Here is a 72,089-nt window from a genome sequence, read left to right on the forward strand (position 1 = left end):
AACTGGCAGTGTAATTTTTTAAGTTGCAAATTAGCAACATAAAAAAATTAATTTCTTAGTATAACTGTTGTTAATGTAAAATTCTTTGCGCATTTGTTTGATTTTTTGTGAATCTAAACAACATGATAATAATTTCACTCTGACTCATGAATGACTTTGTGCATATAACCATCAAAAATGGTAATATTATTAAGGGCAAGAGGGAGTCCCATTGCACTTTGGCCTAGTGACACTGATTGAGGGTAAGACGGTGGGTTTGAGTTTCAACGTACCATAAGAGTAAGACATCATGTTTGAGTCCTGGTGCATCATGATAATAAGATATTGGTTCTATTCCCAACACATTATGGCTTAGTATATCTTTATATGGGTAAGGCATTGAGTTTGAGTTCCAATACACCATATTGATGATATAATGATGGTTATAGAAGAATAATGTATTTTTCATGAAAAAGCATGAAGCTTGTCTCAGTTGATTTGCTCTGTTCTTGAAGTGAATGGGGTAGTGGTGCATAATAAATCTAAATAAAGACAAGTGGTTGACCAATGAACATGGGCGTGTCAAAGACCAAAACAATAATAGTCACCATTATGGTAATTGTAAAACGAAAAATAATAAGGGTTTTCAAAATAGTCCTTCAAAGGCGAAGGAAATATGTATCACTATGGTCTGTTAATACGAAGCACGTTCACATGATTATAGTCAATTCCTTGAAAATGTGATTATGATAAATATTGTAAATGTAGACTCATCCCTGAAAGTGAAATGAAAATATACATGTGATACAAAATATGCATAAGAATGTGCTTATGCATGGTTGAATAGATATTACAACTCACCTCTACGAGAGGTTTGAGTGAAATAAAGATAATGAACATTAATGTGTGGTTACATGAATATGTCATTGGTCGCGTACATATCATGGTATGCCAAAAAATATTTTGTCATGCCTTATAAAAAGTTATTAAAGGAAAAATTAAAGCGAGATATGATTTTGCTTATGATAATTTTAACCATGACAATTATTATGATGTGTTTTTCTGTCATGACCCTAAACCCAGACCCGATCGTGATGGCGCCTCTCGTGAAGATACGACTAGCCGATACAACACCCAATTCATTTTAAACAATTAAAATAACATAATTAAGTCATTAACATGCTAATAATCCCAAAATAAAAGTGAACTAGTACAATTTGAGGAAACCAACACAGCCCGACATCGGGGTGTTACCAGTCATGAGCATCTAAACATGTGTCTACGAGTCTGAAAGAGTTTATATAGTCTATTACAGAACTAGAAACAGAAAGTAAGATAGGAGGGAGAAACATTGGGCTGCGAACGCCGAACAGCTACCTAGTGGACTCCGAATAGCCTGCTGGGAGCAATCAACCCTCACTGGCGGGACCTGAAGCTCCTGAATCTGCACACAGAGTGCAGGGAGTAAAGTGAGTACTCCAACTCAGTGAGTAATAACAATAAATGAAGACTGAGTGATAAGAAATCACGTAAAACACAACAACATGCTATAAAAAGGCAGAGTAAAACCAATAAAGTGTTATAAAATAGAGAAATCTTATAAAAACACCTTAGTTCAGTATAAGCTTTTTTAAAACACCTTTTTAACAATTAATCAATTAAATGAGAAGCAGTTAGAAAAGACAAACACATAAAATCCGCCCCTCGGGCAAAATGTCAACAAAATCAGCCCCTCAGGCAATAACATGGAACAACACTAGCCCCTCGGGCTATATCACATATCACACTGGGTACCCGCGCTCATTGGGGGTGTACAGACTCCGGGAGGGCCCCCTTACGACCCAAGCACAATATCAAGCCATCTCGTGGCATAATCAATAGGCTCTTGGCCTCACATCAAGCCACCTTGTGGCGTACAACTCAGGCCATTAGCCTCATAGTCATAATCAGTACAACATTGCTACGGCGTACAACCCAATCCCATAATAATCCTCACAATACAGGCCCTCGGCCTTACTCAGTCAGAAATCTCTAAAAAGTCACTCGGGCACAGTAAAATATGATGCATAACCCAAAATATCATTTAAAGTGTTAAAAACAGAGTAAACATGGCTGAGTTATAAAAATATTATACTCCCTCCGTTTCAATTTATGTGAACCTATTTTCTTTTTGGTCTGTACCAAAAAAGAAAGACCCTTTCTTTATTTGGAAACAATTTATCTTTATGCAATGATTTATAGCCACACAAAATATATGTGCCTTATTTTACACCACAAGTTCAAAAGTCTTCTCTCTTTTCTTAAACTCTGTGCCCAGTCAAATGGGTTCACATAAATTGAAACGGAGGGAATAATATAACATGACTGAGTACAGATATAAAATCAAAACAGTGAGAAAATAGTAGTAAAAATCCCGCAAGGATCCAAATAGTTGGCACGAGGCCTAACTATGGCATTCAACCCAAAACATGATGATAACAAATAGTTTTTCAATCAAATACGCAGTAAAACAGTCATATGGGATGGACTAAGTTACAATCCCCAACGGTGCACGACCCCACGCTCGTCATCTAGCGTGTGTGTCACCTCAATATAGCACAACGATGTGAAATCCAGGGTTTCATACCCTCAGGACAACATTTACAATCATTACTCACCTCCATCCGGTCCAAACTCTAGCCCGCGATGCCTTTGCCCTTTCTAATCGACCTCCGGATTCTCCAAATCTAACCAAAATTAGTACATAACCATTAAAATATGTTAAGAGAACAAACCCCACTCGAAAATATCCAATTTACACTAAAAATCCCGAAATTGCTCAAACCCGACCCCCGACCCCACATCTCGGAATCTGATAAAAATCACATCAATAGAATCCTCATCCTCTTACGAGTCTATCCATTTCAAATTCATCAAAATCCGGCCTCAATTGCCCATTCAAATCCCCAAAAGAATTCTCAAACTTTTCTTCCATTTTCTCGGTTCCCACTCTAATTTCTCAAATTAAATGATGAAATTCAAGACTAAATCATGGAATTAAACCAAATACGAATGAAGAATACTTACCCCAATTGCTCCACTGAATATCTCCTTAAATTTGACCTTTTCCCGAGCTCTCTAATGTTTTTTTGTGATATTGGATTTAAACCCTCGTTTTTAAGATATATACTGACTGTCCAGGTTTAACCCTTCGCGAACGCGGAAGCTCTCTCGCGTTCACAAAGAAAAATTGCCTCAGACCCAGAAATCCTTCTACACGATCGCGATGGCCCACTCGCGAACACGACAGCCTCCCCCCGAACGCGATGAATACTCAGCTCACTCTTCGCGTTCGCTGAAAGTACAAGAGGAGGGGGGGTGAATTGTATATTTTTAACCTTAATCTCTTATTAGTTGACTAGTTTGTCAATTAGTCGACTAGATGTAATGACTTAATAGTTATAATAACAGAAAGTAAAATGCAAAAAGTAAGTGCAGGAATTAAAGACACCGAAATTTTATACTGGTTTGGATTCAATGTGAATCCTAGTCCAGTCCCCTTGGGTTGCAAGAGGGTTCTCTTTAGTAAATGCGTTTCTCCGAGTACAGTGGAAATGACTTGATAACTCAGTTCCTCTAACACTCGTTTCTTTTTAATACAATGCCTCACCAATGTTGAACTCTCCTTTTTTCTCTGACTTGTTACACAACAGATCTTAGAGAACTACAATATTGTTTTGCAGTAGAACAAAGAAAGGGTTTTTTGGTTCGATCAAAGTATATTTGTCTAAGTTTTAAAGCCGAGTATAAATACTTTGGTGAAGATTGATTGTTGACGAGGCTTGACAACCCAAGAGATTTGGTCCTTGGAAAGAGATTGATTCTTTCCAAGAATAAGATAGCTAGTCGTTGCTCTTCCTTGATATCCGTCCTTCAACAATTGTTTATAATGAAGGTTTGCTCCTTGATTGTTGGTCCTTCCGAAATTAGCCACTTAGCAATCTTTATAGGATCTTCGATCTTCCGGATATGATGTCCTTGATTAATGCCTTATGTTTAGGCTTGCTTGATTCTTTCCATCGTAGCTATCCATAATCTTTGCTGATTGATTTCTTCCCTTAAGCATCCAGATTTGCTGATTGATTTATAATCTTTGCTGATTAATTTCTTTCCTTAAGCATCAAGATTGACTTCTGCGAACTTATAGTATCTTCTTGATTCCTTGTTCTTCTATAATTGATTTCCTGAATAGATATACTATTTGCATCATTAAAACTAGATCTAACAATCTTCCCCTTTTGATGATGACAAAATAATATATAAGTGTAAACACCAGTTGACTTCCCTGTGTTTTACTCCCCCTTAATGTATGCAGTTGACTAGTCTATGGTACTCCCCCTCAGTTCATGCAGTTGACTAGTCCATGGTTAGAGTCGACTCCTGCCAACAAACTATACCCGTACAGATACTACATATACCCTTCTCCCCCCTTTTTGGAATCAGCAAAGAGGGAACAAGCCAAGAACTAAATAGAATATATAGCATTAAACAATAGAGTTATAAAAATTATCCAATGGCTGAGAAAACGGCCCACAACCAGCACAACAAAAAAATATTGTCTTAAACAACCACATTAACGGCATAGAAAATAAGTAAGGGTGTTGCAGATGGCCTCCTTCAATTGTTCAAAGCTAGCATTGGCTGAGATGCTCACTCCATCCAACCTGTCATGAATTTCCTTGAAGGCTTTGACAACATTCTCCCTAACTCTGAGAAGTAACTCTAATTTTGGACACATCAGACCTTGTTTCCTTGGAGATGACATGAATGCCACCAACAGTAGACTGAGTGGCTGTGAGAAGATTTTTTGATTTCAGAGAGTTGAGAGTCAATGACACGAAGCTTGTCACCAAGATCAGGATTACCAGGACTAGGATGAGGAACAAAGGGTGAAGGTTTGGGCTCTATAGGAGTATGCTTTGCTACACTATCGTGCTTCTTAACCCAGGAGCCCTTTACACTCACATAACCCATACTAGCAAAGGCTCTAGAATTGTAAGACTTCGAAACAGTGATGAAGGGATAGTTGGACAGGGAAATTTGATGAGCTTCCAGAATGTGAGTGATTACCATGCCATAGGGTAGACTAGTGGGATCTTCAGCACTCTCGATCATGAAATTGATAACCCAGGAGGACAACTTGATTTTGAGTTTGGTCACAATGCAATAACTTAAGAAGGTGTATCTTTGAGAGAAGGTGGAAAAGGAACCAGTACGGGGAAGCAAAGTAGTTGCTACAATATGGGCCAGAACCAGTTTCGAAACTAACATCACTGGGACCTAACTAGTTTGGAAGGGAGTCAGAGGGACACTTAACAATACACTGTTTAGCTTGGTCAAAAGAAATTTCAAAATCATCAGGCCAGGTGTTTTTTAAAAAGCATAGGAAAACCAGAACAATGACACTGAAAGAGTGAATCAAACAGGGCACAATCAAGAACAATGCGCTTACCTAACACTAAGGATTCCAACCTATCAGGCTTACTAGAACAAAGATTGGCATAGAATATTTTTACCAGGGGTTCATATACCTTAGGCGGAGGAATAGAGAGGAACTTAACCCATCCTTTATGAACAAAGAGGTTTTTGACCTTGCAATTGAGGGGTTACATGTCGTCAAGGTTGACAACCTTTCCATGAGCAACAGACTTGTCCTTCAGAGCAATGAAAAGATCCCTATTTGGAGAATCCCAGAAGTTTAGGTCAGACTCGAGAGAGGCAGAAAAATCAACCTTGGATTTCTTTGGGGTAGAGGAAACAGGGGGTTCTTCCATGGGTCGTTTACCTAGGGCTTTTTCTCCTAGGAGTTGAGAGTGTTCAGAGAAATCTCCCTGAGAAGAGGCGAAACCCTCAGAGTGATCAGACACTAGGTCTACTTGTTCTGGAGGCATAGATGGGGGTTTAGCTTTGGAACGGGTGCTTTTTCTGGTAGAGGTAGAAGGATATCTGGAATGTTTGGCCATTGAAGGAAAGGGGTTTGATCGGAGCTTTGGAGAGGGGATAACGATGAAAGTGACTGAGAAGGGTTCTCTGCCTTAAGAAGAAAATTTCTGACGGTTAAGTATAGAAAAGGAAAAGATGTCAGTTGAAGGGATGCGATGATTGACTTTCCAACTTTAAACGACGAACTGATGTGAAACAAGAGAAAAGAGAGTGAAAAACGGAGGCGTAATTAATGCATGAGTAAAGGACAATCATTACACCTGTAAAAGAATCAATAGTACATAAAGGTCCTAAAGGTTATTAGTAAAGCAAGTAATGCCAAGTAACTTTCTTAAATCACAAAATCTCTCATCTAATAAAGGCTTAGTAAAAATATCAGCTAACTGATCAGTAGTTCCAACAAAAGATTTTTCTATGTCTCACTTAAGAACATGATCTCTAATAAAATGATGCTTGATATCTATATTCTTTGCTCTCGAATGATGCACAGGATTTTTGGAAAGACAAATAGCACTTGAATTATCACAAAAAATTTGTATAGGCTTAAACGAAAGTTCATAGTCACCCTGTTGATGAGATCCACAGTAGTTGTGCGCAGCATTGTCCAATGGCAATGCATTCAGCTTCAGTAGTAGGCAATGCAACTGATGCTTGTTTTTTACTGTTCCAGGATATCAATGCCTTTCCCAATAATTGGCATGTACCTCCTGTGCTTTTTCTATCGTCCTTATCACCTGCAAGGTCAGCATCTGAAAAACCTTCTAATTTAAAAGAGTTAGAGCGAGGATACCATAGTCCATGAGATACAGTCCCAATGAGATATCGAATGATTCTTTTTACTGCGGTCAAATGTGATTCCTTAGGAGCTGACTGAAACCTGACACATTTACATACACTAAACATAATACTCGGTTGACTTGCTATCAGGTACAACAGTAATCCAATCATTCCATGATATTTAGTTTCATCAACAGGAATTCCCTGTTCATCTTTGTCTAGATTTGTGGAAGGTCTCATTGGTGTGCTAATGAATTTTGCATTGCTCATACCAAATTTTTGAATCAGTTCTTTTGTGTATTTGGTCTGATATATAAAGGTTCCTTCTTCATATTGTTGAATTTGTGTCTAAGGAAGAATGTTAGCTCTCCCATCATACTCATTTCGAATTCGCTTTGCATAAGATTTGAAAATTCCTTGCACATAAGAGGGTTAGCACTACCAAATATAATATCATCAACATAAATCTGAATAATGAGGTTACCTTCCGATGATCTTTTAATAAACAGGGTAGTGTCTATTTTACCTCTTGTGAAGCGATGATCAACAAGAAAGGAACTAAGTCTATCATACCAAGCACGCAGAGCTTGCTTTAGCCCATATATCGCCTTAGTGAGCTTGTATACATGGTATGGGAACTTTGAATCTACAAACCCAGGTGGTTGTTTCACATATACTTCTTCCTCAATAAATTCGTTCAAAAAGGCACTTTTAACATCTATTTGAAACAGTCTAAATCCTTTAAATGATGCGTATTCCAGAAGAATTTGTATGGATTCCAAACGAGCTATTGCAACGAAAGTTTTATCATAGTCGACTCCTTCCTGTTGTGAGTACCCCTGATCAACTAGTTTGGCTTTATTTCTTACGACCTTTCCATCCTCATTCAATTTATTTCTGAAAACTCATTTTGTTCCAATTACAAAAACATTTTCAGGTTTGGGTATCAGATTCCACACTTGATTCTTACTGAACTGATCTAACTCTTCCTGCATAGCTTGAACCCAACTTGAATCTTTTAACGCTTCCTCTATCTTCTTTGGCTCAACCTGAGAGATTAGTGCAATATTTGCTTTCTTTTTGAGAGCTCCCCTAGTTTTCATTCCTTCATTTGGATCCCCTATAATGAATTTTTGAGGATATTCAGGCTCGCTTCTCCATTCATTTGGACGCACTACATTGGACGTTGACTCGATTGGTTGATCTGGTACACTGCTGCTGATTTCACTAGTTGACTCTGTCGCAGCAGATATATCAGTCAACTCTTTAGATTTGCTTGTCTCCTGAATTTCTTGAGCTTGACCTTCATCACCTGCAGTAATTCCTTTCTTGATCAAGGGATTATTTTCATCGAATATAACATGTACTGATTCTTCCACACATAATGTGCTTTTATTATAGACTCTAAAAGATCTACTATTTAATAAGTAGCCCAGAAAAATACCTTCGTCACTTCTTGGATCGAATTTTCCAAGATTATCCTTATCGTTATTGTGGATAAAACACTTACTTCTGAAGGGATGGAAGTAACTGATATTGGGACGTTTACCTTTCCATAATTCATATGGAGTCTTCTTCAGAATAGGCTTTATGAGGCATCGGTTGAGAATGTGACATAATGTACTTACACCTTCTGCCTAGAAGTGATTTGGCAGTGAATGATCTAGTTACATGGTTCTTGTCATATCTTGGAGGGTTTTGTTCTTTCTTTCTGCAACCCCATTCTGTTATGGTGAGCGTGGTGCATAGAAATTATGTGTGTATCCCTAATCATTACAGAAATCTTCAAATGCTCTACTTTCAAATTCTCCTCCATGGTCACTCTGAATTGTTGAGATCAGATATCCCTTTTCTCTTTCAACCTTTCTACAGAAAACTTCAAAATTTCTTAATGCTTCATCCTTATGAGATAAGAAAATTACCCAAGTGAAACGTGAATAATCATCAATAATAACAAAAGCATACCTCTTTCCTCCTATACTAACAGTTCTAGTAGGGCCAAATAAATCCATATGAAGTAATTGCAGAGGTTTGGAAGTAGATACTATATCTTTGGTTTTGAAGGAGTTTCTGGTCTGCTTACCCATTTGACATGCATCACATATATGAATTCTAGAAAAATTCAGTTTGGGTAGACCAACAACTAACTCATGTTTGGACAATTTTTCTATCAAATGCATGCTAGCATGACCAAGTTTCCTATGCCACAACCATGGATCATCAGACATAGAAGTTAAGCAGATATGACCATCTATCTTTTCAAAACCATCAAGGATATAAACATTTCCATACCTTTTTCCAGGAAGGACTATTTTACCTGATTCGCCTTCAATAGCACAACATGTTTTCTTAAAATTTACCTCATATCCTGAGTTGCAAAGTTGACTTATGCTCAAGAGAATGTAGTTGAGGCCATCGACAAGATAAACTTCAGTGATGTCATAGTTGTTATTGAAGGGAATTGTTCCAGTACCAATTATTTTGCCTTTTGAGTCATCCCCAAACTTAACACTTCCTCCATCAATTTTTGTAACTTCTTTGAAGAGGTTTTTGTCACCTGTCATATGACTGGAACATGCACTGTCTAGATACCATTTTCTTTTGCGACTTATTTTGTGGTGTTCCTGTAAAACAAAGTGATTACTTTCTTTTAGGTACCCAAGCTTGCCTGGGTCCTGGAGGGTTAGTGTTACCAGATTCAGAATTGTTTTTTGGTTTCCAAACCTATCCTGAAACGTTTGCTTTACTAAAATGACAAAAGGAATATTTATGCCCACTTTTGTTACAGTAATGAAACATAACTTCTAACCCACCTTTAGGTCTTTCATTAGTATTAGTACTAGTTGACTTGGTTCTGACTGGTCCTTTTCCAGTTGACTTGTAAGTCGTCTGGTTTGACCTAACATAACTGTGACTGGTGGATTTGTGCATGCCAATGAATTGCATTTGCAATTCCTCAAACTCTTCTTGAAGTACTTCTTTTTCGATTTCACATACTTCATGTTTGAGTTTCCAGTCTTTAACTTCTTTAGTAAGTCTCTTAAGCTCATTCATTATTTTTTGAGACTCTTTCAAAGTTAAATCAAGAATATCCTGTAATTCATTGCATCTTTCACAGTTATAAGATCTTACCTCACTTATTTCACCTCGTGCCATGAAACAATTTTCATTTTCTTCATCTGAAGTGTCCTTATCTGTCCAGCATCCTGAGGATTTGTTCATTTTGTTTTCTAGAATCGTCATGAAGCAGAGATTTGCTATCTCTTCATGGTCTGAATTGTCCTCATCATTCTAGCTTCCGAAGGATTTGTTCTTGTTAAAGCCTCTGGAGATCTTCCTTTTTAGTTTTGGGCACTCAACTTGAATGTGCCCAAATCTTCCACACTCATAGCACTTTCCATCATTCTTGTCCTGTTCATTGTATTGCCTGGATCATCTTGGTGGGATTCTTCCTTTCTTTGTATTCTGGAATCTTCTCATTAATCCATCCATGTTTCTTGATAGCATAATAATCTCTTCTTGTAGAGCTTCAGGATCATCATCAATTTCATTTTCAGCTATTTCAGTTGAGGTCTTGAATACGACTATTTTCGTTTTTTCTTCTTGACTAGTCTTCTTGAGATTCGTCTTTTCAAAAGCTATGAGTACTCCTCGTAGATCATCATAAGATAATTTGTTTAGATCCTGAGATTTCAGTGTGACTACTTTGGTCTGCCAAGTGTTTGGCAAACTCCTGAGAATTTTTCTAACTTGGTCACCACTGGTATAAGGCTTTCTAAATGCCTTTAGATTGCTAATTATTTTGCAAAACCTAAAAAACATCTCTTCAATAGATTCTCCTTCTTTCATTGAGAAGAGTTCGTAATCATGAACCAGCATGTTGATATGCGTTTCCTTTACTTTGCTGATTCCTTCATATGTGACCTCAAGCTTGTCCCACATTTCTTTGGCTGTGTCACAGCTTGAAGTTTTCTCATATTCTTCACCACTTATAGCATTATGAAGCAAATTTCTCGCTTTATTGTTAACTTGTACCACTTCCATTTGCTCTTTTATATATGAATCTATATCTTCAGGATCAGCAAGTGGTAGAGTAGTAGTTGGTAAGGGATAGTTCCCCTTTTTGATGACTCTCCAAACTTTGACGTCATAGGCCTTGGCAAAGATTTCCATCCGCACTTTCCAATGGGAGAAATGTTGTCCATTGAAGTATGATGGTCTAACTTGTGAAGTTCCTTCCTGAAAGAGAGATCCTATGATAACTTGATTTGCCATGATCTTTTTTCACAAACTGTTAAGCAAAAGTAGAATGTGAGCCTTGCTCTAATACCAATTGAAAGTACAAGAGGGGGGGATGAATTGTATATTTTAAACTTAATCTCTTATTAGTTGACTAGTTTGTCAATTAGACGACTAGATGTAATGACTTAACAGTTATAATGACAGAAAGTAAGATGCAGAAAGTAAGTGTAGGAATTAAAGACACCGAAATTTTATACTGGTTCGGATTCAATGTGAATCCTAGTCCAGTCCCCTTGGGTTGCAAGGGAGTTCTCTTTAGTAAATGCGTTTCTCCGAGTATAGTGTAAATGACTTGATAACTCAGTTCCTCTAACACTCGTTTCTTTTTGATACAATGCCTCACCAGTGTTGTACTCTCCTTTTTTCTCTGACTTGTTACACAACAGATCTTAGAGAACTACAATGTTTGTTTGCAGTACAACAAAGATAAAGTTTTTTGGTTCAATCAAAGTATATTTGTGTAAGGTTTAAAGTCGAGTATAAATACTTTGGTGAAGATTGATTGTTGACAAGGCTTGACAACCCAAGAGATTTGATCCTTGGAAAGAGATTGATTCTTTCCAAGAATAAGATAGCTAGCTGTTTGTCATGACCCAAAATCCACTAAGGGTCGTGATGGCGCTGGACACCACTGTCAGGCAAGACAACCAAAATACTTAATTAAATTCTCATTTAAAATATTCCGAAATCACTTCTTTTATATGTTTAAATAGTACATCGCAAATTCCTCTGAACAAAGAATGAAACATTTAACAACTTTTAAAATTTCTGAATAAACCCATAGACATCCCAGAACCCGGTGTCACAAGTGCATGAACAATTTCTAAGAAATAATGTAATACAACAACCGTCCAGAATACAATATTGGACAGAAAATAAATACAGTAATCTGAAAGAGACTTGCTGGCTGCGGGTCGTCTCAGAAATGCAGCTCACCTAAGTCTCCGTATCAACCATGCTGCTACGCTCACTAGGCCACTAGAGATGCATGTGCTTGTGCAACAAAAATTCACAGAAGTGTAGTATGAGTACGAAAACAACGTGTACCCAATGAGTATCCCGTCTAATCTCGAAGAAGTAGAGACGAGAGGTCAACTTCGACAGTTACTAGGGGTCCAATAGTGATATTATCATTAATGCGAATAATCATGGATTTATTAAGAATGACAATAATTTCAAATAAGTCACGAACAGGTAAAAGTTCCTTTTTATATTAAAGGTCTCCGGATTCATAATCCATTATTTTTCAATTATCTCAAGTCGGGGAGAGTAAATATCAATATCAATAAATCTCAAGGCAAGCAATACAAGCATGCGCAAATCATGCCGAGGTCATACGACCCGATCCAATAATATTTAAACTGTGCACTGCTGTGGGTCGAACGACACGAACCATAGATGCATCTATTACCCCGCTCGCGAATCATACATGCGACGCGGTCAAATATAAACAAACACAACAATCAGTCAATCAAGAATTCATCAAGGAACAATTATCCAAGGAAAAGCCAATTCTCTTTTAACAATTCAAGAAAATGAAGTTTAATCGTTTTAGAAATTCATTTACTAATTCGATGTGATTTAAGCAAATCAAACTGTCAATAAAATTACAGTTATTCCAAATATAGCATGCTTTTGGGTCCTAAACTACCCGGACTTAAACATAATAGTAGCTACGCACGGACTCTCGTCACCTCGTGCGTACGTCGCCCCATAAATAGGAGCACATAACCAATTAACTCACATATGGGGACAATTTCCTCTTACAAGGTTAGAAAGGAGACTCACCTTGCTCCGAAAATCCATAACCGGCATTCCACGCTCTTCCGAAGACTCAAATCGACGCACAATGCTCCCAAAACTAGCCAATAATGATGCAAATCCATTAATATATGTTCAATTATTCATTACAAATAATAATTCCTAACCCTGATCGAGAAGGTGACAAAAATGTCCTCGGGCCCACGTGCCCGGATTCTGAAATTTTTCAAAGATAAGGTTTACCCATGAACTCACGAAGTCAAATATATGATTTTCTCTTAATTCCATACCCAAAATTGTGGTCAAATTCCAAGAATATCAATTTTCTAGGTTTTCCCTCAAACCCCAAGTTTTTCTACAAATTTCCATGTCCAAATCCATATATAATCATGTATTTAACTTAAAACTAGCATAAATTACTTACCTCATGCTTGGTGGTGTAAATGGCACCTCAAAGTTGCTCCAAAATCGGCTCCGATGGAAGAAAATGGGGTTGAAATGAACCCAACCCCCAATTTAAAAGAACCTCACTGGCTCCAGCATTTTCCGCCCCTGCGGTCTCCTGACCGCTTTTGCGGTTCCGCAGGTGCGAGACCAATTACCGCTTCTGCGGTCCGGGGCTTCCCAGCCCATTCCGCTTCTGCGCCCTCTCTACCGCAAATGCGGTCCCGCATCTGCAGCCAAACGATCGCATTTGCGGTCCCAGCTCTTTTCCGCCAATACCGCATCTGCGACCATAGGGCCACTTCTGCGGCTCCGCACCTGCGGCCCTAGACTCGCAGGTGCGGTTACACTAGCAACCAGCAACTTCAGCTCTTCTTCAAACTCCAAATTCAATCTGTTAACCACCGAAATCCACCCGAGGCCCCCTGGGACCCCAACTAATCATGCCAACTAGTCCCAAAACACATTACGGACTTTCTCGAGGCCTCAAATCATATCAAACAGCGCTAAAACCACGAATCGACCTCCAATCCAAGCTTTATGAACTTTAGAATTTCAAACTTTTACTTTCGATGTTTAAACCTATCAAATCACGTCCGATTGACTTCAAATTTTGCACACAAGTCATATTCGACATTAGGGACCTACTCCAACTTTCGGAATCGGATTCTGACTCCGATATCAAAAAGTCCACTTCCGGTCAAACTTCTCAAAAACTTTTAAATTTCTATCTTTAGCCAAATGACTCCAAAATGACCCACGGACCCCCCGAATTCACTTTCGATCGCGCTCCCAACTCCAGAATCACCATACAGAGCTACTCCCAAACTCAAAATCCCAAACGGACATCGATTACACCGAAATGCACTTCAACCCAAACTTATGAAATTCCTTCAAAATGCTAACTTCCACAATAGGCGGCAAAATGTTCCTGGGTCTTCCAAAACCCGATCCGGACATACGCCCAAGTCCGAAATCATCATACAAACGTGCTGGAACCTTTGAATCCCGATTCCGAGGTCGTTTACTCAAAATCCAACCTTAGTCAATTCTTCTAACTTAAAACTTCGGAAATGAGAATTCTCTTTCCAAATCAACTCCGAACTTTTCGAGATTCAATTCCGACGATGCATACAAGTCATAATACCTGAAGTGAAGCTGCTCATGGCCTCAAACTGCTGAACGACGCGCTAGAGCTCAAAATGACAGGTCGGGTTGTTACATTTTCTCCCACTTAAACATACGTTCGTCCTCAAACGTGCTAAGAACTATGCTGGAGTAGTCTGAAATCGCTATTTAACATCTCGTGCACCTACCCGTGCTACCAGAACTCAGTTTAGCACATTAGCTCGGTAAATTCTGAAGTTATTCCCTTTTATTCAAGCAAATAAGCCTTAGAGTCTAATTGCAACATCCAGAATTCTCTGCCAGGCCTGTTTCCATCATACGAACACCGTATCAATCACCACACGATATACCAGAACATGACTGCATACCCTTGCTAAATTCACACCTTGCACCACTTTATTTACAGAACCACAATAACATTCTTTGAGCGTAATAACCAACATTCCCCGAATCTGATGCTCACAACACACCTCATGATATATATAAGTCTTGTTCCAACTCTGATGGTAAGCAACTCCCACTTCCAACCAAGAGGTTGTGAGTTCGAGTCTCCCCAAGAGCAAGGTGGGAAGTTCTTGGAGGGAAGGATGCCGAGAGTCTATTTGGAAACAGCCTCCCTACCCCAGGGTAGGGGTAAAGTCTGCGTACACACTACCCTCCCCAGACCTCACTAAGTGGGATTATACTGGGTTGTTGTTGTTGTTATTGTTCCAACTCTCGCAATACCGCCACAATAGAAGAGATGTGTAGAAATTTATAACCAACTGCCAAGCCAACAATCATTGAGTCTATACTTCTGGCAAGAACCATTACTTCATTCTGAACCAAATAATGATCTTTGCTCTTTAATATACTTCATATAATCCGATTGCACTGATCCTAGATCCAATGATCTCGTCTCACCCAGTACGAACTGCTCAGGCAATGAGCCATCCCGGACATGATCAAAAGTCTCATATGATGCCACAATGTGCCAATAGGTTACCAATTCGAAAGTGATACAAAGGAAAACGAACTCTGAAAAGGAAATCCAGTTACCCCGCCCGCGAATCATGCATGCGACGCGGTCAACATAATTAAACAAACACCCCGCTCGTGAATCATACATGCGACGCGGGCACACAACTCATATGAGTTTTCCTTAGAAAGATAGGAAACAAAACACATAAAAACAGATATAGGAATATGTACTCAACATCACACTATTGCGGCGCGCAACCCGATCCAAACAACATACCCATGACGACGTGCTACCCGATCCACACATAAAATTTAAAAGGAGTTACACACCGAGCTAGATTGCTCATTACAACAAAATACCGAATATCGGTCACAAGCGCACTAAGTGCATAATACCATCCCTGGGGAGACATATAGCGCCATAGGCTACAAAACTCAAGCACAATTGAGGTGCGATATATGATTTGAATCTCGAGAGCCATCTTGCTTATATAACATCATCTCTGCGCGGAACCTCAACACATAAGAAATTCACCAAGCCGTCTTGCAACTCATACGGCGCAATATATCATTACATGAAATAGCTGACGACGAAATAGTACCCTGACTACTCTTCCACAAGGAGTGCATTGCTGAAATGAACACATCTGGCCTGATATAGAGCCCATATTCACATTTAGATCCATCCACAGACCTCAAGCTAATTCTGATCACACTGAACTAGGCTAATAACCTTTCAAAGGACCATAATAACTCCCTTTTTTCTTATAACACCCGCGAACTACCATCATGATCGGAGTAATCCTCCACAGTCCACAACCCAATAAACCGAGTGCCCTCCAAGCATCAATTCTCAATTTAACGACATCACTACAATCTTCATACTTGGTTTAACTCTTCAATAAATCAAGTGACTACATGCCACACTTATACAACCTTCCCGTGGGGCAAGCTCCCACAACCTTCCGTAATAGATAACAGGTCTGTACATCCAAACCACCGGTCGTACTAACGCTGAAAAGCGATCAAGAATCCTTAACCAGGATGCAAAACCTTTTTCACAAAGCACCAATCTCAGGTGACACTGAGGACAATACCAACTTACTTTAAACATCGAAACTCCCTTCCTACTCATCCGAGCTCGTGACATCCTTGTCAACACCGAACTACAACCTTGATCCTCACTTCCAATTCCATACCACTCACCGCACCCAACATGCCAATATACGATAGAACACATTTTTCATCATAACTTCGGAACCACTAATAGATTAACACTTCATCATATAAAAAACTTTCCATTTAACTCACTTCAGGGGAACCATAGCAATACACATATGAATTCTCATCACCGTGGAATATGAAAATCTCTGAGTAGTGGTCTAAGACACCATAGCCCTTCCGGGATTCGCCTACACATAACAGGCCATAATAGTAGAATGCTTCTAAAAATATCAATTACGGCGGCCGATAAGCCTCGCACGCACCGTCACAAATCGCTTGCATAACTTGATCACACTGAAGGAACTGGTCATTACCACCCATATGCCAATTCAACTATGGCTAACCAATCTATCTCCTTCCAATTTATCCTTGATTGTCTTTGAAATAATGATGACTCCATTTAACACATAACACAATCCATCCGCACCTATCTCGAGTGACCTTGAATCACGAGACCATGCTGTCTCAAACCCCACGAACCATTTCATACCCCCTTGTGCGCACATTCGCATCCCCAACTGGTATGCCCATTCTGATAATTCCACTACGGATATGAAGTCTGTTCTCATTTTCCTCCCAAATGCTACACTGCAAGTCAAAACATCATAGAACATTCTGGGCACCTTCTCATAAACTGCTACAAAGCTTGATTCTTAACTACCTATAGGCTCGAAATCATTAGGCATTACACTTTAACCTTTAAATCCACTAGGACCGTTGTTGAGAGCCACCCGCTCTGACTTGGCCCCGAATATATTCAACTCCATGAATTTTCTAGCATATGAATACCCTCTCGACGAAGCACCCGGCAAAATCACTTCCCTTGAAACCCGCATCTATACAAGGCATAAATCCTGAATCCTTCCCCAAGTCTGAACATGATCCAATAAGGCCAACCATAACACACCTTTAACAATTCCTTTGCTCTAATTACCACTTATGTCCTTTTCCTGTAGCTGAAATAACCCATCAATATGCTAATAACCAGAAACCTCGCAAGTAGTTAACCATGCAACCCAATCATAGGCTGTGAGACTCTCCCACTTAGCTTGAAGCCACTCTTACACACCTATGGAATTCACCAAGATTCTTTATCTCTTATTGACATGACCTCGCGCAATTAAACTGCCAGATTCCTTGAAATCCTTCCATTAACACTTCATGAACACCCTGAATTTCCATCAACATTCACATATTCGACCTCTTACCAGAATGGCCACTAAAATCCTCCACAGAAGCTTCGCCAACCACGCGACTACTAACCTGCTTACAGGGAATAACCCATCCACGGAAATCACTTTCCGACATCTTCCAACGTTGCTGCACGGGGTACAATCACTACGACATCAATAACCCATCCTGAGTCCGAGCTCACTCTCTAGCTGCACAAGTCCATTCACCCCTCGTGGACATCAATTAGATGTACGACAACATCCTTACAATTCAAACATATGTTGTATCCTTCTTTATTTCAAGCAGCTCCTTTCCGTTATATCAAATCTCCTGCCGCATAATAGCCCATGATCTAAATTAAATATGTAGGCCCCAATCACCAATCTCTAAAATTCCCAAATTATTCCAAACTCTCCTCGAGGTGCGCGGTCATCCTATCACCAAGCCCCTATGCAGCTTCGCCACTCTCCCACTTTGGCGGAACTTAACCCTTTAATTGACTACTCGACCTTTGCTTCTTGTACTTGGCCTTCTAGAAATTTTAACCACCGCCTGGCACTCCCCACATGTACTTTCTCATCCTTTGCCGCTTAGTTGTTGCCTTAAATAAAATCTATCTTCGTAACACTTGAACCCACAAATCGCTACTAACTTTAAACCTCTCCGAAGATCATTTTTTTTTCGAGCTGTCAGTATTAGAAACGTCGATTCAATCCAGAAACACCACACCCCGCGATATCTAATAGTCGTTTTTCCAATATTACTTCACTATATCTTACCCCAAAGGCGAATTGCAGAAGACCATAACACCGGCAAACTTAACACATACAATTGAGGACGATGACCCTACATCGCAGATGAAAATTCCTCCAAGCTCGAAAATACCAAGTCTCGTTTCTCCATCACCCCAATTCTGGACATTCATAGGCCAATTGTTTTTCCTCCGCCAGAAATGAAATATCAGATCTCTGAATCATGCACTGAGTAGACTTCCTTTCAAATTATTCACCGCCCCAACACATAGGAAAGTATCGTACCATCAAGTCAGTACTGTGCGATAACCAATCATGAGCAATCATAGTGATCTGTGCATAGTCTCAAAGCTCTCAGGAATACTGATACTGAGCTGAAATGACAAGACATCCTCCCGCAAGGCAATGACAATAGCCCAATCAACAATCCTTCAATTCTCGATTTATAACCAGCGGTTCGCGTCGCGTAAGATTGATTAGGAAGGAAACAAGGGCATGAGCCTCAAGGAATCAAATCGCACGATGAGGAATCAAGAAGGGAAGTACTCCTAACAGCCCTGTAGCCTCCCGAAGATAAGTACAGACGTCTCCGTACCGATCCGCGAGACTCTACTAGACATGCTCATGACTCGTAAGACCTAAGGGAACCTAGTGCTCTGATACCATGTTGTCACAACCCAAAATCCACTAAAGGTCGTGATGACGCCAGACACCGCTGTCAGGCAAGCCAACAAAATACTTAATTAAATTCTCATTTTAAATATTCCGAAATCACTTCTTTTATACGTTTAAATAGTACATCGCAAATTCCTCTAAACAAAGAATGAAATATTTAACAACTTTTAAAATTTCTGAATAAACCCATAGACATCCCAAAACCCGGTGTCACAAGTGCATGAGCAATTTCTAAGAAATAATGTAATACAACAACCATCCGGAATACAATATTGGACAGAAAATAAATACAGTAATCTGAAAGAGACTTGCTGGCTGCGGGTCATCTCGAAAATGCAGCTCACCTAAGTCTCCGTATCAACCATGCTGCTACGCTCACTAGGCCACTAGAGATGCATGTGCCTGTGCAACAAAAATGCACAGAAGTGTAGTATGAGTATGAAAACAATGTGTACCCAATGAGTATCCCGTCTAATCTCGAAGAAGTAGAGACGAGAGGTCGACTTTGACACTTACTAGGGGTCCAATAGTGATATATCATTAATGCGAATAATCATGGATTTATTAAGAATGACAATAATTTCAAATAAGTCACGAACAGGTAAAAGTTCCTTTTTATATTAAAGGTCTCCGGATTCATAGTCCATTAATTTTCAATTATCTCAAGTCGGAGAGAGTAAATATCAATATCAATAAATCTCAAGGCAAGCAATACAAGCATGCGCAAATCATGCCGAGGTCGTACGGCCCGATCCAACAATATTTAAAATGTGCACTGCCGAGGGTCGAACGACACGAACCATAGATGTGTCTATTACCCCGTTCGTGAATCATACGTGCGACACAGTCAAATATAAATAAACACAACAATCAGTCAATCAAGAATTCATCAAGGAATAATTATCCAAGGAAAAGCCAATTCTCTTTTAACAAATCAAGAAAATGAAGTTTAATCTTTTTAGAAATTCATTTACTAATCGATGTGATTTAAGCAAATCAAACTGTCAATAAGATTACAGATATTCCAAATATAGCATGCTTTTGGGTCCTAAACTACCTGGACTTAAACATAATAGCAGCTATGCACGGACTCTCGTCACCTCGTGCGTATGTAGCCCCCACAAATAGGAGCACATTACCAATTAATTCACCTATAGGGACAATTCCCTCTTACAAGATTAGAAAGGAGATTCACCTCGCTCCGAAAATCCATAACCGACATTCCACGCTCTTTCGAAGACTCGAATCGATGCACAATACTCCCAAACTAGCCAATAATGATGCAGATCCATTAATATATATTCAATTAATCATTACAATCCAATTTATAATAATTCCTAACCTCGATCGAGAAGTTGACAAAAACGCCCTCGGGCCCACGTGCCCGAATTTCGAAAATTTTCGAAGATAAGATTTACCCATGAACTCACGAAGTCAAATATATGATTTTCTCTTAATTCCATACCCATAATCGCGGTTAAATTCCAAGAATATCAATTTTCTAGGTTTTCCCTCAAACCCCAAGTTTTTCTACAAATTTCCATGTCCAAATCCGTATTTAACTCAAAACTAGCATAAATTACTTACCTCATGCTTGGTGGTGAAAATGGCACCTCAAAGTTGCTCTAAAATCGACTCCAATAAAAGAAAATGGGGTTGTAATGTACCCAACCCCAATTTAAAAGAACCTCACCGCCTCCAGTATTTTTCGCACTTGCGGTCTCCTGACCGCTTCTGTGGTTCCGCAGGTGCGAGACCAATTACCGCTTCTACGGTTCGGGGCTTCCCAGCCCATTCCACTTCTGCGCCCTCTCTACCGCAGATGCGGTCCCGCATCTGCGACCAAACGACTGCATCTGCGGTCCCATCTCTCTTCCGCCAATACCGCATCTGCGACCATAGGGCCATTTCTGCGGCTCCACACCTGTGGCCCTAGCATCGCAGGTGCGGTTACACCAGCAACCAGCAACTTCAGCTCTTCTTCAAACTCCAAATTCGATCCGTTAACCACACGGAATCCATCCGAGGCCCCCCGGGACCCCAACCAATCATGCCAACCAGTCCCTAAACACATTACAGACTTGCAAATCATATCAAACAACGCTAAAACCACGAATCGACCTCCAATCCAAGCTTTATGAACTTTAGAATTTCAAACTTCTACTTTCGATGTTTAAACCTATCAAATCACGTCCGATTGACTTCATATTTTGCACACAAGTCATATTCGACATTACAGACCTACTGCAACTTTTGGAATTGGATTTCGGCCCCGATATCAAAAACTCCACTTCCGGTCAAACTTCACAAAAACTTTCAAATTTCTATCTTTAGCCAAATGACTCCAAAATGACCCACGGACCCCCGAATTCACTTCTGATCGCTCTCCCAACTCCAGAATCACCATACAGAGCTACTCCCAGACTCGAAATCCCAAACGGACATCGATTACACCGAAATGCACTTCAACCCAAACTTATGAAATTCCTTCAAAATGCTAACTTCCACAATAGGCGCCAAAACGTTCCCGGGTCTTCCAAAACCCGATCCGGACATACGCCCAAGTCCGAAATCGTCATACGAACGTGATGGAACCTTTGAATCCCGATTCTGAGGTCGTTTACCCAAAATCCAACATTAGTCAATTCTTCTAACTTAAAACTTTCGAAATGAGAATTCTCTTTCCAAATCAACTCCGAACTTCCCGAGATTCAATTCTTACGATGCATACAAGTCATAATACCTGAAGTAAAGCTGCTCATTGCCTCAAACTGTTGAACGACGCACTAGAGATCAAAATGACAGGTCGGGTCATTACACTGTTGCTCTTCCTTGATATCCTTCCTTCAACAGTTGTTTATAATGAAGGTTTGCTCCTTGATTGTTGGTCCTTCCGAAATTAGCCGCTTAGCAATCTTTACAGGATCTTCGATCTTCCGGATATGCTGGCCTTGATTAATGCCTTAAGTTTAGGCTTGCTTGATTCTTTCCATCGCAGCTGTCCGTAATCTTTGCTGATTGATTTCTTCCCTTAGGCATCCAGATTTGCTGATTGATTCATAATCTTTGCTGATTGATTTCTTTCCTTAAGCATAAATATTGACTTCAGCGATCTTGTATCATCTTCTTGATTCCTTGTTCTTCTGTAATTGATTTCCTGCATAGATATATTATTTGCATCATTAAAACTAGATCTAACATTCGCGTTTATACCTTTGCGAATGCGAAGAACAAAATTTGCCATCTCAGAGAACACTCTTCGCGAATGCGAAGCCCTTTCGTGAACGTGATGAACAAACCTTCTGCAACACAAACCAGCAAAATCTGCCAACACTCAAAACCAAAGATTGGTCCGTTAACCACCCGAAACTCACCCGAGGTCCTCGGGACCTCAACCAAACATGCCAACATATCCCATAACATCATTCAAACTTCTTCCAACCTTCAAAACTCTCAAAACAACATTAAAACACCAAGTTCACATCGGATTCAAGCCTAAGAATTCCAAAAAAACTTCCAAATTTCACTTTCGATCAAAATGTCTATCAAACCTCGCTCGAATGTCCTGAAATTTTGCACATACGTCACAAAGGACAAAACAAACCTACTCCAACTTCCAGAATTCCATTCCGACCCCTAAATCAAAATCTCACCTATCAACCGGAAAATGCCAAAATTCTAATTTCGCCAATTCAAGCCTAAACCTTCCACGGACTTCCAAAATACATTCCGATCACGCTCCTAAGTCTCAAATCACCTAACGGAGCTAACCAAATCACAAAAATTCCAATCCGAGATCGTATACAAACAAGTCAAAACTTGGTCAACCCTTTCAAATTTATGCTTCAAACTGAGAACTGTTCTTCCAAATTCATTCTGATTACCCTCAAAACCAAAACCAAAGATTTACATATGTCATAGTACGCCACACGGGGCTAGGAATGCCCGAGAACTGGCGAGCAAAATGCAAAAGCTCAAAACGACCGGTCGGGTCATTACATTTTCCTTGTGAATGAGACATTAACCACATGGGCAGTGCGACGAAAGATCTTATAGTACAAATGTAACGACCAGGCCGATTGTTTTGAGAATTTATGTCCCGTTCGGCGGCATAAGGTCTTTAGCGACGTCTTATTATGTGTTATGACTTGCGTGCATGGTCGAGTTCAGTTACCGGATGATTCAAAGTCAAAATGGAAGAAGGATTCAAGTTTTGGAAGTTTAAGCGGTGAGAGTTGACCGGAATTTAACTTTTGTGTAAAAAACTCCGGAATGAGTTGTGGAGCTTTCAACAACTTCGTATGGTGATTTGGGACTTAGGCGTGCGCCCGGATTTGGATTTGGAGGTCCGTAGGGTAAATTGAGGCATTTCGATGTTGATTTGATAGGTTTCGGCGTGAGTATTGTAGACATGTAATTTTTGACCCTCCCCGAAATTTTATACCGTTTAGTGCTTAGATGTTGGTTTTAGGCCTAATATCGCTATTTTGACCTTTTTAAATGTTTTTGTTTTATTTAATCTTAAAATTTAAAAAACTACAAAAATATTTTCTTTGTTTAGCTTATTGATATTTTGACTAGTTAGTTTTATTTTATTCTTACAAAAGATAAAAAAAGGAAAAGTTTCAAAAAATACTTTTACTTAGTAGTGTGAATTTTAAGTTATAGGTCTTATATAAGTATTGAGTAGTATTTAAGTTTCTTTAATATAGATATCTTATTTTTCTTTTTAACTATTCTCAATTATTTTAAATAATTAGCATTTTGGGGTTTATCTTTACAAAAAAAAAAGAAGAAGAAGAGGAAATTAGAAAATAATGAATGGAAAAAAAGCAAACCCAAAAACAAGAAAAATAAATATGTTTTGCTTCAGTCACGACATTTGGCGATTGCAAGTAGCAATGTGTGGCATTCACAATTTTCTTGAAAATCTTATATCTTTAAGTAGTTATTTACCTTTCTTTTATGTTTAATAATAATGTTGCTTGAAATTAATATTAGTATTTGTAGTATTTTCTATTTTGTTATTATTATATCATTACCTTTATCTCTCACTCTAACTAACTCACATTTTAATCCCTTCCCCTTAGAAAATAGGCACAACACACTACCCTCACAAACTTAGATCCCTTCCATTCATCTCACGTGACATTGAAAGGGGCTCACACGTTTCTTAGGTTCCAAGAATTTTCCACCATGAGCATTTTTATAGGAAAAGTCCATAAAATTGGAAAACCGAGACCCTAGACCTAAGACTGAGGACCACCGTTTTCTTCACCCCTTTTATTAGCTATTTTAGCTCCCCCAAGAGGAGCAGCGACACCTCCCCAAAAATGGAGATTTCTCCATTGTTTCCATAGCCAGATTCTTACCTCATCTCCTCTCAAAAAGCTTCAGTCACCCCACCCTCTTAAAAAAAACCCTATTGCCACCTTCAAAGCCAGTCACAAAACAGGCCTTGTTAAGGTCTTTTGTTGTGGTATTTGTTCGGATTGAGTCGAGTTCGCCACTGTCGTTCGAGATCCGGTCTTGGTTCGAGATTTTCGTACATTTAGCTCAAGTTTTCTGGCCAGTTGTTTTGGTCGTTGATTCAAAGATGTGACCTTCAATGGAGTTTCTTCATGTTTAAAATAAAGAAAGATTTTATTCAAAGAAGCCGGATCTGCTTGTAGTTTTTGGATCTTTCACTAAATTAAAGAAGTTCATCTGAGGTTTATTCTTCACACTCCTTTCACTATTTTCATTTTTGTGTGGTACAATAGTAAAATATGCTATTAAATCCATGAAACTATCCTTAGTTATTGGGATCAATGTCAAGTTTATTCTTAGGCTCGTTTATTTCTCTTCTGCTATTTCTTACACTCTACTTGTGTTGAGCTATGTTAGATCCGAATTGTCATCTAGTGTTTAGTTTTCTTTTTAAAATGCTTTTGATGAGTAGTTTAAATTTTTAGTTTAAATTCTTATAGTTCTAAGTAAGAGGTTTTGTTGTTAGAGCTTTTCTTAAGTTTAGATTTCTTTAATAAGCATCCTCGTCATCTTTTCTTAAAAGTGTCCATAACATATAAAAGGTTTTGTTCTTTTATGTGAAAGAAATTTTCAATTAATAAAGTTTCTAAAGGCTAAGTCTACAAGGTCCATCACGTCAAAACAAATGCAGACTTCCCCATCAATCTCAAGCTTATGTACTACTAGTAGTATTTTATTATTTAAATTTTGTGGGTCAGTAGAGTCAGAATGGTCTCCTATTGTTAGAAAGTGGACTGAGATCATGCTTTAATCGCTTTTGATTATTTACCATCGATTTCTGTATTTACTCATAATTGCTTAGATGACTATTTTGTCTTAGATACTTTCTTTGCTTGGATTTTTGACTTCGTTTATTCTGTTCTTATCTGCCACTGTTTGCGTGTTTCTTTGTTGGAAATTGGTCGTGGAGGCATTGGGCTAAACTGAAATGAAAATCAAAACTTCAATGTTTGTTACTTATTTACTTGAATAATTGCTAGTATGCTTTAGGCGCGTATTAATAAATAAGTATCATAACTGTGTACACGTTCGCGTGACATAATTACGATTTTCAAAATAAATCGAGGTATGCATTCGCGCAACTTCGGCCAAACTTTCTTAATATTAATAAAGCGTGATTAATTGTGGACACGTACGCGTGACATGATTTCTACGCGCCAAATAAAATGAGTACACGTACGCGTGACTCACATTAGGATAATTTCTTAATTAAAAGCGATATGAGGTAAATGAACATAGGTTTTAAAATAAGTAATTAGATAATTTAATAAGTCAGGTATGATCAAAGCGACCGTGCTAAAACCACAGAACTAGGGAATGCCTAACCCCTTCTCCCGGGTTAACAGAATTCCTTACCCGAATTTTTGTGTTTCGCAGACTGTATAACAGAGTCAAACTTCCTCGATTCGATATTTTATCCAGTGACTTGGGACACCATAAATTATCCCAAGTGGCGACTCTGATTTAATGTAAAATAAATCTCGTTTCGATCATTGTCACTTTAATTGGAAAAACTCCATTATACTCCCCTTTCAGGGGTAGAAAAAGGAGGTGTGACAACTCTAGCGACTCTGTTGGGGATAAGAACCCAAAACTTCTGGTTCAGGGTTCAAGAATTCGAGCTTGTTTTGTGATATTTATTTGGCTTTATTTATTGTTCATATTACTGTATTTGTGGACCTAATGTGCTAACTGCTGCTTATTTACCACTTTGATATTATTGAAAGTTATTAAACTGTCTTCTTACGCTTCCCATCTGAGTCTTCTAAAAAAAATGGTGCACACGTTCGCGTGACCCACTTTTTCTGTTAGAAGTTATACCAAATAAAATGAGGCTGGGCCAGCAACAAGGCCGGGTAAACTTTCGTGCTCCTGGTACACTGCCCCCTCTTCGGCTCGAGTAGTCCGCTCAGATAAGCCAGGTCAAGAACGCAATCCAGGTTTAAACATAGAATAATATAACCTCATGTCGGATCCCTAGTAGGAACGTTTGTTGTATCACGTGCATTTGACCTAGGGGACTCAACACAAGGGTTGGGTCCGTCTAGGACAAGTGTACCCCAAAAATAAAAGACCATCCTGATGCATCCTATGTGCTACATGTTGCATTTCTTTAAGGGTAAAAGAGTCATTTGGCGGACCAATGATGACTGAGGGTAAATGAGAAAGAAAAGAGGGTGAAGTGTGAAAATAAAGCAAGAAAGATCCAGTTATGTCTTTCTTTTACATTTTTTTTAAGAAAAAGACAAAAGAAAAGAACATGAAAAAAAATCCAAAAAGATTTTGCATTTTCCCTTTATTTTTTTAAAAAAATAAGACAAAAATATGTTTTCTCTTAATTAGTTGTTTTTTTATTATTTCTCGACCGTATCCAATCTGTCCGAACTACGCATACCTGATTCTCGTCTTTCGGGGCGGGATACGTAGGCAGCCCACATAGGGTCCAGTCTTCCTAGTGAGTCTTAGGTTCTTGGATTCGCGTGGCTTGATTATACGGCTGTTGATTGAGTCTTTCTGTTGCAGGAGCGATATAAAGGGGGATATTGCGGTTACTCTTTCAGAATCTCATCCTGAGACTAGTCTTAGAACCTGCACTGTAGAGAGGGGAACAAGCACCTCTTTCTGCCGCTCTCCTCCCAGATGTAGGTATTCTTAGCCAAATCTTGCATTTTTAGCCACTTTTAGCCATATAGGTTAATTTTAGCAAAATAGCCCCAATCATGTCTTGCATATGTCCAACAGGAAGTGTTATTGTCTCACATAGTGTTCTAGGTCTTTAACTTATTTGGTCTTAATTTTCTCATACAGGTGTGGATCTGCTTATCGGAGTTTGAGCATGACAAACGCCCTAGGACCATATAGTCAGGGTCGCTCGTTCAGGAGTTGCTTAGGGAGATTTTTGTTATTTATTATGTTTTGAGTCTGTTTTTCTTTTTATGTTATCTTTTACCTTCTAGCTTTGTACAGTAATGTTGAGTCTTTTAGGTGATGTTAGAGTCTGTCATAGTCTAGTTAAGTTTGCCGAGTCTTTCGTTATTGTATTTCCTATCTTGTATTTGAAAAATGTGTTGTAAATCAAAAATCCAAAAAAGGAAATTTCGCGTTTTTATATTTCCATTAGAAGTTTTCTTTAGAATACTAATTCTAGGAATAAAAAAAATCGTTTGAGATGGTTTTCCTTTATTGAATTAATATCCAGAACTCAAAATCAAAAATTGCCTTTATGTTTCCTTTTAGTACATTAAGACTAAAAATTCAAAAAAAAAGAAGAGAACTTTCTTTTAGTACCTCTTTTAAAATTTTCTTTAAGATATTAATTCCAAAGTTCCAAAAAGATTTTCTTTTGAGGTACTTCTTTGGGAAATTAATGAAAAATGAATAAAAAAAATTTCTTTTTATTTTTACTAGAACTTTAGGACATTGTACATAGAAAAAAAATAACAACATACTTTATCTTTGGTTTATTTTCAGAGTTTCTCCCTTACGTAATCAAATCGAAATCCAAAAATATTTTTTTTATCGTTTTCATTTCTTGGTTCGAAATCTTTCTTTCAGGATATCAAACAAAAATTCAAAATATTTTTCTTTGGTTCATTCTTTGGATTTCCTTCCTAAAAAAAAGAATCAATTTTTTTTGTAACGACCTGACTGGTCTTTTTGCCTTTTTGAACCCTGTTTCCTTAAATAAGACTTCCCGCGCTTGCTTTAGCTAATTTACGACTTGCGGGGACGGTTGGTTCGGGATTCGGAAGAGTTTGGAGTGAAATATTCCCATTTGGTTCCTTAGGATTTTCTTTTGAGGTACTTCTTTGGGAAATTAATGAAAAATGAATAAAAAAATTTCTTTTTATTTTTACTAGAACTTTAGGACATTGTACATAGAAAAAAAAAAATAACAACATACTTTATCTTTGGTTTATTTTTCAGAGTTTCTCCCTTACATAATCAAATCGAAATCCAAAAAGTATTTGTTTTTATCGTTTTCATTTCTTGGTTCGAAATCTTTCTTTCAGGATATCAAACGAAAATACAAAATATTTTTCTTTGGTTCATTCTTTGGATTTCCTTCCTAAAAAAGAATCAAAAATATTTTTTGTAACGACCTGACTGGTCGTTTTGCCTTTTTGAACCCTGTTTCCTTAAATAAGACTTCCCGCGCTTGCTTTAGCTAATTTACGACTTGCGGGGACGGTTGGTTCGGGATTCGGAAGAGTTTGGAGTGAAATATTCCCATTTGGTTCCTTAGGATTTTCTTTTGAGGTACTTTTTTGGGAAATTAATGAAAAATGAATAAAAAAATTCTTTTATTTTTACTAGAACTTTAGGACATTGTACATAGAAAAAAAAAATAACAACATACTTTATCTTTGGTTTATTTTTCAGAGTTTCTCCCTTACATAATTAAATCGAAATCCAAAAAGTATTTGTTTTCATCGTTTTCATTTCTTGGTTCGAAATCTTTCTTTCAGGATATCAAACAAAAATTCAAAATATTTTTCTTTGGTTCATTCTTTGGATTTCCTTCCTAAAAAAAGAATCAAAAATATTTTTTGTAACGACCTAGCTGGTCATTTTGCGTTTTTGAACCCTGTTTCCTTAAATAAGACTTCCCGCGCTTGCTTTAGCTAATTTACGACTTGCAGGGATGGTTGGTTCGGGATTCGGAAGAGTTTGGAGTGAAATATTCCCATTTGGTTCCTTAGGATTTTCTTTTGAGGTACTTCTTTGGGAAATTAATGAAAAATGAATAAAAAAATTTCTTTTTATTTTTACTAGAACTTTAGGACATTGTACATAGAAAAAAAAAGAACAACATACTTTATCTTTGGTTTATTTTCAGAGTTTCTCCCTTACGTAATCAAATCGAAATCCAAATTTTTTTTTATCATTTTCATTTCTTGGTTCGAAATCTTTCTTTCAGGATATCAAACGAAAATTCAAAATATTTTTCTTTGGTTCATTCTTTGGATTTCCTTCCTAAAAAAAAGAATCAAAAATATATTTTGTAACGACCTGACTGGTCGTTTTGCCTTTTTGAACCCTGTTTCCTTAAATAAGACTTCCCGTGCTTGCTTTAGCTAATTTACGACTTGCGGGGACGGTTGGTTCGGGATTTGGAAGAGTTTGGAGTGAAATATTCCCATTTGGTTCCTTAGGATTTTCTTAAAAAAACTAAGTTGACTTGGGTCAATATTTTGAGCAAACGGACCCGGATTCGTAATTTGACGGTCCAGGAGGGTCCGTAGGAAAATATGAGACCTGAGCGTATGCCCGGAATTGAATTCTGAGGTCCCTAGACCGACTAATGAATTTTAATTAGAAATTGTTAATATGAAGTTTTAAAGATTTAAAGAAACTAATTAATGATTGATTTCATGGGTATCGGGCTTGTATGTTGGTTCCGAAGCCCGGTACAGGTCCGATATATCATTTAAGACTTGCCCGCAAAATTTGGTATCAATCTGAGTAGTTAAAGTGCGTTTTGGCCCGTTGGAGGAAAATTGAGAACTTAAAGTTCATAAGTTTGGTTCATTTGGTTTTAGGGAGTGATTCTTAGATTTAGCGTTGTTTCGGGTGTTCCAAAGGTTCGAGTAGGTCCGTTTCGTGATTTTAGATGTGTCGGTATGTTCGGGAGGGGCCTGGGAGCCCCGAGCGTCAATCGGACGAGGCTCGAGTGAAGTGAAATTTTTTGAGAAGTGCTGAAGCTGCTGCTTCTGTCATAACCGCACCTGCGGTTGGCGGACCGCAGGTGCGAGACCGCAAATGCGGCCCAGGAAAGGCCAGGCAAAACAATAGAAGCGGCCCTCGAACCGCAGAAGCGGCCCCAGGACCGCAGAAGCGGTCCCAACCCTTTTTGCCAATTTCGTAGATGCGACCCTTTTATCGCAGATGTGGGACCGCATATGTAGTCCCCTGACCGCAGATGCGGAAATCGCTGAGGCAGTGAGTTCATTTATTACGGGTTCTAAGTCCATTTTAGCCATATTTCACTCCTCCATTGTGCGATTTTAGAGCTTTTGAGAGAAGACCTTCACCTAGCATCTTGAGGTAAGTGTGTTCTACCTATTTCTACTTTAATATTTATGTCATAGGTAGATTAAACACTAGAATTAAGGTGAAATCAAGGGTTTAGAGCAAAACCTAGGGTTTTGACAAAAGTTAGATTTAACCACGTAGTTTGTTATGAAATGAATTAGAAATCATATATTATTGATCCTTAGGTTATGGAGGACAACTTCCTTCGAAAAATTTCAGACTCCGGGCACGTGGGCCTGTGGTCGGATTTTGGGAAACTTGTGTTAAGGGTTGGAAAATTGCTAAATAGCGAGAATATGATCTTGTGAGCTTATATTGACTAGTTCCTACCTCATTTAACTAGTTTTGGATCGTTCGGCTCCAAATTGAGAGTTCAAGCTCGTTCTTGGTATTGGAAGTGCACTTTGGAGCTAGGTGAGTCTCCTTTATAACCTTGTAAGAGGGAATTGCCCCCATAGGTATAATAATTGAATTAATTGCTATTATATGCGGGGGCTACGTACGCATCAGGTGACGAGAGTCCGTGCGTAGCTACTATTATGTTAGTCCGGGTAGTCTAGGGCCCAAAAGCATGCTCTACGTGATATTCTTGTAACTTGATGATAAATTCGGATTCGTATAAATTAAGTTGATTAAGGTGGATGAGATTAGTAGAGGAACCTTATCTTGCTTGGTCTTTTAAAAGAGAACTTTAATATTCCTGTGAATAACTACTCCCCAGATACACATTATTGACTGCTTGTTGATGAGTTTATTTATATTTGACCACGTCGCACGTGTGATTCGCGAGCAGGGTAATAGATACATCTATGGTTCGAGCCGTTCGACCCTCGACAGTGCACAATTTACTTTTATGTTGGATCGGACCGTACATCCCTTGGTGTTACTTGTGCATGCTGTACTTAGTATTTCTCTGTGGACTGAACTTCATGTTTGCCTTGAAACGTAAATGGATACCCATGATATTAATTGGAAGAAGAACTATTATACCATGCCATACAATGTTATTAAATTGTTCTATCCATGCTTCTTATAAATTCTTTTCTCACATTATTTGACCCTAGTAAGTATCATGTCGATCTCTCGTCTCTACTTCTTCGAGATTAGACGTGATACTTACTGGGTAAATATTGTTTATGTACTCATACTACACTTTTGTACTTAATTGTACAGGATCTGAGGCAAGTGTATCTGGCTACCAGTCTGGTGCGCATCACTGAGCGGATTTGAGACTTCTACGGTGAGCTGCTTCCCTTCCCATTCCGTTCAGCAGCCTGAATGAGTCTTTATTATGTATTTTTGTTGTCTATTCTATTTCAGACAGTAGGATAGTGTGATTCTTTTGTATATTCTACTAGTTGCCCATAGCTTGTGACACCAGGTCTTGACATACACATTAGTAGACTGTATTATTTTTGGGGTTGTATGATTATTTTCGGCTTTAACGATCATGTCTGATTTTATTTCAACTTAAGAAATCATTGAAACTATTTTTGGATGAAAGTAAATGAGAGCTGATATAGTAATTTCCGCGTTGGCTTGCCCGACAATGGTGTTGGGCACCATCATGACCTATTATGGAAATGGGTCGTGACAACATGGTATCATAGCACTAGGTTCACGTAGGTCTCACAAGTCATGGGCAAACCTAATAGAGTCTTGAGTATCGGTACGAAGACGTCTGTATTTATCTTCTATAGGCTATAGGGTGTTAGGAAAACTACTCTTTATTCATTTCCTATCATGCAGTGGTTGTTATGCTAAATTTCCCTCTTCTATTCTCTCACAGATGGTGAAGACACGCACGACTGATGTTCTAGACCCGGACGGAGCTCCTCCTCCTATTGCTAGAGGCCGAGGCAGAGGCCGGGGGAGGGCACCGGCCCGAGGTAGGGAACGAGGGCATCCCAGAGTTATCCTAGTAGTACCACAAGCAGATCCCACGGGATATTCTATCATCGAGGAGCAGGGCGAGGTGCCCGCAGCTGAGCCTACCCCGGCAGACTTTATGACAGCACCGGGATTCCAGGAGGTCATGGGCCGTATACTGCGGTTCATGGATTCTATGACTCAGGATGGTTTATTTCCAGTAGATCTAGCTATATCACAGGCAGGAGAGGGAGCACAGACCCCTACTGCTCAGGCTCCTAGACATGCAGCTGAAGGGTATCAGACTCTGGGTGCACTACCTGCGGATGGGGCCCAGCCAGTTACTGCAGTGGCGCCCCAGCCCAGACCAGCTGCAGACGGTGACCCGCAGAAGTTGTTGGACAGATGGACTAGACTTCACCCTCCTATCTTCGGGGGTGAGCGTCATGAGGATGCCTAGGACTTCATAGATAGGTGCAGGGACAGACTGCACAACATAAGGATATTGGAGTCGCATGGGGTTGACTTCACTACTTTCTAGCTAGAGGGCAGGGCCCGCAGATGGTGGCAGTCTTACATTCTTGGCAGGCCAGCAGGTTCCCCTCCCCTCACTTGGGGTCAATTCACGCAGTTATTCTTGGATAGGTATATTCCACCCTCTGAGAGGGAAGAGTTGCGGTATCAGGTTGAGCAACTTGAGCAGGGTCAGATGTTTGTTACCGATTATGAGGCGAGGTTTTTTGAGTTATCCCGCCATGCACTCATGATACTTCCCACAGATCTAGAGAGAGTGCGAAGATTTGTTGCGGGGTTGCACCCCAGTATTCGAGCTGGCATGGCCCGAGAGGTGGAGATGGGTACTGAGTATCAACTAGTGGTAGAGATTGCTCGAAGGATTGAGAGGTATCGCCAGAGAGGTAGAGAGCAGATTCAACAGGACAAGAGGGCCGGTTTTCGGGAGAGTTCAAAGGCGCCCCAGTTAGGGGTAAAGGTCACTTCGGGAGGGGTCAGCCCAGCAGGCCCCCATATTCAGCACCACCACCCCCTCCCCGGGGTGCTCTAGTGAGGCCTTATTTCAGTGCGATGTCGGAGAGTTCTTACCACCCACCAGCTATTCAGGGTTCCTCCGGTGAGTATTCTGGTCATCAGGATTCTTCCAGTGCTCACTTTAATGCCATGCCAGAAAGTTCATATCGCCCACCAGCCATCCAAGGCTCTTCTAGTGGGTATTCGAGACAGCAAGCTCAAACTTCAGGGCAGCAGGCTATGGTACCGAGAGTATGCTATGACTGTGGAGATTCGTGTCACATGAGGAGGACCTGCCCAGACTTCAGGGCAAAGCAGTACAGCAGGGTCCGTAGCCTATGATTTCAGCACCGGCTGCCCTGCCACCTAGATGTGGAGGACAAACTGGTAGGGGTCATCCTAGAGGTAGAGGCTAGGCAGGGAGAGGTCAGCTAGCTATTGCTCAGTTGGGTGGAGGCCAGCTAGCCAACGCTCTAGCCAGATTCTACGCCCTTCCGGCCTGGCCATATGCATTAGCCTCAGATGACGTCATTACAAGTATTATCTCCGTCGGCGGTAGAGATGCTTTGGTATTATTTGACCCAAGGTCTACTTATTCTTATGTATCATCTCTGTTTGCTAGTTTCCTGGTTATTTCTCCTGAGCCTTTGGGCACTCCAGTTCATGTGTCCACTAACGTGGGTGATTCTGTGGATGTGGATCGGATCTACCGGTCCTGTGTGGTCACATTCTGTGGTTTCGAGACTAGGGCAAACCTCCTGTTGCTTGATATGATCAACTTTGAGATCATCCTAGGCATGGATTTGTTATGCCCATATCACACCATCCTAGATTGCCATACCAAGACTATTACTTTAGCCGTGCCAGGGTTGCCGAGGTTGGAGTGTAAGGGTTCCACAATTGATACATTTAGTCGGGTTATCTCTTTCTTGAAGGCTCGACAAATGGTCGAGAAGGGGTGTTTGGCTTATTTGGCTTATGTTCGAGACCGTAGAGTCTCCGACGATTGAATCATTTCCAGTAGTTCAAGAGTTTGCTGATGTGTTTCCTTCAGATCTTCAAGGCATGCCACCAGATCGTGATATTGATTTCTGCATTGATTTGGCTCCAGGCACCCAGCCTGTATCTATCCCACCGTACCGTATGGCTCCAAAGGAGTTGAAGGAGCAGCTTGAGGAGTTGTTAGCAAAGGGGTTTGTTAGACCTAGTTTATCGCCTTGGGGTGCACCTGTGTTATTTGTAAAGAAAAAGGATGGAACTATGCGGATGTGCATTGATTACCGCTAGTTGAACAAAGTCACCATCAAGAACAAGTATCCATTGCCCCGTATCGATGATTTGTTCGACCAGTTGCAGGGTGCTAGGGTGTTCTCCAAGATTGACTTGAGGTCAGGGTATCATCAACTGAAGATTCAGGACTCGGATGTTTCGAAGACGACATTTCAGACTAGATATGGCCATTATGAGTTCCTGGTGATGTCCTTTGGCTTGACTAATGCCCCAACAACATTCATGGACTTGATGAACATGGTATTCAGGCCTTACATTGATTCATTTGTCGTCGTCTTTTTTTATGACATCTTGATATACGCCCATAGCCTGGGGGAGCACGAGCAGCATTTGAGGGTTGTGCTTCAGACCTTGCGAGAGCAAAAACTATATGCTAAGTTCTCCAAGTGTGAATTCTTGCTAGAGTCAGTGGCATTCTTAGGGCATATTGTGTCAGGAGAGGGTATTAAGGTGGACCCCAAGAAGATTGAGGTAGTTCAGGGTTGGCCACGTCCTACTTCGGTGACCGAGATTAGGAGTTTCCTGGGGTTAGCAGGTTATTACAGACGATTTGTGCAGGGCTTTTCATCTATTGCATCACCTCTGACTAGATTTACCCAGAAGGGTGCTCCTTTCCATTGGTCCGATGATTGTGAGGCGAGCTTTCAGAAGCTCAAGACAACCTTGACTACAACACCAGTTCTTGTGTTGCCTTCCAGTTCAGGGATGTATACGATATATTACAATGCTTCGCGCATTGGATTGGGATGTGTATTGATGCAGGAGGGGCGATTTATAGCCTATGCTTCGCGCCAGCTGAAGGTTCATGAGAAGAATTATCCTGTGCATGACCTAGAGTTGGCTGCGATCATTCATGCTCTTAAGATATGGAGGCATTATCTGTATGGGGTGTCATGTGAGGTTTATACGGATCATCGCAGCTTACATCATTTGTTCAAACATAGGGATCTTAATTTTAGGCAGCGTAGGTGGCTTGAGTTACTGAAGGATTATGACATCACCATTCTTTATCATCCGGGCAAGGCTAATATGGTTGCGGATGCCTTAAGTAGGAAGGCAGAAAGTATGGATAGCTTGGCATTTATTCTAGCGGAGGAGAGGCCACTAGCTTTGGACATTCAGTCCTTGCCTAACATACTTATGAGGTTAGACATTTTAGAGCCCAGCCGAGTTCTTGCATGTGTGGTTGCTCAGTCTTTATTATTGGGGCAGATCAAGGCCCAACAGTTCGATGATCCATATTTGGCGGTTCTCAGAGAGACGCTGCTTCAGGGAGGTGCCAAGGAGGTTTCTATTGGTGAGGATGGTGTTTTACGACTCCAGGGTCGTTTATGTATCCTTAATATTGGTGGTCTGAGGGAGAGGATTCTAGAGGAGGCACACAGTTCGCGGTATTCCATTCAACCGGGAGCTACGAAGATGTATCGCGACTTGAGGCAGCATTATTGGTGGCGGAGGATGAAGAAAGACATAGTAGAATATGTGGCTAAGTGTTTGAATTGTCAGCAGGTCAAGTATGAACACCAGAGACCGGGTGGCCTACTTCAGCAGTTGCCTATACCAAAATGGAAGTGGGAGCGCATCACCATGGATTTCGTAGTTCCGTTGCCACGAACTTTGTGGAAGTTTGATTCAGTATGGGTCATTATTGATAGGTTGACCAAGTCGGCCCACTTTATTCCAGTGGCAACTACTTATACATCAGAGAGGTATGCTCAGATTTACATTCGGGAGATAGTCCGGTTGCACGGTGTGCCTGTTTCCATCATATCAGATAGAGGCCCTCAGTTCACTTCCCATTTCTGGAGGGCTGTTCAGAGTGAGTTGGGGACCCGTGTAGAGCTCAGCACAACATTCCATCCTCAGACCGACGGGCAGTCGGAGCAGACAGTGTAGATCTTGAAGGACATGCTCAGAGCATGTGTGATTGACTTTGGAGGGTGGTGGGATCAGTTCTTTTCCTTGGCGGAGTTTGCATACAACAACAGCTATCAGTCCAGCATAGAGATGGCTCCATTCGAGGCGTTATATGATCGACAGTGTCGTTCTCCTATCAAGTGGTTTGAGCCTGGTGAGGCTAAGTTATACGGTATAGATTTGGTATAGGATGCCTTGGATAAGGTAAAGTTGATTCAGGAGAGGCTTCGCACAGCTCAGTCTAGACAGAAGAGTTATACAGATCAGAAGGCACGTGATGTATCATTCATGACTGGTGAGAAGGTTCTCTTGAAAGTCTCGCCAATGAAAGGCATTATAAGGTTCGAGAAGAAGGGCAAGTTGAGCCTAAGGTTTATTGGCCCCTTTGAGGTGTTGAGACGAGTTAGGGAGGTTGCCTATGAGCTTGCCTTACCCCCCAGCTTATCGAGAGTTCATCCGGTTTTTCATGTATCAATGCTTCGGAAGTATCATGCAGACTTGTCCCATATGTTAGACTTCAGTACTATTTATCTGGATGAGAGTTTGGGTTATGATGAAGAGCCAATTGCCATTATAGATAAGCGGGATCGCCAATTAAGGTCCAAGAGGATTTCTGCGGTGAGGGTCCAGTAGAGGGGCCAACCAGTCAAAGAGGCGACCTGGGAGTCTGAAGAGGACATGCGGAGGAGATATCCCCATTTATTCAGCAGCTCAGGTACTTTTCTATGTCCGTTCGAGGACGAACGCTTGTTTAAGAGGTGGATAATGTAACGACCCGACTGGCCGTTTTTCCTTTTTGAACCCCGTTTCCTTAAATAAGACTTCCCACACTTGCTTTAGCTAATTTACGACTTGCGGGGATGGTTGTTCGGGATTTGGAAGAGTTTGGAGTGAAATATGCCCATTTGGTTCCTTAGGATTTTCTTAAAAAGACTAAGTTGACTTGGGTCAACATTTTGAGCAAACGGACTCGGATTCGTAATTTGATGGTTCCAGAGGGTCCGTAGCAAAATATGGGACCTGGGCGTATATCCGGAATCGAATTCCGAGGTCCCTAGCCTGAGTAATGAATTTTTATTAGAAATTGTTAATCTGAAGCTTTAAGGATTTAAAGAAAGTAATTAATGATTGATTTCATGGGTATCGGGCTTGTATTTTGGTTTCGAAGCCCGGTACAGGTCCGATATATCATTTAAAACTTGCCCACAAAATTTGGTGTCAATCCGAGTAGTTTAAGGGCGTTTTGGCCCGTTGGAGGAAAATTTAGAACTTGAAGTTCATAAGTTTGATTCATTTGGTTTTAGGTAGTGATTCTTAGATTTAGCATTGTTTTGGGTGTTCCGAAGGTTTGAGTAGGTTCGTTTCGTGATTTCAGACTTGTCGGTATGTTCGGGTGGGCCCCGGGAGCCCCGAGCGTCAATCGGATGAGGCTCGAGTGAAGTGAAAATTTTTGAGAAGTGTTGAAGCTGCTGCTTCTGTCATAACCGCACCTGCGGTTGGTGGACCGCAGGTGCGAGACCGCAGATGCGGTCCATCTATCGCAGATGCAGCCCAGGAAAGGCCAGGCAAAACCGCAGAAGTGGCCCTCGAACCGCAGAAGCGGTCCCAGCCCTTTTTCCCATTTTGCAGATGCGGTTGTTTTCTTGTAGATGCGGTCCCCTGACTGCAGATGCGGAAATCGCTGAGGCAGTGAGTTCATTTATTACGGGTTCTAAGTCCATTTTTGCCATATTTCACTCCTCCATTGGGCGATTTTAGAGCTTTTGAGAGAAGACCTTCACCTAGCATCTTGAGGCAAGTGTGTTATACCTATTTCTAGTTTAATATTTATGACTTAGGTAGATTAAACACTAGAATTAAGGTGAAATCAAGGGGTTAGAGCAAAACTTAGGGTTTTGACAAAAGTTAGATTTAACCACGTAGTTTGCTATGAAATGAATTAGAAATCATATATTATTGATCCTTAGGTTATGGAGGACAACTTCCTTCGAAAAATTTCAGAATTCGGGCACGTGGGCCCGGGGTCGGATTTTGGGAAATTTGTGTTAAGTGTTGGAAAATTGCTTAAATAGCTAATATGATCTTGTGAGCTTATATTGACTAGTTCCTACCTTATTTAACTAGTTTTGGATTGTTTGGCTCCAAATTGAGAGTTCAGGCTCGTTCTTGGTATTGGAAGTGCACTTTAGAGCGAGGTGAGTCTCCTTTCTACCCTTGTAAGAGGGAATTGCCCGCATAGGTATAATAATTGAATTAATTGCTATTATATGCGGGGGCTACATACGCACCAGGTGACGAGAGTCCGTGCGTAGCTACTATTATGTTAAGTCCGGGTAGTCTAGGGCCCAAAAACATGCTCTACGTGATATTCGTGTAACTTGATGATAAATTCGGATTCGTATAAATTATGTTGATTAAGGTAGATGAGACTAGTAGAAGAACCTTATCTTGCTTGGTCTTTTAAACGAGAATTGAATATTCCTGTGAATAACTACTCCCCAAATACTCATTATTGACTGCTTGTTGATGAGTTTATTTATATTTGACCGCGTCGCACGTGTAATTCGCGAGCGGGGTAATAGATACATCTATGGTTCGAGCCGTTCGACCCTCGGCAGTGCACAATTTACTTTTATGTTGGATCGGACCGTACGTTTATCGGTGTTACTTGCGCATGTTGTACTTAGTATTTCTTTGTGGACTGAACTTCATGTATAAATTGAAACGTAAATGGATACCCATGATATTAATTGTAAGAATAACTGTTATTCCCTGCCATACAATGTTATTAAATTGTGCTATCTATGCTTCTTATAAATTCTTTTCTCACATTATTTGACCCTAGTAAGTATCATGTCGACCTCTCGTCTCTACTTCTTCGAGATTAGATGGGATACTTATTGGGTACATATTGTTTATGTACTCATACTACACTTTTGTACTTAATTGTATAGGATCTGAGGCAGGTGTATCTGGCTACCAGTCTGGTGCGCATTACTGAGCGGATTTGAGACTTCTACGGTGAGCTGCTTCCCTTCCCATTCCGTTCAGCAGCCTGAATGAGTCTTTATTATGTATTTTTGTTGTCTATTCTGTTTCGGACAGTAGGATCGTGTGATTCTTTTGTATATTCTACTAGTTGCCCAAAGCTTGTGACACCAGGTCTTGGCACACACATTAGTAGACTGTATTATTTTTGGGGTTGTATGATTATTTTCGGCTTTACTGATTATTTCTGATTTTATTTCAACTTAAGGAATCATTGAAACTATTTGTGGATGAAAGTAAATGAGAGCTGATTTCGTAATTTCCGCGTTGGCTTGCCCGACAGTGGTGTTCGGCACCATCATGACCTATTATGTAAATGGGTCGTGACAATATGGTATCAGAGCACTAGGTTCACGTAGGTCTCACAAGTCATGGGCAAACCTAATAGAGTCTTGCGGATCGGTACGGTGACGTTTGTATTTATCTTTGAGAGGCTATTGGGTGTTAGGAAAACTACTCTTTATTCATTTCCTATCGTGCAATGGTTGTTATGCTAAATTTCCCTCTTCTATTCTCTCACAGATGGTGAGGACACACACGACTGATGTTCCAGACCGGGCGGAGCTGCTCCCCCTATTGCTAGAGGCCGAGGGAGGGCACCAGCCGAGGTAAGGGACGAGGGCATCCTAGAGTTATCCCAGTAGTACCACCAGCAGATCATGCGGGAGATCCTATCATCGAGGAGCAGGGCGAGGTGCCCGCAACTGAGCCCACCCCAACAGACTTTATGATAGCACCGGGATTCCAGGAGGTCATGGGCTGTATACTGCGGTTCATTTATTCTATGACTCAAGCTAGCTTATTTCCAGCAGCTCCAGCTACATCACAGGTAGGAGGGGGAGCATAGACCCCTACTGCTCAGGCTCCTGGACATGCAACTACAGTGTATCAGACTCCGGGTGCACTACCTGCGGATGGGGCCCAGCCAGTTGCTACAGTGGTGCCCCAGCCCGACTAGCTGCGAATGGTGACCCGCAGAAGTTGTTGGATAGATGGACTAGACTTCACCCTCCTATCTTCGGGGGTGAGCGTCATGAGGATGCCCAGGACTTCATAGATAGGTGCAGGAACAGACTGCACAACATAAGGATATTGGAGTCGCATGGGGTTGACTTCAATACCCATAGATGGTGGCAGTCTTACATTCTTGGTAGGCCAAGAGGTTCCCCTCCCCTCACTTGGGGTCAGTTCACACAGTTATTCTTGGATAAGTATATTCCACCCTTTGAGAGGGAAGAGTTGCGGTATCAGTTTGAGCATCTTGAGCAGATCAGATGTCTGTGATTGATTATGAGGCGAGGTTTTCTGAGTTGTCCCATCATGATCTCATGATACTTCCCACAGATGCAGAGAGAGTGCGGGGTAGAGAGCAGATTTAGTAAGACAAGAGGGCCCGATTTTCGGGAGAGTTCAGAGGCTCCCCAGTTAGGGGTAGAGGTCACTTCGGGAGGGGTCAGCCCAGCAGGCCCCCGTATTCAGCACCACCCCCCCACCCCGGGGTGTTCCAGTAAGGCCTTATTTCAGTGCGATGCCGGAGAGTTCTTAGTGCCTACCAGCTATTCAGGGTTCCTCCGGCGGGTATTCTAATCATCAAGATTCTTCCAGTGCTCACTTCAGTTCCATGCTAGAGAGCTCATATCGCCCACCAGCTATCCAGGGCTCTTCTAGTAGGTATTCGGGACAACAGGCTTAGACTTCAGGGAAGCAAGCTATGGTACCAAGAGTATGCTACGAGTGTGGAGATCTGGGTCACATGAAGAGGACCTGCCCTAGACTTCGGGGCAAGGCAATACAATAGGGCCAACAGCCTATGATTTCAGCACCGGCTGCCCCGCCACCTAGAGGTGGAGGGCATACTGGTAGTGTCCATCTTAGAGGTGAAGGCCAGGTAGGGAGAGGTCAACTAGCTATTGCTCAGTCGGGTGGAGGCCAGCTAGCCAACGCTCCAGCCAGATTCTATGCCCTTCTGGCCAGGCCAAATGCATTGGCCTCAGATGCCGTCATCACAGGTATTATCTCTATCGACGGTAGAGATGCTTCGATATTATTTGACCCAGGGTCTACTTATTCTTATGTATCATCTCTATTTGCTCGTTTCCTGGTTATTTCTCCTGAGCCTTTGGGCACTCCTGTTCATGTGTCCACTCCTGTGGGTGATTCTGTGGTTGTGGATGGGATCTACCGGTCTTGTGTGGTCACATTCTGTGGTTTTGAGACTAGGTCAAACCTCTTGTTGCTTGATATGATCGACTTTGACATCATCCTGGGCATGGATTGGTTATCCCCATATCATGCCGTCCTATATTGCCATGCCAAGACTGTTACTTTAGCTTTGCTAGGGTTGCCGAGGTTGGAGTAGAAGGATTTCACAGTTGATACATCTAGTTTTGTTATCTCTTTCCTGAAGGCTCGGCAAATGGTCGATAAGGTGTGTTTGGCTTATTTGGCTTATGTTCGAGACACCACCGCAGAGTCTCCGACGATTGATTCAGTTCCAGTAGTTCGAAAGTTTGCCGATGTGTTTCCTTCTAATCTTCCTGGTATGCCACTGGATCGTGATATTGATTTCTGCATTGATTTTTCTCCAGGCACCCAGCCTGTATCTATCCCACCGTACTGTATGGCTCCGAAGAAGTTGAAGGAGCAACTTGAGGAGTTATTAGCAAAGGGGTTTGTTAGACCCAGTGTTTCGTCGTGGGGTGCACCAGTGTTATTTGTGAAGAAGAATGATGGAACTATGCAGATGTGCATTGATTACCGCCAGTTGAACAAAGTCACCATCAAGAACAAGTATCCGTTGCCCCATATCAATGATTTGTTCGACCAGTTGTAGGGTGCTAGGGTGTTCTCCAAGATTGGCTTGATGTTAGGGTATCATCAGCTGAAGATTCGGGACTCGGACGTTCCGAAGACAGCATTCCGGACTAGATATGGCCATTATGAGTTCCTGGTGATGTCCTTTGGCTTGACTAATGCCCCAATAGCATTCATGAACTTGATAAACATGGTATTCATACCTTACATTGATTCATTTGTCATCGTCTTTATTGACGACATCTTGATATACGCCCGTAGCTTGGGGCAACACTAACAGCATTTGAAGGTAGTGCTTTAGAACTTGCGAGAGTAGAAGCTATATGCTAAGTTCTCCAAGTGTGAGTTCTGGATAGAGTCAGTTGCATTCTTGGGGCATATTGTGTCAGGAGAGGGCATTAAGATGGACCCCAAGAAGATTGAGGCAGTTCAGGGTTGGCCACGTCCTACCTCGGTGACCGAGATTAGAAGTTTTCTAGGGTTAGCAGGTTATTACAGATGATTCGTGCAGGGCTTTTCATCAATTGCATCACCTCTGACTAGATTGACCCGGAAGGGTACTCCTTTCTATTGGTCTGATGATTGTGAGGCGATATTTCAGAAGCTCAAGACAGCCTTGACTACAACACCAGTTCTTGTGTTGTCTTCCAGTTCAGGGATGTATACGATATATTACAATGCTTCGCGCATTGGATTGGGATGTGTATTGATGCAGGAGGGGCGATTTATAGCCTATGCTTCGCGCCAGCTGAAGGTTTATGAGAAGAATTATCCTGTGCATGACCTAGAGTTGGCCGCGATCGTTCATGCTCTTAAGATATGGAGGCATTATCTGTATGGGGTGTCATGTGAGGTTTATACGGATCATCGTAGCTTACAACATTTGTTCAAACATAGGGATCTTAATTTTAGGCAGCACAGGTGGCTTGAGTTACTGAAGGATTATGACATCACCATTCTTTATCATCCGGGCAAGGCTAATATGGTTGCGGATGCCTTAAGTAGGAAGGCAGAAAGTATGGATAGCTTGTCATTCATTCCAGCGGAGAAGAGGCCACTAGATTTGGACATACAGTCATTGCCTAACAGACTTATGAGGTTAGACATTTCAGAGCCCAGCCGAGTTCTTGCATGTGTGGTTGCTCAGTCTTTATTATTGGGGAAGATCAAGGCCCAACAGTTCGATGATCCACATTTGGCGGTTCTCAGAGAGACGATGCTTCAGGGAAGTGCCAAGGAGGTTTCTATTGGTGAGGATGGTGTTTTATGACTCCAGGGTCATTTATATGTCCCTAATATTGATGGTCTGAGGGAGAGGATTCTATAGGAGGCACATAGTTTGTGGTATTCCATTCACCCGGGAGCTACACGATGTATCGCGACTTGAGGTAGCATTATTGGTGGCGGAGGATGAAGAAAGACATAGTAGAATATGTGGCTAAGTGTTTGAATTGTCAGCAGGTCAAGTATGAACACCAGAGGTCGGGTGGCCTACTTCAGCAGATGCCTATACTAGAATGGAAGTGGGAGCGCATCACCATGGATTTCGTAGTTAGGTTCCGCGGACTTTGCGGAAGTTTGATTCAGTATGGGTCATTGTTGATAGGTTCTCCAAGTCGGCCCACTTTATTCCAGTGGCAACTACTTATACAACAGAGAGGTATGCTCAGATTTACATTTGGGAGATAGTCCGATTGCACGGTGTGCCTGTTTTCATCATATCAGATAGAAGCCCTCAGTTCACTTCCCATTTCTGGAGGGTTGTTCAGAGTGAGTTGGGGACCTGTTTAGAGCTCAGCACAACATTCCATCCTCAGACCGATGGGCAGTCGGAGCGAACAGTACAGATCTTGGAGGACATTCTCATAGCATGTGTGATTGACTTTGGAGGGCAGTGGGATCATTTCTTGCTCTTGGTGGAGTTTGCATACAACAATAGCTATCAGTCCAGCATAGAGATGGCTCCATTCGAGGCGTTATATGTTCGACGGTGTCATTCTCCTATCGGGTAGCTTGAGCCTGGTGAGGCTAAGTTATACGGTACAGATTTGGTACAGGATGCCTTGGATAAGGTAAAGTTGATTCAGGAGAGGCTTCGCACAGCTCAGTCCAGACAGAAGAGTTATGCGGATCAGAAGGCGCGTGATGTATCATTCATGATTGGTGAGAAGGTTCTCTTGAAAGTCTTGCCAATGAAAGGCATTATGAGGTTCAGAAAGAAGGGCAAGTTGAGCCCAAGTTTTATTGGCCCCTTTAAGGTGTTGAGACAAGTTGGGAAGGTTGCCTATGAGCTTGCCTTACCCCCAGCTTATCGGGGGTTCATCCAGTTTTGCATGTATCAATGCTTCGGAAATATCATGCCGACTTGTCCCATGTGTTAGACTTCAGTACTATTCAGCTGGATGTGAGTTTGGGTTATGAGGAGGAGCCAGTTGCAATTTTAGATAGGCGGGATCGCCAGTTGAGGTCCAAGAGGATTTCTGCGGTGAGGGTCCAGTAGAGGGGCCAACCAGTCGAGGAGGCGACCTGGGAGTCCGAGGAGGACATGCGGAGCAGATATCCCCATTTATTCAGCAGCTCATGTACTTTTTTATGTCCGTTCGAGGACAAACGTTTGTTTAAGAGGTGGAGAATGTAACAACCCGACTGGTCATTTTGCCTTTTTGAACCCCGTTTCCTTAAATAAGACTTCCCGCGCTTGCTTTAGCTAATTTACGACTTGCGGGGACGGTTGGTTTGGGATTTGGAAGAGTTTGGAGTGAAATATGCCCATTTGGTTCCTTAGGATTTTCTTAAAAAGGCTAAGTTGACTTGGGTCAATATTTTGAGCAAACGGACCCGGATTCGTAATTTGACGGTCCCGGAGGGTACGTAGGAAAATATGGGACCTAGGCATATGCCCGGAATCGAACTCCGAGGTCCCTAGCCCGAGTAATGAATTTTTATTAGAAATTGTTAATTTGAAGTTTTAAGGATTTAAAGAAACTAATTAATGATTGATTTCATGGGTATCGGGCTTGTATGTTGGTTCTGAAGCCCGATACAGGTCCGATATATCATTTAAGACTTGCCCGCAAAATTTGGTGTCAATCCGAGTAGTTAAGGGCGTTTTGGCCCATTGGAGGAAAATTGAGAACTTGAAGTTCATAAGTTTGATTCATTTGGTTTTAGGGAGTGATTCTTAGATTTAGCATTGTTTCGGGTGTTTCGAAGGTTCAAGTAGGTCCATTTCATGATTTTAGACTTGTTGGTATGTTCGGGCGGGGCCCGGGATCCCCGAGTGTCAATCGGACGAGGCTAGAGTGAAGTGGAAATTTTTGAGAAGTGCTGAAGCTGCTGCTTTTGTCATAACCGCACCTGCGGTTGGTGGACCGCAGGTACGAGACCGCAGGTGCGGTCCATCTATCGCAGATGCGGCCAAGAGAAGGCCAGGCAAAACCGTAGAAGCGGCCCTCGAACCGCAGAAGCGGTCCCAGCCCGTTTTGCCCATTTCGCAGATGCGGTCCTTTTCTCGTAGATGCGGGATTGCAGATGCGGAAATTGCTGAGGTAAGTATGTTCTTCCTATTTCTAGTTTAATATTTATGTCTTAGGTAGATTAAACACTAGAATTAAGGTGAAATCGAGGGGTTAGAGCAAAACCTAGGGTTTTGACAAAAAGTTAGATTTAACCACGTAGTTTGTTATGAAATGAATTAGAAATCATATATTATTGATCCTTAGGTTATGGAGGACAACTTCCTTCGAAAAATTTTGGAATCCGCGTACGTGGGCCCGGGGTCGGATTTTGGGAAACTTGTGTTAAGGGTTGGGAAATTGCTTAAATAGCTAGAATATGATCTTGTGAGCTTATATTGACTAGTTCCTACCTCATTTAACTAGTTTTGGATTGTTCGGCTCCAAATTGAGAGTTCAAGCTCGTTATTGGTATTGGAAGTGCATTTTAGAGCGAGGTGAGTTTCCTTTCTAACCTTGTAAGACGGAATTCCCCCATAGGTATAATAATTGAATTAATTTCTATTATATGCGGGGGCTACATACGCACTAGGTGACGAGAGTCCGTGCGTAGCTACTATTATATTAAGTTCGGGTAGTCTAGGGCCCAAAAGCATGCTCTACGTGATATTAAAATATAACTTGATGATAAATTTGGATTCGTATAAATTATGTTGATTAAGGTAGATGAGATTAGTAGAGCAACCTTATCTTGCTTGGTCTTTTAAAAGAGAATTTTAATATTCCTGTGAATAACTACTCCCAAATACACATTATTGACTGCTTGTTGATGCATTTATTTAAATTTGACCGCGTCGCACATATGATTCGCGAGCGGGGTAATAGATGCATCTATGGTTCGAGCCGTTCGACCCTCGACGGTGTACAATTTACTTTTATGTTGGATCGGGCTGTACGTCCCTCGGTGTTACTTGCGCATGCGGTACTTAGTATTTCTCTGTGGACTGAATCTCATGTATGCCTTGAAACGTAAATGGATACCCATGATATTAATTGGAAGAAGAACTGTTATTCCCTGCCATACAATGTTATTAAATTGTGCTATCCATGCTTCTTATAAATTCTTTTGTCACATTATTTGACCCTAGTAAGTATCATGTCGACCTCTCATCTCTACTTCTTCGAGATTAGACGAGATACTTATTGGGTACATATTATTTATGTACTCATACTATACTTCTGTACTTAATTGTACAGGATCTAAGGCAGGTGAATCTGGCTACCAATCTGGTGCGCATCACTGAGCGGATTCGAGACTTCTACGGTGAGCTGCTTCCCTTCCCATGCCGTTCAACAGCCTGAAGGAGTCTCTCTTATGTATTTTTGTTGTCTATTCTATTTCGGACAGTAGTATAGTGTGATTCTTTTGTATATTCTACTAGTTGCCCATAGCTTGTGACACCAGGTCTTGGCACACACATTAGTAGACTGTATTATTTTTGTGGTTGTATGATTATTTTCGGCTTTACTGATCATTTCTGATTTTATTTCAACTTAAGGAATCATTGAAACTATTTTTGGATAAAAGTAAATGAGAGCTGATTTAGTAATTTCTGCGTTGGCTTGTCCGACAATGGTGTTGAGCGCCATCATGACCTATTATGGAAATGGGTCGTGACAACATGGTAACAGAGCACTAGGTTCACGTAGGTCTCACAAGTCATGGGCAAACCTAATAGAGTCTTGCGGATCGGTACAGAGACTAACAAAAAGTAGTCTTGTGAACTACGTTTGACCTGATTCTTGTCACCACAAGATACGTAGGCAGCATTATGGTTCGGTCATACCAAATAAAATATTTCATAATCCTACGAAGTCGAAAGTGGGGCAGCCTTTCTTAGTAACTCCATCAAAAGAAAAAGAAAAAAAAGAATTAAATTCCCTTGTATTAGAAACTGGGGCAAAGTTTTTAGAATGGATTCCAAAAGTTGTAAATAAATTAACCTGGTTGTCTTAGTTATTTTGAGCCTTTATGATATCCTTTCTTTCTAACCTTGTCCAAAAGCCACATTACAGTCCAAAAAAAACCTCCCAGATAATCTTTGAGAGTGCCGACTTAGCCATGCCAGGAGCACATGATATTTTTACCATGGTTGATGCCTTGCCATCTGCAGAATCAGAGGAAATAAGAAGAAAAGAACAAAATGAGAGAGTCTTATTGGTGAAAACTTTCACAGGCACCATAAGGCGATGGTGAGTTCAGAGAAAGAACAATCAGATTGGATAATCGGAGCATTGAAGCCCAGTTTCACGATTTATGGGTATAACAGGAGTTGAACATCAGGCTTGCTTAACAGATTAGGCCACTTAATCCAAAGGTGCATGTCATGGTTATTAGAGTTGGTATCCACATCTGATAAGTTGCTACTTTGTAGTTTTCTTGTTAGGAATCATCTCTTTCCATTGTCCTTACTCTGTTCCTTTTGTCTTGTTTACTTCCCCTTCCTGAGTCTATTTGGTCAGAACAAGTGAGAAATGACTTCAAAATTTGCTACCAGCTTTCCAATTGCACAAAGCGGAGTCTGGCTAGTACATCAAAGTGGTTTAAGTCAGGAAAGAATAGTATGCGCACTAAGTGGGTGGCAATCGACGTGCTTTGGGATTCATGTGAAACCCAAAGGTTCGGTATATATCAATTCATGAGCACAATGCAACAGATAGAGGGCGTTGGGTTTGAATGGATCAAAAGTATTTTCTGTGATAAGGTTGACAAAGAAAGTGGTTAACCAATAACAAGCAAGGTCTTCCAAGTGGAAATCAAAGTTATCATGGCAAGTGAAGGAGCAATAGACCTCAAGGCCAAGGCCAATGGTTTAAGTCAGGAAAGAATAGTATGTGCACTGAGTGGGTGACAATTGACGTGCTTTGGGATTCATGTGAAACACAAAGGTTAGGTGTATGTCAATGCATGAGCACAACGCAACAGATAAATGGTATTGGGTTTGAATGGATCAGAGGTATTTTCCATAATAAGAGTGATAGAGAAAGTGGTCAGTCATTAAACAAGCAAGGTCTTTCGAGTTGAAATCAAAGTTATCATGGGAAGTGAAGGAGCAATCGCCCTCAAAGTCAAGGCCACAAACCAACCACCATGTTTAAACTCACAAGTTTTCTTTGTTTGAAACATGGACGAAAACTATGTCCAAATCAAAGCTTGGAAGATTGAATTTTTCAAGTGTCGTTTCCAAATTTTGTCAGCACAAAGGCAGTTTGTGAAGGGGAAAGAAAATTTATTCGATCTGCAGGAACCCTCCATGAGGAAAGCAAGGTTCAGGGGCAAGGAATTTTGTTCGTTTTGCAGAGACCCTCCAGGAAGAGAGCATGGCCCACGTAAGTTCATTCTCGGCTTTTCAGGGGCCTCCAGGATAATGGGATTAAATTTAAAAAATTTCAGGGCCCTCCTGGATAACGGGATTTAATTTTAAAAGTTCTCAGGACCCTCCTGGATAATGGGACCTAGTTAAATTTCAAGACCTTCATAGATAACAAGATTTACCGTAAGTTCTACCTTTAGAAAATATAATTCAGCTTTAAAGTTGTCACTATTAAAATGAGATTTAATTTGAAGTTTTCAGGGCCTTTCTGGATAATAGGATTTAGATTTTAAATTCTTAGAGCTCTTTTGGGTAACATGATTCGATTAATGCTCGCAGATGTTCCCAATACCAAACTGGGGCAGAAAAGTTTCGTTTGTTTTATCTGTTTTGTTGCAATGGCAGGCGCCCACCTAGAGAACAAGGGAATACAGTTCAAGTTTTTGGCAATCAGGTGCCCAGCTGAGAACAAGGGAATACAGTTTCAACTTTTTGGCAATCAGGCGCCCACCTGGAGAACAAGGGAATACAGTTTCAAGTTTTGGCAATAAAGCACCCACCTGGAGAATAAGGGAATACAGTTAAAGTTTTGGCAATCAAGCACCCACCTGAAGAACAAGGGAATACAGTTCAAGTTTTGGCAATCAGGCGCCCACCTGGAGAACAAGGGAGTACAGTTCAAGTCTTGGCAATCAGGCGCCCACCTGGAGAACAAGGGAATACAGTTTCAAGTTTTGGCAATCAGGCCCCCACCTGGAGAACATGGGAATACAGTTCAAGTTTTAGCAATCAGGCGCCTACTTGGACAACAAGGGGATACAATTCAAGTTTTGGCAATCAGGCGCCCACCTGGAGAACAAAGGAATACAGTTCAAGTTTTTGGCAATCAGGCGCCCATCTGGAGAACAAGGGAATACAATTCAAGTCTTGGCAATCAGGCGCCCACCTAGAGAACAAGGGAATACAGTTCAAATCTTGGCAATTAGGCGCCCACCTGGAGAACAAAGGAAGTCAGTTAAAGTTTTGGCAATCAGGCGCCCACCTGGAGAACAAGGGAAGTCAGTTAAAGTTTTGGCAATCAGGCGCCCACCTGGAGAACAAGTGAATACAATTCAAGTTTTGGGAATCAGGTGCCCACCTGGAGAACAAGGGAATACAGTTCAACTTTTGGAAATCAGGCACCCACCTGGAGAACAAGGAAATACAGTTCGAGTTTTGGCAATCTGGTGCCCACCTAGAGATCAAGGGAATACAGTTCAAGTTTTGGCCATCAGGCGCTCACCTAGAGAACAAGGGAATACAGTTCGAGTTTTGGCAATCAGGAGCCCATCTGGAGAATAAGGGAATACAGTTCATGTTTTGGCAATCAGGCGCCCACCTAGAGAACAAGGGAATACAATTCATGTTTTGGCAATCGGGCGCCCATCTGGAGAACAAGAGAATACAGTTCAAGTTTTGGCAATCAGGCGCCCACCTGGAGAACAAGGAAATACAGTTCAAGTTTTGGCAATCAGGCGCCCACCTGGAGAACCAGGGAATACAGTTCAAGTTTTGGCAATCTGGAGAACGAGGGAATAAAGTTTAAGTTTTGGCAATCAGGCGCCCACCTGAAAAACAAGGAATACAATTCAAGTTTTGGCAATCAGGCGCCCACCTGGAAAACAAGGGAATTCATTTCAAAATATTCAGCAGCAGGCGCCCACTTGGAGAACGAGGGAAGTCATTTCAGAATTCAATTTAAGTTAGAAGTAGCAGAAGTTCGCTTCAAGAATGTGAGTCGACAGTTCGAGATGACCAAAAGGAGTCTCAATCCAAAATAAAAGAAAGGAAAAAAAGTGAATGCAGAAGTAGATAAAAGATGTGAACTGCTCAAGACATGGCTAAAGTCACGAGCACTGCATGTCCGATCTTGATTCGAAGAAGCCGTGGAAAAATGAACTAACACCTGCAGCTAACAATCATTAAAATTTAGATCAGAGTCCGCATAAAGAACCAACCAAGACTCAAGATCAAGCTTCAGAAGACTCGTAGATAGGAATCTTGTAACTCGTAGCTGATAGGCTTAGTTAGTCTTTTTAATTTTGTTTTTTTTATGTAATAACAGGACCACAGACCGGAATCTCGACGGAATCTCACTCGACTCTCTCATCCTCTCCACACACTCCTTCACCTCATTCACTCTGAACTACACGTGGTCTGATTCTTTTATAGTCAAGGATATGTAGGTAGCTCAGATACCATGGCTCAGTCACATTCCCTTTTCATTTAGTTTTTGGTCTCTCTAAATAAGGTTCAGGTAAAAAAACCTGTCTCGTCATTCTTTGTCTGAAAACTCTTTGTATTTTCAGTCAAAGAGGGGCAGCTATAGACATGTAATTTTTGACCCTCCCCGAAATTTTATATCGTTTAGTGCTTAGATGTTGGTTTTAGGCCTAATATCACTATTTTGACCTTTTTAAACGTTTTTGTTTTATTTAATCTTAAAATTTAAAAAACTACAAAAATATTTTCTTTGTTTAGCTTATTGATATTTTGACTAGTTAGTTTTATTTTATTTTTACAAAAGATAAAAAAGGAAAAGTTTCAAAAAATACTTTTACTTAGTAGTGTGAATTTTAAGTTGTAGGTCTTATATAAGTATTGAGTAGTATTTAAGTTTTTTTTAATATAGATATCTTATTTTTCTTTTTAACTATTCTCAATTATTTTAAATAATTAGCATTTTGGGGTTTATCTTTACAAAGAAGAAGAAGAAGAGGAAATTAGAAAAGAATGAATGGAAAAAAAAGCAAACCCAAAAACAAGAAAAAGGAAAATGTTTTGCTTCAGTCATGACCTTTGGCGATTGCAAGTAGCAATGTGTGGCATTCACAATTTTCTTGGGAATCATATAACTTTAAGTAGTTATTTACCTTTCTTTTATGTTTAATAATAATATTGCTTGTAATTAATATTAGTATTTGTAGTATTTTCTATTTTGTTGTTATTATATCATTACCTTTATCTCTCACTCTAACCAACTCACATTTTAATCCCTTCCCCTCAGAAAATAGGCACATCACACTACCCTCACAAACTTAGATCCCTTTCATTCATCTCACCTGACATTAAAAGGGGCTCACACGTTTCTTAGGTTCCAAGAATTTTCTACCATGAGCATTTTTATAGGAAGAGTCTAGAAGATTGGAAAACCAAGACCCTAAACCTAAGACTGAGGACTGCCGTTTTCTTTACCCCTTTTATTAGACATTTTAGCTCCCCCAAGAGGAGCAGCGGCACCTCCCCAAAAATGAAAATTTCTCGATCGTTTCCATAGCCAGATTCTCACCTCACCTCCTCTCAAAAAGCTTCAGTCACCCTACCCTCTTCAAAATACCCCTATTGCCACCTTCAAAGCCAGTCATAAAACAGGCCTTGTCACGGTCGTTTGCTGCGGTATTCTGTCCGAATCGAGTCGAGTTCGCCGCCGTCGTTCGAGCTCCAGTCTTGGTTCGAGATTTTCGTACATTTAGCTCAAGTTTTCTGGCCAGTTTTTTGGTCGTTGATTCAAAGATCAGACCTTCAATGGAGTTTCTTCATGTTTAAAGTAAAGAAAGATTCTATTCAAAGAATCCAGATTTGCTTGTAGCTATTGGATCTTTCACTAAATTAAAGAAGCTCATATGAGGTTTATTCTTCACACTCCTTTCACTATTTTCGTTTTTGTGTGGTACAATAGTAAAATGTGCTATTAAATCCATGAAACTATCCTTAATTATTGGGATTAATGTCAAGTTTATTCTTAGGCTCGTTTATTTCTCTTCTGCTATTTCTTACACTCTAATTGTGTTAAGCTATGTTAGATCCGAATTGTCATCTAGTGTTTAGTTTTCTTTTAAAATGCTTTTCATGAGTAGTTTAAATTCTTATAGTTCTAAGTAAGAGGTTTTGTTGTTAGAGCTTTTCTTAAGTTTAGATTTCTTTAATAAGCATCCTCGTCATCTTTTCTTAAAAGTGTCCATAACATATAAAAGGTTTTGTTCTCTTATGTGAAAGAGATTTTCAATTAATAAAGTTTCTAAAGGCTAAGTCTACAAGGTCCATCACGTCAAAACAAATGCAGACTTCCCCATCAATCTTGAGCTTATGTACTACTAGTAGTATTTTATCATTTAAGTTTTGTGGGTCAGTAGAGTCAGAATGGTCTCCTATTGTTACAAAGTGGACTGAGATCATGTTTTAATCCCTTTTGGTTATTTACCATCGATTTCTGTATTTACTCCTAATTGCTTAGATGACTATTTTGTCTTAGATACTTTCTTTGCTTGGATTTTTGACTTCGTTTATTCTGTTCATATCTGTCACTGTTTGTGTGTTTCTTTGTTGGAAATTGGCCGTGGAGGCATTAAACTAAACTGAAATGAAAATCAAAACTTCAATGTTTGTTACTTATTTACTTGAATAATTGCTAGTATGATTTAGGCGCGTATTAATAAATAAGTATCATAACTGTATACACATTCGCGTGACATAATTACGATTTTTAAAATAAATCGAGGTATGAGTTCGCGCAACTTCGACCAAACTTTCTTAATATTAATAAAGCATGATTAATTGTGGACACCTACGCGTGACATGATTTCTACGCGCCAAATAAAATGAGTATACGTATGCGTGACTCGCTTTAGGATAATTTCTTAATTAAAAGCGGTAAGAGGTAAATGTACATAGGTTTTAAAATAAGTAATTACATAATTTAATAAGCCAAGTATGATCAAAGCGACCGTGCTAAAACCACAAAACTTGGGAATGCCTAACACTTTCTTCCGGGTTAACAGAATTCCTTACCCGGATTTCTATGTTTCGCAGACTGTATAACAGAGTCAAACTTCCTCGATTCGGAATTTTAACCGGTAACTTGGGTCACCATAAATTATCCCAAGTGGTGACTCTGATTTAATATAAAATAAATTCTGTTTCGGTCATTGTCACTTTAATTGAAAAAACTCTCTTATACTCCCCTTTCGGGGGTAAAAAAAGGAGGTGTGACAAGTATTAGAAGTTGGAAGATTTAAAAGTTCATAAGTTCGATTTTTGGTGCGATTCGTAGTTTCGACATTGTTTGATATGATATGAGACCTCAAGCGAGTCCATGTTAGGTTATGGAACTTGTTGGTATGCTTAGATGAGGTCCCGGGGGCCTCGAGTGAGTTTCGAATGGGCTACGGGCCATTTCCTTCTATTTTTGGACTGTTGTTTTCTGTCATCTAGTTTCCTTTATCACGTTCGCCTCCTTGCCTTCATGTTCGCGTAGTGTTATTTTGGAGGATGAAATATTTCATCTTCGCATATCCTCTCGCGTTGTCAAAGTTCTTCCACTTCCTTCTTCGCGTTCGTATTCTCCATCTCACGTTCGCGTAGTGCAAACCAGGCCCTGGGCACTGGTGATCATTTCCTCTTCGCGTTCGCATGTCCCCTTACGCATTCGTGTAAGTTCATGTCCCTTGTTCTTCGCGTTTGAGTCCCTTTGCTAGTGTTCATGAAGGGTTTTCTGGGCAGCTTTCATTTTTCTTCTTCGCGAATGCGATTGTCCTTCCGCGTTCGCGATGCTTTAGCACCTAGGCCGAATAAATATTACTCTATTCTAAGAGTTTTCCATTTTCACCATTTTTGGAGTTCTAGAGCTCGGTTTTGAGCAATTCTTTGTGGATTTTTCAAGCAAAACAATTGGGTAAGTATTCTTCACCTAGAATTTATTATATTCCATGATTTTATCTTTATTTTTATTATTTAATTTTTGTTTTGGGTTGAGGAAAAATGAGAATTTTTAAGAAAACTTTAAAAATAAAAAATGATGATTTGAGGGACCAAATGATATCGAAATTTGATGATTTTTGTTTGGTTGAACTCGTATCGGAATGGGTGTTCGGATTTTGTAAAATTTGTCAGGTTATCGAGGTGCGGGCCTGGGGGTCAATTTTGGGATGATTTTTAGTGTTTGATAAAGATTGAGGCTTTATGATCTGGAATCGTTTCTTATAAGTTTTATTTATGCTTTGAAGTTAGTTTCGCTAGATTTGAGCCGTCTGGAGTTATTTCATCCGAGGAGTTCATTTTTGAATATCGAATTGTCTTCTTGAGGTAAGTATCTTGTTTAACTTTGTGTGGGGGAACTACCTCTTAGGATTTGAGTCTTCTATGCTAATTGTAGTCCGTGTACGTGAGGTGACGAATACGTGCTCGGACTTATTTGTAGAAAGTTGGCCTTTTAGGATTCTTGGGTCCTTATATTCACTAAGTATGAAGTTGTTTTTGTTATGATAAAGTTTCGTAATTACTAGTTTCACCCCTACGTGCTTTAAGTGGAATTAGTTGCTTCATGATCCACTCTCATTGCTTATTTGACTGAACCGGAGATTTTTACCTCTTCTATTGTCATGCTATATTTTCATAACTGCTTATCTTTAGTTGAAATTATTATTATCTCTCCTGTAATTGTTTGGTCTTAATTGAGGTTATGATTTTCTTTCCGCTGCTTATCCTTAAGTGAATTTGTTGTATCTTCTTCGTAATTGCCCAATCTTAAAAGAAGTTTAGATATCCTATATCTTAGTTGACATGCCCTTATTTGAAATAATTTGACTTGTATTAGCTCCCTTGTTGTTTAACTTTTATATTATGGGATCGTTGTTACATATTATTTCCTCCCTTGTTGGGTTGTTCTTATTATGCCTAGTATTCTTTATTGTGGTTATTCCTTGTGAGCTAGTTCTACCATTTCTTTGTGATCGAAAGTTCTTGAGTTGATTTACTTGCCATACTTTTGTATTTATTATCATTGTTGCTATTGTACTTGTTATTGTGATGCACGAGGTTTTTGCCGTGCGGTTGTTGTTATTGTGATGCACGAGGTTTCTGTCGTACTTGTGTTATTGGGTTGCACGAAGTATCTGCCGTGCTATTGTTATTGTTGATATTTGCACATGCGGCGTGACAAGGCGGTATATATATATATATATATATATATATAAGCTATATATATAGGTTGTGCATGTGGCGAGACAAGGTGGGGATATTATTATGCACGCGTGGCGAGACAAGGCGGGTATTTATAATATTATTGTACACTTGGCGAGACAAGGTGGCTATGTCAGGGATTGATTTATGATGACTTGCGATGGCCTAGGGGCATTCTTGTTGTTGATATTTGTGTGGTGGTGCACTTACATGTGTGAGTTTTATCTTGTGGGAAAATATTTTACGTGTTGTCCATTCCTTTTTCTATACTTACTAGCTGGCATGAACTATGTTAGAACACTTGAACAAGCATACATGTAGTTAATCACTCTTACTGGTGTAGACAACGGACCTTGATGTTATTGATCATTTCTACACATCCTCATCTGGTTCTATTGGCATGTGCGTCGTCCATTCAGTTGTTGGTTGTAGTGAGGGCACAAGGTGCCAAGTGTTCTAAGTTATGAATAATTGAGGTTCGTGACCTCGTGAAGGTTATTGGCTAAATCCCAATGAAAAAGTGGTTATTTTTATCTGGTTGCTACCTGCCTTCTTTTTAATCGTGCTTACGGATTTAGACAATGTTCAACTTACCCTATTGTGTCATTATTATGGTGTTCCGTTGTTAGTTGTTGTTTTCCTTTCTTACTGCAATTACCATATTATTATCATTATCATTATGCGTAGTTATTATATAGATATCGTACTCTATTTTTTCTACACTTATATTCATTCAGGTTATTTAGTTCAGTAGGTGTCTTGATTGTTCTTCGTCACTACTCCACCGAGGTTAATCTTGATACTTGCTGGGTACCGCTGTGGTGTACTCATACTACACTTCTGCACATTTCTTGTGCAGATCCAGGTATTTCGAAGTCAGTTGATCTTTAGCTAGTTGTGTGGATTGTTATTGAGGAGACTCAACGTAAACCTGTTGCCGCGTTCCCAGGCTTCATAGTCACCTTCTTATTTTGTATTTACAATGTTCACTCTTATTTCGAGACAGTTGTATTTAGAGGTTTTCTAGCAACTCTGTAGAGCTTTATGACTTGTACTACCGGTTTTGAGTTATAAATTTTAAAGTGATTTCTATTTCACATTGTTAGATGTTATTTAAATATTATTGTTGTTTCAATTAATGTTAGGCTTACATAGTCCCTATCATGATACCCAACATAGAGAAATTTTGGTCGTGACAACAAAATCAATTAAGAGCTCCGAAAGAACTAATTTATTACTACCCGGATGAATGAAATTGTTCATGACATTGATACTGTAGTAAATCTCAAAAGAAAATTTTTGAGTTTCAAATATATTAGCCAAAATGGTTGGCATATTGAAACTATAAATGAAAGAAAGATTGAATATTTTCATATTACTATAATCATACTGGATAAGTATAACAAGTTACCCGACTTTCCTTCTATTTATACTACATAAGTATAAGCATGATGATGGAATCACATGACACAAGTAAACTAGAGGTTTACTGAAACAAATGCTAGTTGGCATGACCGGTTGGCCATCGCGATTTAATTATGATGTGAAAATTAATTGATAATTCACAATGGCATATATTGAAGAAATAGACGATTCTTCAAGAATTCTCTAGATTATTCTCATAATATACCAATTAAGGTTGGGATTGAATTTCTTGATTTCTCAAACGAATAAAAGGTGATATATAAGGGGGCCCAGTCACCTGACATGTGGACCGTTTACTATTGTATGATTTTGATAGATGCATCTATTGTATGGTCACAAGTGTTTTGTTATCAACTTGTAGTTTGGCTTTTGTAAGGTTGTTTGCTCAAATTATTAAAGCATAGTTCCAGAATGTAAATTATGATGATTATCTTGATAATGCTGGTTTAAATCCAAGTTGGTTTAGCAGAAATTATATGCCTCCAATTATAGCTAATCCATTGGTTATGAGAACAAAACTCCCCAAAAAAATTTGGTATGATATGTATTATTTAATATATAGCAGCACTTGTACGCATAGCCAACAAATTATGGTAAATTCTCCTTATCATTAGTGGTTCAGGGTCAAGAACAAATAATTTCTATCTAGATATATGGATGTACTATATGATTTAATTATTCCACCATAATGCACAAAGATGGGTCTCCAAAAAAGGTTGGGGATATGTGTTGGTGATCCCAATATTAAGAGGAGAAAATGGGCAGTTGAAAAAGTAACACATAGAATAAATTATTATACACCTATATTCTCGTACAAGAAAATGTGAACTTAAAGTTCAAGTGATAATTCATTTGCAAAATATTGCCAGGAGATTTGCTGACTCAAAGCTAAATGTCATATTTCAGCTACTAATGCTCCAAATAGAATAAAGTTCATGACGGATAGAGTCCATGGTATGCATGAATCGTAATAGACTAGTCGGTCTCAAAGATAAAATTCCTTGAAGAAGGAGAGGAGCAAATGATCAAGATGGTCATAATAAGGAGGTAAGTACTATAAAAGTTGTCACGACCCAAAATTCGTTAAAGGTCATGATGGCGCCGGACACCACTGTCAGGCAAGCTAACACTAATTAGTTAATTAAATTCTCATTTTAATGTTTTTGAAATCACAAATTTCCTTCAATTTAACTAGTAAAAGATGAACTTTACAAAATAAATAATATTATTTTCCAATTTCAATACTGAATATCCCATAATTATCCCAGAACCCGGTGTCACAAGTACATGAGCATTTACTAGAAAATAAAATAAAATACAGCACTGTTCGGAATACAAATTTAGATAGGAAAGAAAATGTAAATATCATGACCCCAGTTCGCCCTCCGTGAACTGCCGTGACGGCACCTAGTCTCTACGACTAGGTAAACCTAACAAATGAAAAAGTAAACAAAACTTGAGGAAGAAATAATTAAAAGCCAAAATAATCGAATGAAACAGTATTTAAAATGCCGCTCGACATATATAATACAACTTCTCGAAACTAACAACATTTTCCAAAACTCGGAATCTCATGAAACCACAAGCCTTGGAATGTCTACCAGTGTCTAAATCCATAATATCTAACAAGGAAAAGAAATACAGAAGGGCTAATGCAATAGGGAGAGTAGAAAAGGACTCCTCGGTCTGTGGACGTGGCAGATATACCTCGAAGTCTCTGGAACAGTCGCCTCGCCTCAAGGGTGATAGGACTGAGTCGAAGTACCTGGATCTGCACATGAAAACCATGCGCAGAAAGGGCATGAGTACACCACAGCGGTACTCAGTAAGTGCCGAGCCTAACCTCGGTCGGGTAGTGACGAGGAAGGTCAGGATCCTACTGAGGTTAAATAAAATATAAAGTTTGACAGTGTGGAATAAGACAGTATAATTAAGTGCAACAGTAAGAAATAACATAGAATAGAAAGACTAACAACCACTAGAACAGAGACAAAATAATCACGAAGAGGAAAGACAACTCAACATAGAGATAACAACCGGGGTACCTTCCAGGATACCGTCCTGTAGTCCCAATTACATCTATCCAGTGGATCTCCTGGGATGTCGTCCCATAGTCCAACTATCAGTGAGCAGGGATCTACCGAAATCCCGATCTATAGTCCCAAATATAAATACCTAGTACTGGGGGAATCTACCGAGTTTAGTCCCATAGTTCCATATAACTGTGTAAGGGGATCTACCGGAATCCCACATCCGCAGTCCCAAATAAATAGACAAGGGGGATCTATCGGAATCCCACGTCCGTAGTTCCAATGTAAATACACAGCAGCAACAGGAAAATATTCAGCAATGTCAATTTCATATTAAGGCAATCAAGTAGTTTTAGTCTAGCATGCTGCACAGAATTCAGGTAAAGCAGTTTGAGCAAATAAAGCAATTAAATCACTTAGACATGCTTTCCTACGCTAACAACAGGCTTAAAGTGCAAGTAACATAACCAGGGAAGGAAACATACTAGTAACTACTTAATGAAAACCAGATTTTCAACAATTAGCACAAGTACGCACTCGTCACCTCACGTACAAGGCATTTCAATTAACAACAATATCAAATCCTAAGGGGAAGGTCCTCCACACAAGGTTAGGCAAGCCACTTATTTCGAACCAGCTCAAATCAATCTGAAACCATGCTCTTGCCACGAGTACTCAACTCCAAATGGTCCAAATCTATTCAATTCAATTTCATAATGTAAATAACACTTCAAGCAACTGATTCTACAAAGAAATTCTAAGCTAATACGCGAAATTAGGTAAAATGACCAAAATGCCACTCGGGCCCACGTCTCAAAATCAGGTAAAAGTTACATTTCCAGAATTCTCACACTCTCATGAGTTCATTTATAACAAAAGTACCAAAATCGGACCTCAATTGGTCTCTCAAAAAATTACTCAAAGGCCTCTAATTAGTCAAGCCCTAACCCCAAAATTACCACTGATTTTCCTTAATTTTTCATGCTTATAATGATAAAAATCACTCCAATAACGAGTTTAGGGACCAAAGACCTTACCCCAATGAATTCCTCCGAAAATCTCTCTTGAAAATGCTCTCTAAGGCTTCTTCCCGTTTGAAAAGAGGTGAAAATAACTCAAATTCGCAAAGGCAAGTATTTATATATTTCTATCCAGTTAATCCGCTTCTGCGTCCCTGGGACTGCATCTGCGGTCCCGCTTCTGCGAGGACATGGTCGCTTCTGTGACATTTCACTTAAAGCCCAGCTCCCGCACCTGCGGTTAACCTTACGCAAATGTGAGGCCGCTTCTGAGGTCCCTACCAGCTTCTTCCTTTTCCACTTCTATGATGGCGATGCCGCTTTTCCGGCTACGCACCTGCGGAACCCAACCACAGGTGCAGTTATGACAGAAAACCAGCAGCTAAAGCTGCTCACCAAAATCCAAATTCTTCCAACAACCTTCCAAAACCATCCTGAGGCCCCCGGGACCTCAACCAAAGGCACCAACAAGTCTAATACCACTGCCCAAACATCTATCAATCCTTAAAACACCTAAAACAACATCTAAACGATGAATCAACCGCGAATTCAAGCCTAAGAACTCCAAAACTCTAAAAATACACTTTCGATCAAAAAGTCTATCAAACCTCGTCCGAATGACCTGAAAATTTGCACACACATTACATTCAACACTATAGAGCTACTCCAACTTCCGGAATTTCATTCCGACCCTTGGATCAAAATCTCACTATCGAACCGGAAACTTCAAAATTTGACTTTAGCATTTCAAGCCTAAATTAGCTACGAACCTCCAAAACACAATTCGAACATGCCCCTAAGCCCGAAATCACCCAACGGAGCTAACGGAACCGTCAGAATCATCTTCACACTATTCTGACTATGGTCAAATTTCCAACAGTTAAGCTCTCATTTAGGGACTAAGTGTCCCAAAACTCTCCGAAACTCAAAACCGAACATCCCGGCAAATCAAAATAGCAGAAATAAACATGGAAAAAGCAGTTAATAGGGGATTGGGGCGTGAATTCTTAAGACAACGGTCGGGTCATCACATCCTCCTACACTTAAACATTTGATCGTCCTTGAACGAGCATAGTGACATACCTGAAGTAGTGAAAAGATGAGGGTAACGGCTATGCATATCCTGTTCGGTCTACCAGATCACCTCCTCGACCGGCTGACCCCGCCACTGAACTTTCACTAATACAATGTTCTTTGACCTCAGCTTTCTAACGTGCATATCCAATATTTCCACTGGCTCCTTAACATAGGATAGATCCTTGTCCAACTGGACTGAACTGGTATCCAACACATGCGATGGATCACCGTGATACCTCTGGAGCATCGAAACATGGAATACCGGATGAACTCCTGCCAAACCGGGAGGTAGGGCAAGCTTATAAGTAACCTTCCCAACACGCCGCAATATCTCAAAAGGACCAATAAACCTCGGACTCAACTTTCCTTTCTTCCCGAATCTCATAACGCCCTTTATAGGCGAAACCCAAAGTAGAACCCGCTCTCCAACCATATAGGAAACATCACGAACCTTCCGGTCCACGTAGCTCTTCTGTCTGGACTGGGCTATACAGAGTCGATCCTGAATCACCTTAACCTTCTCCAAAGCCTCCTGTACCAAGTCCGTGCCCAATGATTTGGCCTCACTTGGCTCAAACCAACCCACCGGGGATCTACATCGCCTACCATATAAAGCCTCATACGGTGCCATCTGAGTGCTGGACTGATAACTGTTGTTGTAGGCAAACTCCGCCAATGGCAAGAACTGATCCCAAGACCCTCCAAACTCAATCACACACGCACGGAGCATATCCTCAAGAATCTAAATAGTGCGCTCGGACTATCCTTCCGTCAGAGGGTGAAATGTTGTACTCAACTCCACCAGAGTACCCAATTCATGCTAAACAGTCCTCCAGAACCGTGATGTGAACTGAGTACCTCTATCTGAAATGATGGAAACTGGAATACCATGCTGACGAACAATCTCCCGGATATAAATCTCCTCCAAACGCTCCGATGAATAGGTAGTACACATAGGAATGAAATACGCGGACTTGGTCAGCTGATCCACAATCACCTAAATGGTATCGAACTTCCTCAAGGTCCGTGGGAGCCCAACTACAAAGTCCATGGTGATCTGCTCCCACTTCCACTCCGGAATCTCTATCTGCTAAAGCAACCCACCCGGTCTCTGGTGCTCATACTTCACCTACTGACAGTTGAGGCACCGAGCTATAAATCCAACTATATCTTTCTTCATCCGCCTCCACCAATAGTATTGTCTCAAATCCTGATACATCTTCCCGGCACCCGGATGAATGGAATACCGCGAACTATGGGCCTCCTCTAGAATCAACTCCCGAAGCCCATCAACATTGGGTACACATATCCGACCTTGCATCCTCAATACCCCATCCTCACTAATAGTCATATCTCTGGCATCACCGTGCTAAACCTTGTCCTTGAGGACAAGCAAATGAGGGTTATCATACTGACGCTCCCTGATACGATAAAATAAGGAAGACCGAGAAACCACGCAAGGTAGAACCCGACTGGGCTCCGAAATATCCAATCTCACAAACTGGTTGGCTAAGGCCTGAACATCCATCGCTATAGGCATCTTTGATGCTGGTAAATAAGCCAAACTCCCCAAACTCTCTGCCTGGCAACTCAAAGCATCGGCCACCACATTGGCCTTTCCCAAGTGATATAAAATAGTGATATCATAGTCCTTCAGCAACTCCAACCACCTCCTCTAGTGCAAATTAAGATCCTTTTGCTTGAACAGGTGTTGCAAGCTCCGATGATCAGTATAAATCTCACACGACACACCATACAAATAATGGCGCCAGATCTTCAGGGCATGAACAATGGCAGCAAGCTCTAGATCATGGACATGGTAGTTCTTCTCATGCACCTTCAAGTGTTTGGATGCATAGGCAATCACCCTACCGTCCTGCATCAAAACCGCTCTAAGGCCAATCCTCGAGGCATCACAATAGACAGTTAAGACCCCAAACCTGTAGGCAATATCAACACTGGGGCTGTAGTCAAAGCTGTCTTGAGCTTCTAAAAGCTCGCCTCACACTCTTCCATCCACTGGAATGGAGCACCCTTCTGGGCCAGTCTGGTCATAGGGGCTGAAATCGATGAAAACCCCTCCACAAAACGACGGTAGTAACCCGCCAAGCCGAGAAAATTATAGATCTCTGTAACTGAGGATGGCCTTGGCCAACTCTGCACTGCCTCTACTTTCTTCGGATCCACTTGAATACCCTCACTCAATACCACGTGGCCTAAGAATGCCACGAAATCCAACCAAAACTCACATTTCGATAACTTAGCATATAACTTCTTTTCTCTCAAGGTCTGAAGCACTGTCCTCAAGTGCCGCTCATGATCTTCCCGACTCCGGGAATACACTAGAATATCATCAATAAAGACAATGACAAACGAGTTGAGATATGGTCGGAACACACTGTACATCAAATGCATAAAGGCTGCTAGGGCATTGGTCAGCCCAAATGACATAACAAGGAACTCGTAATGACCATACCGAATCTTGAAAGCAGTCTTCGAGATATCTGGCTCCCGAATCTTCAACTGTTGGTAACCTGAGCATAAGTCAATCTGAGAAAACACTCGTGCGCCCTAAAGCTGGTCAAACAGATCATCAATACGAGGAAAGGATAACGATTCTTCACTGTAACCTTGTTCAACTAGCGATAATCAATACACATACGCATAGAACCATCCCTTTTCTTCACAAACAAGATAGGAACACCCCAAGGTGATACACTGGCCAAATAAAACCCTTATCAAGCAATTCCTATAACTCATCCTTCAACCCCTTCAACTCAGGAGGAGCCATACAATATGAAGGAATAGAAATGGGTTGAGTGCCCGACAACAGATCAATTCCAAAATCAATATCTCTATCAGGCGACATGCTCGGAAGATTAGCTGGAAACACATCGGGAAAATCCCGTACTACTGGGACTGAATCAACTGAAGGGGTATCAATACTGACATCTCTCACATAAGCTAGATACGCGTCACACCCCTTCTTAACCATATGTTGAGCTTTAAGAAAAGAAATAACTCTACTAGAAGTGTGATCTAAAGTACCCATCCACTCAACATGCGGTACACCTGGCATAGCCAGCGTCACGATTTTGGCGTGACAATCGAGAATAGCATAATGGGGCGACAACCAGTCTATACCCAAGATAATTTCAAAATCTACCATGCTGAGCAATAATAAATTGACTCTGGTCTCAAAACCACTAAGAGCAACCAAACACGACCGATAAATGAGGTCCACAACAAGAGAATCTCCCACATTAGTAAAAACATAAATAGGGGAACTCAAAGAATCTCGAGGTACACCCAAATGCGGAGCAAAATAAGAATACACATAAGAGTAAGTGGAGCCTGGATCAAATAGAACCGATGCATCTTTGTGACAAACCAGTATAATACCTGTGATGATAGAATCGGAGGCAACAACCTCAGTACGGGTAGGAAGGGCATAGTATTGGGCCTGGCCTCACCCCTAGGGTGACTTCTACCTCCCCAACCTCCACTTTTAGCTAGCTGAGTAGGTGGGGTAGCAACTGGAGCTGTAACCATAGCCTGAGAACTTTGCGAGGCATGCTGTGACTGAGAAGTCTACGGAGGTTCACCCCTCCCAAGTCTGGGGCAATCACTCACCATATGGCGTGTGTCACCATACTCAAAACAAGCTCTGGGAGGACATGGCGGCTATGACTAGCTCGGGCCAGGTCTGCTGGACTGACCTCTAAAAGCACCCCGCGCAGGAGACGCGCTAGAAACCGGAGGTGCATAATAAGGCTCCTGAGGCCTAGGAGGAGCTGGAATACCACTGGCTACTGGAAGAGCTGAATGAACATAGTGACTCATATAACTCCTACCATGGCGATCTACAGCTGGGGTACGAGAACCAGAATAATGGTCTGACTCTCGAGACCTCTTGGCCTCCCTAACCTCTCTCTCCCTAGCAGGCATACCCTCAATACTTCTAGCAATGCTCACCACCTGCTGATAAGAAATATCCATCTCCAACTCACGAGCCATGCTAGACCTGATGTTGGGAATAAGGCCCTCAATAAACCGGTGAACCCTCTCGCGAACAGTAGAAACCAAGGCTGGTGCATGTCTAGTCAAACTAGTGTAACAGACAGCATACTCTGAGACAGTCATAGTACCCCGACACAAATTCTCAAACTCTGCGCGCCATGCGTCTCTGAGGCTCTGAGGAACATACTCTCTCAGGAACAGATTTGAAAACTGAGTCCAAGTCAGTGAAGCAACCTCATCCGAACTATCTAACTCATAGGTACGCCACTCATAGGCGGCTCCTCAAAGCTAAAAAGTAGTGAAGGAAACCCTGCTCGACCCTGATATACCCATAGTACGGAGAATGCAATAACACTCATCGAGAAATCCCAGAGCATCATCCGATGCTAGACCACTAAATATCGGAGGCTTGTACTTCTTGAACCTCTCAAGACTCAGCTGCTCATCCTCATAAACCACTGCCCTGTCCTCGGGCTGATCTCGAACTATAGACTATATAGGAATAATCTTAGGGACTTGCTCAACATGAACTTGTTGCTCAGGAGTGCGGGCGGCGGGAGTCTGTGCTCCTCCCCGAGCTTGAGACATAGCTGCAGCAAGGGGAAGCAACCCTGCCTGAGCCAAAGTGGTGTACATGCTCATGAACCGTGCTAGAGTCTCCTGAAGTGCTGGAGTAGTAGTAGCAGTAGACGTATCAGGTGCCTGGACTCCGGCTGGAACTGCTGGCGGTACCTCGGTGGCAGCTCGTGCAGGTGCTCTGGTTGCACCACGTGCGCGTCCTCGGCCTCTACCCAGGCCCCGGCCTATGATGGATGCAGTAGGGGGAGCGGGTGCCTGATCATCTCGGGTAGCGCGTGTCCTCACCATCTGTGAGAGAATAGAAGACAGAAGTTTAGAATTGTGACATCAAATCTCGCACGACAAGGAAATCAAATGAAGTGGAATTTTCCTAACAGTTACATAGTCTCTCGTAGATAAGTACAGACGTCTCCGTACCGATCAGCGATACTCTAATAAACCGACTTATGATTCATGACTCCTATTAACCTAGAGCTCTGATACCAACTTGTCATGACCCCAATTCACACTCCGTGAACTGCCGTGACGACACCTAGTCTCTACGACTAGGTAAGCCTAACAAATACAGAAAGTAAACAAAACTTGTAGAAGAAATAATTAAAAGCCAAAATAATCGAATGAAACAGTATTTAAAATGTCGCTCGGCATATACAATACAACTTCTCAAAACTAACAACATTTCCCAAAACCCGAAATCTCATGAAACCACAAGCCTTGGAATGTCTACCAGTGTCTAACTCCAGAATATCTAACAAGGAAAAGAAATACAGAAGGGCTAATACAATAGGGAGAGTAGAACGGGACTCCTCGGTCTGCGGACACGACAGATATACCTCGAAGTGTCTGGAATAGTCGTCTCGCCTCAAGGGTGATAGGACTGAGTCGAAGTACCTGGATATGCACAAGAAAAACATGCACAGAAAGGGCATGAGTACACCACAGTGGTACTCAGTAAGTGCCGAGCCTAACCTCGGTCGGGTAGTGACGAGGAAGGTCAGGGACCTACTGAGGTTAAATAAAATATAAAGTTCTACAGTGTAGAATAAGACATTATAATTAAGTGCAACGATAAGAAATAACATAGAATAGAAAGAACAACAACCACTAGAACAGAGACAAGATAATCACGGAGAGGAAATACAACTCAACACAGAGATAACAACCGGGGTACCTTCCAGGATACCGTCTTGTAGTCCCAATTACACCTATCCAGTGGATCTCCCGGGATCCCATCCTGTAGTCCAACTATCAGTGAGCAGGGATCTACCGAAATCCCGATCTGTAGTCCCAAATATAAATACCCAGTACTGGGGGAATCTACCGGGGGTAGTTCCGTAGTTCCATATAACTATGTAAGGGGATCTACCGGAATCCCACATCCGTAGTCCTAAATAAACAGACAAAGGGGATCTATCGGAATCCCACATCCGTAGTCCCAATGTAAATACATAGCAGCAACAGGAAAATATTCAGCAATGTCAATTTCATATTAAGGCAATCAAGTAGTTTTAGTCTAGCATGCTGCACAGAATTCAGGTAAAGCAGTTTGAGCAAATAAAGCAATTAAATCACTTAGACATGATTTCCTACGCTAACAACAGGCTTAAAGTGCAAGTAACATAACCAGGGAAGGAAACATACTAGTAACTACTTAATGAAAACCAGATTTTCAACAATTAGCACAAGTACGCACTCGTCACCTCACGTACAAGGCATTTCAATTAACAACAATATCAAATCCTAAGGGGAAGGTCCTCCACACAAGGTTAGGCAAGCCACTTATTTCGAACCAGCTCAAATCAATCTGAAACCATGCTCTTGCCACGAGTACTCAACTCCAAATGGTCCAAATCTATTCAATTCAATTTCATAATGTAAATAACACTTCAAGCAACTGATTCTACAAAGAAATTCTAAGCTAATACGCGAAATTAGGTAAAATGACCAAAACGCCACTCGGGCCCACATCTCGGAATCAGGTAAAATTTACATTTCCAGAATCCTCACACTCTCATGAGTTCAGTCATACCAAAAGTACCAAAATCGAACCTCAATTGGTCCCTCAAAAAATAACTCAAAGGCCTTTAATTAGTCAAGCCCTAACCCCAAAATTACCACTGATTTTCCTTAATTTTTCATGCTTATAATGATAAAAATCACTCCAATAACGAGTTTAGGGACCAAAGACCTTACCCCAATGAATTCCTCCGAAAATCTCTCTTGAAAATGCTCCCCAAGGCTTCTTCCCGTTTGAAAAGAGGTGAAAATAACTCAAATTCACAAAGGCAAGTATTTATATGTTTTTGTCCAGTTAATCCGCTTCTGCGAGGACATGGTCGCATCTGCGACATTTCACTTAAAGCCCAGCTTTCGCACCTGCGGTTAACCTTATACAGATGCGGGGCCGCTTCTGCGGTCCTTGCCGGCTTCTCCCTTTTCCGCTTATGCGATGGCGATGCCGCTTCTGCGGCAACGCACCTGCAGAACCCAACCGCAGGTGCGGTTATGACAGAAAACTAGTAGCTAAAGCTGCTCAACAAATTCCAAATTCTTCCGACAACCTTTCGAAACCATCCCGAGGCCCTCGGGACCTCAACCAAAGGCACCAACAAGTCTAATACCACTGCCCAAACTTGTACCGATCCTTAAAACACTTAAAACAACATCGAAACGATGAATCAACCGTGAATTCAAGACTAAAAACTCCAAAACTCTAAAAATACACTTTTGATCAAAAAGTTTATCAGACCTCATCCGAATGACCTGAAATTTTGCACACACATCATATTCAACAATACGGAGCTACTCCAACTTCCGGACTTCCATTCCGACCCTCGGATCAAAATCTCACTATCGAACCAGAAACTTCAAAATTCTACTTTCGGCATTTCAAGCCTAATTTAGCTACGAACCTCCAAAACACAATCCGAACATGCCCCTAAGCCCGAAATCACCCAACGGAGCTAACGGAACCGTCGGAATTCAATTCCGAGGCAGGCTTAACACTGTTCTGACTACGGTCAAATTTCCAACACTTAAGCTCTCATTAAGGGACTAAGTGTCCCAAAACTCTCCGAAACTCAAAATCGAACATCCCGGCAAATCAAAATAGCAGAAATAAACATAGGGAAAGCAGTTAATAGGGAATTGGGGCATTAATTCTTAAGACGAGCGGTCGGGTCGTCACATCTTCCTACACTTAAACATTTGTTCGTCCTCGAACGAGCATAGGGACATACCTGAAATAGTAAAAAGATGAGGGTAACGGTTGCGCATATCCTGCTCGGTCTACCAGATTGCCTCCTCGACCGGCTGACCCCGCCACTGAACCTTCACTGATGCAATGTTCTTTGACCTCAGCTTTCTAACGTGCATGTCCAATATTTCCACTAGCTCCTCAACATAGGATAGATCCTTGTCCAACTAGACTGAACTGAAATCCAACACGTGCGATGGATCACCGTGATACCTCCGGAGCATCGAAACATGAAATACCGAATGAACTCCTGGCAATCTGAGGGTAGCGTAAGCTCATAAGCAACCTCCCCAACATGCCGCAATATCTCAAAAGGACCAATAACCTCGGACTCAACTTTCCTTTCTTCCCGAATCTCATAACGCCCTTCATAGGCGAAACCCGAAGCAGAACCCGCTCTCCAACCATATAGGAAACATCACGAACCTTCCGGTCCGCGTAGCTTTTCTGTCTGGACTGGGCTATACGGAGTCTATCTTTAATCACCTTAACCTTCTCCAAAACATCATGTACCAAGTCCGTGCCCAATAATCTAGCCTCACCTGACTCAATTAAGCCATGCGCAAATCATGTTGAGGTCGTACAACCCCATCCAATATAATATTTAAACTGTGCACTACTGGAGGGTCGAACGTCACGAACCATAGATGCATCTATTTAATCTGCCGAGGCGTTTGGTTTGTTCCACAAAAGGAAAACACAATCAAACAATCAATCAAAAATCCATCAAGGAGCAATTATCCAAGGAAATGACAATCTTCTTTTAACAATCAAGAAAACGAAGTTTAACCTTTTAGAAATTCATTTACCATGTTTGATTTGATTTAAGCAATTTAAATTGACAATAAGGTTACAAATATTGCAAGTATAGAATGGTTTTGGGTCCTAGACTACCCGGACTTAAGCATAATAGTAGCTATGCACGGACTCTCGTCACCTCGTGTGTACGTAGCCCCCACAAATAAGCACATATTGAATTATTTCACCTATGTGGTTAATTCTCTCTTATAAGGTTAGAAAGGAGACTTACCTCGCTCCGAAGTTCCATATTCGGCTCCCCAGCCCTTCCGACAGCTCGAACTGATGCGCAACGCTCCAAAACTAGTCAATAATTGAGCGATTCCATAAATATATATTCAAATACTCATTATAATCCTATTTACAACAATTTCCAACTCCGATCGAAAATTCGATAAAAATCACCCCCAGGACCACTTGTCCGGATTCCGAAAATTTTCGAAGATAAACTTTACCCATAACCCTACGAACTCAAATATATAATTTAATTCTAACTCCATGCCCAAATTCGTGGTCAAATTCCAAAAATACCAATTTCTAGATTTTTCTTCAAAAACCCAAATTTCTACCAATTTCTATGTTTAAATCTATTTATAAACCATGTATTTAACTTGGAATAGGTGGGAATCACTTACCTTGATGTAGATGATGAAGACGGAGCTCCAAAATCGCTCCAAGACCGGCTCCAAGGAGGAATGAAGTGAAAATGAGACAAACCCTCGTTTTAAAGAAACACACTACCCAGCCCGACTTGGGGAAATTCCATTGCAGGTGCGGCTCCAACTTCAACCAACAGTTCTCGCACCTGCGCCCCATGTAGCGCATCTATGCTTTCTTATCTGCACTTGTGCATCTGCGCATTTCGCCTGCTTCTGCGGACCAGGCCTTTTGGCCATCCTCCGCTTCTATGCTTGTTTTGCCGCTTTTGCAGCGTCGCACCTAAGGCCCTTTTTGCGCAGGCGTGATTACACCAGAACTCATGCCCTTCAGCACGCCTTAGTCCAATACTTGCTCCGTTAACCATCCGGGACCCACCCGAAGCCCTCGGAACCTTAACCAAATATACCAACATGTCCCAAAACACATTATGAATTTAGTTGAGCCTTCAAATCATGTCAAACAATGCTAAAACCATGAATAACACTTCAATTCAAGCTTAATGAACTTTAAAACTTCAAAATTCTACATTCGATGCCGAAACCTATCAAATCACATCCGATTGACCTCAAATTTTGCACACAAGTCACATTTGACATTACGGACCTACTCCAACTTCTAGAATCGGAATCTGACTCCAATATAAAAAAGTCTACTTCCGGCCAAACTCCTCAAAACCTTCAAATTTATAACTTTCACCAAATGACCCTAAAATGA

The 72,089-nt window shown here is 40.9% G+C and overlaps 1 long non-coding RNA gene across 1 annotated transcript; it reads left to right on the forward strand.

The window, feature by feature from the left end:
• The first annotated feature begins 24,337 nt into the window (after window positions 1-24,337).
• LOC104223482 (uncharacterized) lies at window positions 24,338-27,797 on the forward strand. The gene is made up of 3 exons (XR_710097.2): window positions 24,338-24,868; window positions 27,210-27,328; window positions 27,495-27,797. It is a non-coding gene; the product is annotated as an uncharacterized lncRNA (long non-coding RNA).
• The last annotated feature ends 44,292 nt before the right edge of the window (window positions 27,798-72,089 follow it).

Source organism: Nicotiana sylvestris, chromosome 7, assembly GCF_000393655.2.
Source record: "Nicotiana sylvestris chromosome 7, ASM39365v2, whole genome shotgun sequence".
In the NCBI taxonomy this organism is placed as follows: domain Eukaryota; kingdom Viridiplantae; phylum Streptophyta; class Magnoliopsida; order Solanales; family Solanaceae; genus Nicotiana; species Nicotiana sylvestris.